Below are 62,643 nucleotides of genomic sequence, written 5' to 3'. Positions count from 1 at the left end.
TCCGCGGTGGAATTCTTCGGCAGGACAGGAGAATACTGGAGCTAGGCCACCCCGAAAAACCTTCCCCCACGAAACCTCTACCCAATACATCAACGATGGTGCTTGTATCGTGGTTATAGTGTACAAAAATTATCTGCATACAGGTACTACAGGAGGTCAGCTAAAACAGGTACCTGTTTGACACGCACCTAGTAGTTTCTCCATCTCCGATTACTTTCATACATCCTTATAGGTGCACCTGCATCTACTAGTACTTGTTGCTGTACTGTAACCGGCTGTTCGCAAGTACTTTTTCAGAACGTTCGTGTTGGGCCCGCAAAGATCCGGGCATTGCGAGACGCTGAACCTGCCGCTGATGGTGCATTCACACCAAGCCTCGAGCTTGTACGGATAATATAAGTCCATGCCAATGCAGTAACAGCATCGGAATATATATAATAATCAATGAATAGACAAGAACATTTTAGCAAAATAGAAAAGAACTCTAAAAACCTCGGAATTTCGCTTCCAGTTGACTTCCAGTACAAAGCAGACCCAAAATCGAGGTATGGTTACAGTCACAGAATTCTACATGGAATCTCGGTGCGAAAAATCCACAGCAGGAGCTGCATTTTCTGGGATCATTGCAGCAAGAGCCAAGGCGGTTGATAGCAATATGTTGCAGCATTATAACATGCAAATCAATGGAGGAGCTTCAATAAAGGGAGGAGGGAAAGCGGAGAGGTAAGAACGAAAATTTCAAGATTTTTGCGAGCGGGCTGGAAATATGTGCAAACAATGATGTGCCCGCAGCCGCAGATAACGCAAGAGGAGTATGTCATCAAGTGGTAGTGTCCATCGGGATCTGTAAAGTACTTGCGAATTTGAAGTAGTGGCGGATTGCTAAGTGGTTGAAAATTGAGAGAGACGCTAGGAAACCACTTGACGGTGAACAAGTGTCTGCGTGGAAAGTAGTGCTGGGAACCATCAAAAGTAGTGGTATCCTCACTACAGAACGAAAGAATTTTTGTACAGTATAACACCCATATGCTTGCTTGCCCATTCCATTTAATGTCCATGGGTTGGCTTTTGTCCGACTAGCACGTAGGTCACTCTCTGGTCCATCTTTCTACCCAAAGCCATTCCCCGATGTTTCTCAGCTCGATCCACCTCAGTGGTCGAACGAGAAAAGCAACTGTTATTGAACCCACTACCACATCCTGAGCCACTTGCTTAATTGAAACCGAAACCCACTTCCTTACCTGAGAAACTCCTCACGTGGATTCCGGGAGTAGTAGAACACCTATTGATGGCATCGTTGCACGGCAAGCGCCACCTGGAGTGATTGCGCATTTCATCGAGAGCATTCTGACCATTCGCGAAAGAGGGAAAGAAAATATTTTGACATATGCAGAGAGGCTCAAAAAACAGCGAGAGTCTTCTCATCGGGACGTTGATATATTTTCGACATTCATACATTATTGGCCCTTCAAAGAATTGGTAGTTTGTTGTTGCAGAAGAGTCGTTCGTCCATCAGAATTTAAGGGAAGCACCAGCATCATACATTTAGAAACGTATCGTCTGAAAATTCTAATTTGATTCCAAGGCTAGCGCAACAATAATAGCATCAGGAAAAGAGGCCGAACTTCTGAGGCGGACTGATTTCGGTCGACATTTACAAGCGTTATGTAGCGCCGGGGCGGAGCTTAGTCGACATCTTCGATTCATACCCGCCGGGGTGGTTATATAGTGGTACTAATCGATTGCTAAAGGACCCTGTTAGAACCCTCATACTAACAGCTGTCCGATTCATCAACTTCCTACTTCCGGCAAGTGCCTGACACCGTTAGGTCGCCGTGTCTTCTAAATCCAAAACACGCTGAGAATTCGACGATCCGGTGATCATTATCCAGCCGGCAACGAAGGGTTGTTATAGCCCTTGCAAATCATTTCGGTGCCGTTTAATGCCTTAGTGAAGAGGGTACTGAAGGAGCGAAGCGGAATCCTGATGCGTAAGTCCATGAGCTACCGTTTGTTATGCGCTACAAAAAAAATAGAAGATACATATACAAGAATAGTGGGTACATATAATACTTACATCTTTAACGGATTGACGAATACACGGAGCGTTGCAGGCCATAAGAAACCTATACGTACAATGAAGAGAAAGAATATCCGTCGTACAAAAAAAGCCACGCCACGGCGGCAGAAACTGCAAGTAAGTAATAAAAGAAAAGATGTTTGCTCGTAAAGAAAATCTTTTGCCAGGTACACGGGCGAGATAGCGTCCAAGAGAAAGAGAATTAAAAAGTCCAAAATGAAGCTTAAGAGTCCATAATCACAAGAAATGTTTTCACATAGCAAAGTTCACATCATGCCCCAAAGATGGTGCATTCTTCCTCGGAGGACGCTTATGTTGCCCGCGTCTCGACTCCGCAGGGTACTCGCATTTGAGCTGTCTTCTAGCGCACTGACTACAAACAAAATGTCAATCAGTAAGCATTAGGGCGTAGTATCCTTTATACCTACTTGCACGTCATATCCGCGCTGCCCTCCATAGGCCTTCCACAGGCGATCTTTCGCCCTCTGCAGAAGAAACAGGCCAGGTTGCTGGACTTGTTCGGCGGACCACTGTTACTGCCTGTGCTTCCCTTCCGGCTGAGATTCATCGCTGGAGGGGACGGAGAGTCACCGTTCGTGCTGGGCGACCACCCCATGGGACCGGCCCTTTGCTCGATTTGGCTGGAGTATGACGAACCTACCATATTCTGCGCGTCGGTATTGAAAAAACGGTGCACAGAGGTGGGAAAGGACGGGATAGGTGAGGCGATCGCTTCAGAGAAAGAATCGGTGTAGTTAAAGTGCAGATGATTCGGAACGGGATGGAGCTGGTGCTGCTGGGGGGAATTGTTGTACTAATTTCACGTCAGCTCGAGGAGATGCGAAAGGAGAATCATGGCTTACTTGGGACGACCGGCCAGTTGGATCCGCAAGGCCAAAGGTACTCGACACCCCATAAGAAGAGTATTCATCGAGCAGGGTCGGTGCCGGTATGATATTGTGATTCTGCCAGGATCCGCGTTCATTGTCGTCACAATGAGAAACGTAATTTCCGCCAATTGAGTATTCTGTATGCGATGAAAGACCAGAGAATCCAGCCGCAGATGTTGCAGTCAAGGGAGTATGGGAGTAAAACTGGGAGCTCTACGAAACTGTTGTGAAAAACGGTTCATGTTAAGGACCTAAAAACGTACTGTCGTCTGCTGCAATGGTCTCCGCGTAAACGGTGTCGTACTGCAGTCGAAAGTCGTGCTCAACGGAGGCGGCGCGCCAATATACGCGCTTTGCTGGGTGGAAGTCACGCCAGTAACCCTACCTAGCATTGAGAGCGGTTCTACATCATAACCGAGCCCGTAGCCTCCCTGTGTGATATTTTCTGGTGGTGGAAGCCAATAGGATGATCCATCGTCGAGGAAAGTGGGTAAGGGCGTGAGTGACTTGCTTTTTTGGCGCGTGGGTGAGCGCGAGGGCAGGCTTAGGCTAGGCTCAATAGTCAACGGGACGGTCGTATGCAGCGCCATGGAACGGAAACAGTGCTTGAGATGAAGAAGGTGGTGGTAGGAAGGAGAGAAAAAATAGCGAAGCAACGAGGGCCTAGTATGGCTCATGAGTCGGATTCGGAAATAAAATTGACGAGAGGCTACGACCCGGCTTCGTTGTGCTTCTGTTGACAGCCTCAAGGTAGTAGGCACTGCCACGTGGTTCGAAGGTAATTCAATGTACCGAGCTGATACAGGACCAATGACGGTAAACAAGCAATGGTCGCCGTCGTTAAGCCATCGTTTTCCCCTACGACCTTGTATTTTCTGGCGAGAACAGATAACAAACGCGATGGAAGAACGCGTTTGAGATTTGAATAGAGTCGACAAAGTTCGTATCCAGGCATCACTAGGTGTGATGGTATGAACTTCGTACCATCACTGTCCCTCTGAACTGAGGCCGGAAGGATACCGAATGTAGACAAAACATGAAATGCAGGGGAACACTTTGGTTCTATTGGCTTGTCTTCGTTGAGAGATCTTCAAGAAAGGTAAAAATAAAAAATTGCCCCTCGTCCTAACGCAACGATCAAAGCGTCAGAGTCAAAAATCAGGACGTCAGCTCCTCAGGGAAATCCATATCCTACTATGTCTCTTAGCCTGTTCCATTCAATTAAGCACAACGTAATAGTCATCGTACGCACCACATTTAGATCTCTACCGTTTGAATTCAGGACATAGATGGTAGAAAGCCGGGTAGTGATCTACTGTCCCAATCTGATCTTGATGGGCATCCAAATTCTCCACACCGACCCCGAAGGAATTCCCTTCGGCCACGTAAAAGCTAAGGCCACGTTTTGAGGTTATGGGGGTGCTCAGTGCGATTTATTTGCTTCATTCCACACAGGTCTGTTTATATCCCCAGAAAAAAACTCAAAGCCTGATCTCGAGCCGCCCGAAGAGAACATTCACTAAAATAGAGGGAAGAAATCATCAAGACAGGTATCGCGCCAGTCTAAGTGGAGGAAACGTCAATGTCACTGGGCCGTAGGTAATCAAGAAGCTCGGCTGAAGAATTTGGGTATTGAATGGTAATTGAACCATGACTGACTCGGAGTCATCAAGTTGGCGCCGTCATCGGCTTCGGGCTTATCGGATTCTCAGTGTCACGTGCATCTCGACGCGTCTACCTGTCGGCCGTCCTGGTCCGTGAACTGGATTGGGGTACTAAGTAGCACTACGGTAAAAAAAAAAACGGCAAGAAGAACATGCAAGGATATTCGCGCTTACACTGGCATTCCCCCCCCCAGAAAACACGAGTCTATTTCCATTGCCGAACATTTACTATGACCGCGACTGCAAAATGAGTTACGAGATTCATGCAGTTCAGCCCTCTTCGTGTTATCTACGGGCACATATCAGCACACCGATATATTCGTGGTATATCAGGATGGAGATCAGCCTTCTGATCCGAAAATAGCAACAGATTTTCAAATCCTACGACCGGATCCGTCACCGTTCAGGCTCAACTATAACCGCTATATATAACTTTCATCGAATGAGAATACATCACACAAGAAACAAGCCGCATGATTCACGACTGCATCCAAGATACACCCTTTGAGAATATATAATGTTACGTCTCAGAGCTGCTCAGGTACAGAACGTTCGGAGAGAAGATGGTAGGCCTCTACTCAAAGCAGTGAAACGATAGAATAGAAATATAACCACTTCTGCGGCAAAACGAAACGAAAAAAAGGCTCCGTATCCCGGAACCGCAGAAACTTCAGAACGAAGGCCATCAAACAGAATACGCAGGAGGAGGTACCATCACGTCTTCCAAAACAACCCTGCGCTGCAGATTCTTCTCGCGCATATACATATCAAGTGTGGTTCCCTCACTCTCTTCATCGGGATTCGCGACAAAAAAGGGAGTGGTGGGACGAGAGACGGCGTTGGTTGGGGGTAGCTCCCCATACAAGATTGGCACCGAATTTGACTGTGGAGATACCCGGTCATGGAGACAAAGCCTGCGCCTGCGGCAGATCAGACAAGTGCCGATGCATCCAAGCGTAACCAGTACACTGAAGGAAACCCCCAGTCCGATGGCCAGAGCGCTGATGCCGCCACTAGTGTTATTAGCCGAACCTGCGGCAGCTGTACTCGCAGAGGCGGAAGCAGAAGCAGAGGAAGCCGGATCGACCAGACTACTAGACCCATCAACTAGCACAGTCGAACTCCCTGAACCCGCAGTGTTGCCGGTATCATTCTCATGATCATTGACTGTATATCTATAGCCATCATCAGCTCCAGATACGAACAAAGAGAACCGACTCACATAAACCCATCTAGAACAACCCACTGTCCTGCAGCAGTCATCGATACGACAACCTCGTGTGTCTTGTTATCCAGTCCAGTCCTAGACCAGTGAACGGCATTCCGTTCCGATTCTGGTCCCCCATTTGTCGGTGCAGCCTCAGGATCTGTGAGATTCACGAACATCGTATCTTCACCGTCGAGGGTGAGGGTCGAGTTCACCAAGTACGGCCATCGAGGAGAGAGGAAGTACACCACAATAACTGATAGAAGAATTATGGCGTCAAGAAAAAAATCCTTGTAGCGCAGAGCACAGTAGATTACCGGTGAAGCTGAGCGTAGCCGACGCAGAGGGATCGCTACTCAGCGCGTGGCTACCGTTGAAATCCAACGTAGAGATGTGACTATTGCTCGCATCCCAGTTGCCAGCGCATACAATCATGGGATCTGTGTCATCGACAGTGACATTACGGGGAGCGCCGTGGGATCTGAGAACCAAGGACGACAGGGTGATGAACAAGAATAGCGAGTGCATGAGAACACGCAAAACAAGAAAACGAAGGAGGCAACGAAGGGCGAATGATCAAACGCAGAATGAACTTGATCTTTGAAGGTATAGGCAGTCCGCAGATCGATTTGGTATTGGTGTGTTTCCGTGGGTCCAGAAGAACACCCTTGATGGGCGTAGTGAAGATCCTTGTATTCCATGAGAATGACAAGGTAGGACGGCTTAAAGTTGCCGCTAACTCGGGGTCCGGAAATTGGTCTTCGTCAGAAGAGCAAGGGTCAAGCATTAGGCGCTGGAACTTGAAACGAGATATCTAGGTCCAATCAGTGTCGGGTATGACTTCGATCATGATAGTCAAGATAGTAACTTAGCATGTGTTCATAACTTCTCGCGGTTCTGAACCATACGATTGAAGAGCCGTTCCTCAGAGTAATGTGGATCCAGTTCAACGTTTACGAAAGAAGATACAGTATTCAGCAGAGCCTAGAGGCAAATGGACGGATCGCATGCGCTATCACCGCTGCACCTCCACGACTGTCGTCCGAGATTTGTGGTCAATCAATCGTATAGGAATCATCAGCGACTGGGATCGCTCTCGCACAACACTGTGATGCCGGGGTTAGCTGCCCAGTCATGAGGGAACGGATATAGGATACCTCTGCTAGGTGCGTCTTGTCTAGAGATGAGGGCTGAAAAAAATCACCCTTTTCCATAACGATGGTGGTTCGAGCGCTGCCTTGGAGAGCCGGTACCTCGTTGATAGCTGAGAGGATCTTTCTGTGGGCGTTCGATGCGATCGAACGGACTAAGAGCGATCCTTGAGGGAAAATCATCATTCATCGACAGTCCGCGCTTTCTATTCAGGGTGCGTGATCGTTTTGGTGGTCGTGCCCATCTGGAAGACACCAGGAGAAACGTGGCAAAGGCGCGCTACGAAATCTGTTCTGACGTGCTGGCTGGAGCCAAAGAGTTAAAGGTTTTTGTATATTCTTGTCAGGATTGAGTCAGAATGCATAATCCACGCCACAAGCTAGAAGAATGTCTGTCGACAACCTAAATGTAGTCCAAAAGCGCCACCGTTATCCGCATGGAGCGGGAAAGTCGACTCACATAACAGTCGCGCCAGGAGCAGCTCATCTTCAACAGCCTTCATTACCGACGAAGCCGAAAACCGGAGTACAAATGGTTCCGAATATCATAGAGTACGCGCCTGGTATCTTTGAACTCCTCGCCATCCCGTAAATCGGACGAGGCACGAGTGTAAATGAAGCCTGAAAATTTTCGGCTATAGAAACAGTAACAAAATCAGACCCAATAGAGGTTCACCATTTTAAGTACTCCAAGAAAAGCTGTAAAGGAGAACAGTCCGCCCTATGCTGGAGATGGTTTTTAGTCACATTGGTCCAGGCCAAGGGTTCAGATGTCACATGTGTCACTAGCATTGTCCATTATACGGATCAACAGAGTGTGTGTTTGGCGGTCGTCCGAGGCACCACGACACAATGGCAGCAGTTGGGAGAAATGTCAAAGACGGGATGGATTAGTGTCACGGAATTCATACACCATAGGGGCACAGATTAATTAAATGGACCACATTGTCATGCCGTCGTAGCGCAATGGTAGCGCGTCGCTTTCCTACATCGCATTGATTGAATTGTGTTAGGCGAAGGTTGCGAGTTCGATCCTCGTCGTCGGTATTTTTTGCCGTATCTTCGTCACTTGGTCGATTAATTAATAGTAAAACTGTAATACTCCCACAATTCTCCTCGAACAAAAACATACATTATTGCAACGTTGTCTCTGTGCCGTTTTGCGGCCACATTGCGACACCCGTGCTCTTTTGGCCTTTGGGTCCCAGAGCGAGACTTTTTGGGTTTTGTCATTGAAACCGCGGATTTTGGAAACAATTCAAAACGGCGTCGATCACTGGCTGTTAGGTCCATTCTCTTGAGGATGCCCGTCGCCATAGGAAAGGTCTCCCTCGATATGTACAATAGGCCACCACTTACATGAGCCACTTTCCGACAATAAGCAAGTTGCACAGGGATAGTAATCGCAATGGTTTTACTCCTGGTTGCCTTTTGGCTTTGGCAAAGACATGTCCCGTCGAGCTTTGACCAGATCTGTACGCAAGGAGCCATCAAAGACAATGTCCCCATAACCAGTAACTCACCTTTCGCCAACCCTTATAAGAGGCTTGCAAGAAGCTTGACACGGCCATCCCGTACGGCCTTCCCACTTCATCCTCTTCCATAATACTTTCTCTCGCCATTTTTCCTCTTTATCTGTTGCTATGTCGCACCAAACAACCTCGGAGTCGACTAACAATGACTCCAAGACTTCTGTGAGTTTCAGTACGATTACCTTAGTGGCATTCGGATCTATCACTGATACAATTCATGCAGCGCGTGGGGTGCCAGTTCTGTGACAAGACCTACTCCTGCAACGAAGGCCGCAACCGTCATGAACGTACTGTACATAGCATTGAGTACGTGATTACTATTTGATTCAAGTCGTTCAGCCATTGACTGGATACGTAGACTCGCCAATGTTGAAGCATACACCCACCCACGGTGAGCCTTGCATTCCCGACTCGATACGATCATCTTCATTCTGACTTATCCTATGATCCCAATCAGCACCGGCATCAAGTACTTCAAATGCACAACGCCAGGGTGCCCCTTCATGGCCAGAAACATGCTTACCGTCTGGGATCATCGCAAGTCCTGTGGCGAAGTCCCGAATGACCAACGACCAGAAGAAATCCCCACCCAAGCCGAAACCACTACTGCCGATGACGACCTAGCCTTGGGCCAGAAACTCTTCCCATTCCTGTTCGACGGGCAGACTGCTCTATCTCAATCAACCAATATCCCTTTCGCAGACAGCAACTCTTCGTGGGACAATTTCAGTTTCCCACCTAACTCATGGCAAGCGTATCCCCCCGCTAGACTGGCTGAATATTCTGGATACGCCACGGAGTCCGGGCAGCTACCATTCGATTCTTTGCTGAATACAGGGAGGCAGAGTATGGAAGAAATGTTGTTCACTTTGAGTCATACTGGACAAAACGCCGTCCCTCTTGACCTCCAGGTCCAGGGAGCCAGTTCAAGCTCGAATGGAAGAATTGCCGCGACCCCTTCATCATCCTCGGATATTTCATTCTCCTTCGCTTCCTTCGACATCGACGAATCGCATTCGTCTACATCAGCGACGAATTTTGCACGAAATGGCGACTTTGATATGAGGGTGTAACATCTATTCCTCTATTTCGCCGGACTTTGTATAATTGTTGGCTCTGTAACTCATAGTAACACGTTAGTATGTCCCGTCACCCGTCATTTAAGGCCTAAAGCATTAGAACGTCCCAATTGAGGAGAAATGGAACTTTAGGTATGCTGCTTCAATCGTTTGTTTGCTCCCAATCGTCAATTGCATAATCAGCAATCAGCGAACTGTCTGACTAATTAGTGCATTAGTACATGATTGACGTCAAATAAGTAGCTTCTCAGGAATCACTCACACTGCGCTTTTGGAGATGTGTACCGATGCTACGGTCCATTCAGCTCTTAAATACGTCGTCTTGCTATCGGAGTCGTAAACACCGCGACTACAGCGATGGCTGAACTTTAATGGAGCGAACTGGAGGAGAAACTATGATGAGGAGAGATGCGATGCTACAGAACCCAATTCAAATTTGGACTATGTAGATGGCCGTAAGAGATATAGGCAAATCCAACGTTCAAGCTGGCGGTACTGCTTACTTCCAGTCGAAATTGGAAAAAAAGACTGACGCGTTGTATCACGTGCTACACGTGTTATTTAGGGGCGGCTCACTCAACCGAGTCAACTCTCTTGCTCACTCGTGTTCATCATGCATGCCCGTCCACCGACAGTGCAAGTGAAAATGCAGGCAATCAGTAAGGAACTACACACCGACTCTCATCCCATATTCTAATGATCGTCCCCAGTTGTTACTTGGCAGCCTTCAGGGATAAAAACAGATTGAACCCTCTTTCCCCGCTCGTATGATACAGTGCACATGTCGCTTTCTCCGGATGATTTGAATCTGATGCGCCGTGAATTCATAGCTCGCTAAACTGGTTTTTTCCCGCTCTCCGCTCTAGCCTCTATCTTAAGATCCCCTTGGCGTCGATCCAACGTTGTAGCTTCGACACTCGTAAATTCCTTTTTTAATTTTGGGGAAAACGAGAACAAAAACTTGATTTGATGAATCCCCTATTGTATATTTTCATCTCTCCCTTCTGATATTTCTAATTGGCATATAGGGAGTACGGGAACGCGACGAGATATCGAGGGACTGATGCTCAAATTCAGAGCTCATGCACAACATTACTGATATGACCCGGTAGGACCGAAGAGGCAAAGATCCGTGTACCAGTGTTATCACCATCAAGATCCGTTCAATGAAGGTGTGCTTGTCCAATGATAACCTTGTTTGACACTAATTCATATACCAGGTCCCAGGACCTACAGACTCAGGCGCCTTTCTAACTTTACTTGAAGTCAACTGCGTATATATAGTGTGAGTGAAACCTCTGAACATACGAAAGATCAACCCTTACCATGATATTGTCTCGTTTACAGCCTGCTTCCGATCACGATCCTTCCGATGCTTCTCCACCCCTTCAGATGACAAGCAGCAAGAGGAATCGGGAGTCGCTATAGATGGTAAAATGGAGAAGAAGTACGTCCTTCATACTTGCCCAGAATTTTTCTGAACAATTCCAAATGCTGCGGCCTACCAGATTACTCAGGCGGCTTGACTTCCGTATCATGCCTATGTTAATGCTGGTGTACCTGTTCGACTATTCCGCCCGAGCGAACATTGTAAGCATGTTCATCATGAATTCGACTAAGATACTCGTGCTTACAATAGGGAAACGCCAAAATCCTGAACGCCGATACAGGCGATTCCCTTGTCCAGGTTCTCCATATCACAGATCACCAGTTTGCTGTCGTTCTGATGGTTTTTGTCGTCCCATTTGTGCTGTTCGAAACTCCATCAAACTATCTGCTCAAATATTTCTCTCCGCCGCGTTGGCTTGCGTTTATCATTCTCGGTTGGGGAGTGACGGATATGGTGATGGCCGCGTCTCGGAGCTACGGCGCATTGCTTGGGTTGCGGATCTTGCTTGGGACATTCGAAGCAGGTCCGTTGGACATCTTGTAGCGTCAATCAGATACTGATAAACTTGCACTAGGCTTTGCCCCGGGAATGGTCTATTTCCTTACTTTGTATGTCCTTACGTCTCGGGATGATCTCCTGATTGCTTTCTTACTTTTAAAAGCTGGTACAGGCTTCAAGAGCGTGCCCTTCGATTATCGTTCATAATAGCAACTGCACCTCTCGGCGGCGCATTCAGTGGGAGTATCGCATATGGTATCGGATTTGTTAATGGGACTCGAGGTCTGGAAGCCTGGCGGTGGTTATTCATTATTGAAGGTGCACCGTCATGCTGCCTCGCAGTGATCGTATACTTCTTCTTCCCCTCCTACCCGGAACGGGCAAGCTGGCTATCCTCCGACGATCGAATGATCGCCATCTCTAGGATGAAGCAGGAGACGTCCAAGTCAATGGAAAGTGAAAGGATAAATTGGGACAGTACTAAGCGTGCCCTGCTAGATTGGAGGCTCTATCTGCATCACTTGGTGTTCTTCGCCTTGTCAGTGCCGTTGGCGAGTACATCGTTATTCCTACCGACGATAGTTAGTGAGCTGGGTTATGATGGCCAGAATGCCCAGCTGTTCACTGTACCACCTTTTGCCATCGTATTCGTGGCTACTTGCGATATCGTGCATGGCGGATAGATATCGACTATGGTCCATGTGTGTACTGGTGTTCATGGTTCTGGCCGGGGTTACTTTCATCATCAGTGGTATGTCTTGATATTGTAGCCGGTGAAACATTGGATTATGAGGTTCCTAGGTTCGCTACCGCCGACTTCCTTCAAAGCGCTATGCAATGCTCTCCTTAGGAACAACGTTTATCTTTGCGTGTACTCCGTCGCTTATTGCATGGTTTACCGGCAACATGTAGGATACCAACGCGGCAACTTTGGCTATTCCGATGAATATGGCTATCGGCGCGCTAGGTCAGATAGTTGGTATAGTGCCCTTCTCTCTCCTTTTGGGTTTATATGCACCTTTTACAGGTTTCTTTATATACAAGTCCAAGGAAGCTCCAGGATACCCAACTGGGCATTTTACAAATGGGGCGTTACTTTTGGCAGGCGCGTCAGGTGTAGGGATGCTGAGAGCTATTTACCAGAGGAGAAACAAGGGTTCCGGCGTTGGGCAGAGTATTTGGCATGTTTAACATGTGTAGAGGATAACACAAATTTAGACTTTTCCTGTCGACCCCCTGTTTGTGCAGAGTGGTTCTGCCGATTTCTATTCCTATCGAAAACTGCAAAAATGACTATAAATGAGGAGATATCTTCCAAAATAGAGAAAGATTTGCCAGATATTCGTCCAAAATTCTTATCGGCGCACTCCAGAAAGCCGGCCCGGAAGACCCTTGTCCGCGTTAGCATATTTTAGCCCTAAATTGTTGCATATTTGAGGGCCAAAATTGGCTATTTTGCCGGACAAACCTTGGCGTGAGTTTCCCGGGGCCTAGCTGAGCATGAGTGCTCACCCAAAGCATCATCTCCACTTCCTAGATGGCGTGCACCGAAGGCAGGTTAATTGATGCTGATGCAGACTATATTGCTCACTCTGCACTCGGTTCTCCTCAAGGAAAGTACCCTCTCTTCCATGAATCCATGATACGCCGCGTGAAAGACCCCTGGTCAAATTTGAGCAGACGGATGCTTTCATTATTCTCCGCATTTAACAGTCAGACCACCGAGGCCTTTAATATCGTCGAGTCAATATGGAGTCCAGGTATGATGTCTTTCCTTCTGTCAAAAGCTGATATCTTATTACAAATGATAGATACCTTGCCCTTTGTTTCTCTCTTTACCCCATGCGGTTGGAGGCTGTTCAATTTCGACATCCAGAATAGTCCTCAACCTAATCGACCTTGGGACCCCTGTGGAGCTCTGTACGGAAGTAGTCCCTGCGCTCGCCGAGACCAGAGTTTCCTTTTCTCGCGAAAAAAAACACCCTGTATTCAACTTCTCACTGAATAGATACAGAACCAGTCCTGCCGTTATTACAATAACTAGAGCCAGGCAGGACCCCTCCTCGTCGCTGAGCAAGCCCTAGTCGTGTACAGATTATTCTTGTATTACGTTTACCACTGCTTTTGTTTGTCGGCGTGACAGGACATGTGCAATTCACACTATCCACGGACTTTGTCCGACACCTAGCTCTAGATTCCTCCTCTTATAGATGACCCTTAAGATTCCGACACCTAATGCACCTACTAGCAATGCTGCCCCATTCGTAAAATGTCCGGTCGGATAGCCAGGAGCTTCACTAGACTTGTATATGAATATTCCTACAGAATAAGCATTCAGCTACGAGAACAAAACGCAAGACAAGACTGACCTATCATCTGGCCCGCCGCCCCAAAAGCCACATTCACAGGAATTGCCAGTGTCGTCGCATTCGTATCCCGTAGATTGCCAGTAAGCCATGCCAGTAGGGAGGGGTTGCCAGCGTAGGAGAACATCGTTCCCAGGCAGAGCATCGCATACCGCGCCTTGAATGAAGTTGGTGGAAGCGAACCTGCAAACACGCATGCCTCAGCGCGATCTAGAACCCCGTTGATAAAAGGCTTACCGTGAATGATAAATGTCATTCCTGCTAGAACCATCGAGACCATCGCACACATCGACCAGGTCCGATAACGATCTGCCACCAAGGACACCACTACAGTAGCCACGAATGTCACAGCAAAGGGCGGTACCGTGAATAATTGAGCGTTGAGCCCTCTATACCCCAGTCCGTCGACAATTGTAGGTGTAAATAACGATATACTCGAGAACGGGATCGATACCGAGATAAACACCACATAATGCAAGTATAATCGCCAATCTTTCACCGTAGATTTGGCCCCATCCCATGTAATCCTGGCATACCCCAGAGACGTGGACTTCTCTTGGTTCAGCCGCTGGACGGCGAGAACACGGTCGTCTGGTGACAGCCAGGCCGCTTTCTCAGGGTAGGAGGGAAAGAAGAAATACACGAGTATTGCGAGGAGACATGACGGCGCGCCTTCGATGATGAACAGCCATCGCCAAGCTTGTAGGCCTCTGACTCCGTTCATAAACCCTACTCCGTACGCGATGCTACCGCCGAATGCGCCTCCGAGTGGCGCACCTGCGATGACATATGATAAACGGAGCGCGCGTTCTTGGAGTCGATACCAGCTGCATGAGCATGGAATAAAGTTGAGTAGGAGGAGGAAGGCCGCGGAACATACAATGTGAGGAAGTATATCATTCCGGGGAAGAAACCTAGATAACTCTATGAGAGAAGCTTGGAGTAGAAAGGCTCCCATCGTACCTGCCTCGAAGGTGCCCAGCAAGAACCGAAGACCAAGCAGTGTGCTGTAATTCCGAGATGCGGCTATAATCGTATTGGTTGCCCCCCACCCGAGCAAGAGAAAGGCGAACCAATGTGGCGCAGAGAAGTATTTGAGCATATAATTCGATGGGGTCTCGAACATCGCTAATGGGACGATGAACATTGCCAATACTACGAGGAATTGTTGATCTGTCATATGTAGAGCCTGGATGATGGAGTCGCCACTATCGGCTTTCAGGATCCTGGCATTGCCCTGTAGTGAAACATCAGACCTTGGTCGTGGTTCAGAAGGGGAGTATGCACGATATTAGCTCGAGCCAGGAAGTTGAGCAGAGACATGAATACAAATGCTGGTATGATACGAAGATCAAGTTGCCTGAGTAATCTATTGCGATAGCAATTTAACTGGAATTCCTTTCAGGTGAGGATAAACAAACATACCTTCTCTCTGAGGCGCGATTAACGATGTACTCATCGTCTATGATTATGTCGTCGTCATCGTCGTACTTATCAACCGAAGAGACCGAGAAAGTAGAGGTCTGGAAAGCAGAACGAGGTTGCAGGCGGTTGATTTCCATAGCAGGCGCCAATATTTTGAACGAGGTCCTTATATGACCGTATCAACGGCATATGGCGCAAAGTGTTTCGTGCTAAGGCTGAAGGAGGAATGCGAAACACGGCACATTGAGGCTGTCTGATCCCTACCGCTTAAGGCCCGCATACAAGCACGCAGTGCTAGGCTACCGTCACGTTGACGTCCTCTGGAAACGGAATAGAAACTGGGAAACACTTCATCTCCCGTTCTTCGAGCTATCTCGTACGCCAGCGATTATGATCTTTTTATCTTTACACTACCAACCACGTGGAAGGAGTAGGTCATAATAGATGCGATAACACAGGATGCCGTGAGCGTGCACAGTACTTCTGGTACGTATATGATATACAAGGGCAATGCGGGGGGGCTGAGAGATACAGCGGGTATGGCGGACGATGAATAGGTAGTCATGGAGAAATCGTCCATCAAGGCGCAGGCAATTGAGCGCAAAGGTCCAGAATTAGCGAGTACATTGAAGGGAGATAGCATTTTTAGTCTATGCCTTTATAAGATTAGTAAACTTTCTTGGGCGCAGATATGCTGCAAACATACCTGCTATAGTGGCGTCGATCTTGTTATTTGATGACGCTTGGCTATGTCCATCTTTGTACAAGGCGCACGGAGGAGGTAACAACATGGATGACACATTCTCGATAAACTGGGTATAAAATTTGAGTGTTGGGTGCCAAGCAGAGACTAGTCTATTCCAAGAACGGGTGCGAGACTACGAAACCCTGGACATCACCCATCCAGTAAGAAGAGATGAGAGAAAAGTCAGAAAACAGACCAATAAAGCAGGTTTAGCCTTTCTGAGCCGGAGAAATCCTTGAGGGACCGAATGCTTGGGAAATCTTTCATCATTGACGATAAGAGTGGAGCGTAGGCGGCGTAGAACGACACGACGCCCTTCTTTCAGGTTGGTTACAATGATAGCCCTCCGAGGTTTCCGAGCCACAGTAATTTCTCGTAGAAAAAGAGCATACATAGTCCCCCGTAGTTCATTTCAACCCCGCCGACGTTTTTCCTGGTGATATATGGTCAGAAAAATGCGTAGTACTGAATCTGAGGCGGGGACAAGGTTACATACTCGTTTGGCTTCTCCGGGAGCTTGGAATGGAGAAATCAGCTCGCCTTGGTGGATATAATGACAATGCATTCACAGTATCATGGATATACAGCGATTAAACGATGCCAATGAGCGCTGAGCCTGAGAGCGAACTCTTCTTTTTGCTGGCGGGTTTCATAACTTGAACTACCAATATTATGTGAGCTTGCAGCATCATGGGCATGCATCTTTCGTAGAAACAGAAATTTGACAACCTTCTTGACAACACGCTGATAAACTAGGGAAAAAAGGAATGTTTTATGCGAAGTTCAAGAAGTGCGTTGAAGCAAAGAGATATTTCAAATTTGAGCTCAATTCTGATGGACTTTAAAGTATTTATTAATATAAATAAATAAATGGAAACTACGGAAGAAAGACGGCACGCGACGGCTTCATGCCGGTTTCGATGCCGCTGTGATCGACCACAAAATGCAATCCCAATGAGAGCACCGCCACAGCATTTCTCTACTTCGTACCTAACTGCAGTATTTTGGCAATGCCGCTGTACTACAAGCCATCAAGCTGAGGATGAAGGGGGATGCCGGTTCTCGGTGCTACGAAGGGAACAAATCGGAGAAGCGGCAACTGCCGCGATGCTTTATCAATCGTATCAACCCAACAAATTATCGGTCAAGGCCTTCTTGGACTGCCGTTTTGTTTGGAAGGGACAACAAACCGCCGCGTAGCCTTGTGACACTTTTTTTCCCAGATGTTCCCAGATTTCTTTGATGCTCATGTCAAATGTCGAGGCCAAGTCGGTGCGATTGTGCTGCTACTGGCATACGTTTCGCGCGCGTTTGGGTTGATGAATCTGAGTTTTTTAATGCTGTAGGTATGTACAACATGTGAAATTATTCAAAGATGGCTTATAATTTATGTATATAACATTCTGAAAGCTTAAACTGGCAGGACATTAATGGGCCTGCTCGCAGCAGGTTGGCCTCTTGAAGGTTTAACTGATGGCTGTCAGCGTCGAAATGAAGATCATTACGGTATATTTTTTTCAAAAGCATAATAAGCTTAACTTGCATGTACTCCTTCCGTTTATCATGTTCGGGTGGGTAGCGACCGACATGGTTATAGTTGCGTCTCGGCAACTACGACACATTGCTTGGTCTACAGTTCCTACTGGGGGTATTCGAGGCAGGTGTGTACCCAGCATTCATTGTAAGTAACATTCATGGAGTCTGGAACCACTATAGTCTCATCCCTGGCGCGATATATACTTTCACAATGTACGTTCCCCTCGCTTCCGCTCTTCTACGGAGCCGCCATTCAATACTTCCGTAGCTCGTACCAGCTACCAGAACGCGCCTTGTGTCTATCCCTCGTTATAGCCACTGGTCCCCTCGGCGGAGCATTTGGTGGATGCATCGCGTGTGCTGTAGGATCCTTGGACAGAGTCCGGGATCTCGAAGCTTGGCGATGATTATTCATCATTGAAGGCATACCGCGATGCTTACTCGCAATGATTGTTTATCTCTACTTACTCTCCTATCCAGAGAAAGTAGCATGGTTACTACCGGACGATCGTGCTCTAGCTATGTTGCACATGAAGGAGACGTCCAGCTGGCTGGGCCACGCCACGACAACATGGGAAGGGCAAAATCAACCTTGAGAGACTGGAGGTTTTATTTGCACCACCTAGTCTGCGTTACTAGTGTTCGTGCTGATGACAAACGTAGTAGTGTTTACGCCCACAATTGTTGATGGGATGGGATACGAAGGACAGGATACGCAGCTATTCGCTGTCCCGCCCTTTGCGTTGGCATTTTTGGTGTCTGTGATGATGTCGTGGATCGCGGACCGGTGTCAAATGTGGTCGACGTAGTCAATAGTGTCGATGGTTTTGGCGGGGGTAACGTTTATCGTTCAAGGTGCATTTATACTTATCCCGGTGTTCTTACTTCCATGGCAATGTCAATTTCAGGTGCACTGCCGCCAACGTCATTCAAAGCACGCTACGCGATGCTTTGTTTAGGAACATCGTTAATCTATGTGTCTTACCCGTCATTCCTGACATGGTTCACAGGAAGTCTGAGGTGCACGAACGCCACCACGCTAGCTATTCCAATGAACGTGGCTTCAGGGGCCATTGGGGAAGCTATTGGTGCGATACTCAATCTCCTTCCTCTACGAGCCATTTATATCTTTCGCAGGAATCTTTATATACAAATCTGTTAAAGCTCCAGCATACCCGACTGGTCATTTTATCAATGATGCGGTTAGGCGCGATTTGTATAGGAGCGCTGAGGATGGCTTATAAGAGAAATATGGAGCTGGCATTGGGAGAATGTCCTTGGATAATCTGAAAATTTCGTGATTCTGGAGATTGAGTAGTGATGGTTAGCTTCAGCTTCTACTAGTACAAAGCGCCACGAATGACAGCGTTGATGAACACGACTGTATTGGAGAGATGTCCGAGATGGTAAAGCGACAACCGTCTGAGACAGGGCTAAATCCGAGTAGGATTCGAAGACAGGAGTCAGGCTGGCTAGCATGGCCTTAACTGACAGCGTAAACTCAGGTTATAACAGAGAATTCTGGTGACAGCTGGTCATGCTTCGACGGTTATTTCGGCGATGATTGAATTGCTCGTTTGCGACCGTATATATAAATGATAAGAATGCTACAAATATTCTCACATAAAGACGAAGTACTCATACACATTTAGCAACCACCAAATTATAGCACAGTGGGTATATTGATTGGAATGACAGTTGCAATATCCTCCGCGCTGTTCCGAAGACGAGGATGGAACAAGAGAAAGAAAATCACTGTACAAAAAAGAAAGGCTTCGTCATCTTTGCTATGCTCTGTACTGCCAGGAAGAGTTCTCCGCCGACTGATTCTCCGGCTTTGAATAGCTCTGATCTGAAAATACCGAATGCTCCACAGTGACGTGCAATGCAGTTCGCGTGTGAAGCTCATACGACGAATCCAAGGTATCTGTCTTCACTTTGGCGCCCAGCCCCACACGGAAGATGATCAACGCCGGAGCGATTGCCTACCGAGATAAAGGTCATTGGAATTCAACACAGCAATAAAATGGGCATACGCTAATCTGCCCGAGCGAATCCCCCAAAATAATGCTAATCTGCGGCTTGAGATTGAAGAAAACGAGAAAGAGCGTAGACGTGAACGCCGATATTGCACCGGACTCCACGATCATCCAGATAACGTCCATGTAAGGCTGAGACTTTGCACTCAGTTGCCAGGATCCTGTTCTTCGCGTCATCCACCAGATGCGCGCCACTATCAGGCCTGTGACGCAAATTTGCGTTGCCAAGGACAGCGACCAAGAAGCTTGGAGCCATCGATATAAAGCATGCACGGATTCGGGATTGAAAGCGATGAGGCTGGATAAATGATATATGGTAATGTATCCACAGACTGAAAGTCGCGGGAGTGAGAAAAGTTTGAAGCGAAAAAAAAGGAAGGAACCATACCACCGAAGGCCAGAACCATGAGAGCCTGGAAATACCATTAGCCTCGCTTCATGAGGCAAATCATATGCGCGAAAATATCACATACAGGGAAGAGAGACACAATCAAGCTCTTATCCCAAATCACATATAATCGCCAGAGTAGCACCACGTCGCCGACGATGCACTAAACCGGCGATAACAGTCAAGATAACAAGCTCGGATATTAATTCGGGGACGACGCACATTCGTGATGGTAGCTGATTCTTGAAGGACATTGACGAACCGAGTCTGATTATTCCAGTACTCTGTGGAACCGTTGGGGTCCCTAAGCCAGATAAACGCTTCTATCAGGGAACGCAGGCCCGCCGCAATGTGGATGGTTGAGATGATGAACTGGAGAGTCGCGCTCCCGAGTAAGATCCTAGAGGCGGATAAATTCGGTAAGGGAAGTTCGCCAGAATCAATGAAAATCAGGGAACGTACCACCTACGCCTAGTAAGCAGGCTGACGCAGCTGAGATATAGGACCAGGCTGAGGCGTGGTTGGAATTATGGCTTCCCTAGTATCTAAAGTAAACCGGAGGACTCACTGGATGCCTGGGAGAATGGTAAGCGACATTTAAGCTGAAAGATAAGAACGAACCATATAAGACCGATGTGCACCAAAGGCCTACGAGAGACGCAAGATCCACGGGGAGGTCCTGCATTGTGCTTCGCTCCTCTAGTTTCGAGTGGTTTTCTGTTATATAGACGCCCCAAAGCCCAGTCCCGTGCTGTTCTGGAACCCCCAGGGAGGGTTTTAAGTTCATCAACGGAGGGAGCATAGCACTTCGGAACACGATGAACGACGGGCATGGAAGTTGAAAGGTGACGACAGTTCCTGAAGAGAAGCGTGCATATTTTTGGCCATTGCCTGGGAAAGTGACAACTTGAACGGAATATCAGAACGCAGCTGTGGAATGACCGGAAGGCGTGTGTACGGGATCACTGAAGAATAGCGTTGACTCCTCTGACGTGGATAGATCATGAGGAGTGTTCTGGAGTGTTAGAGAGTGGCAAGAGTGCTATGATTGGAACGGAGGGTCATCACGGCACGGGAGACTGAAGCCTCCTGATTTGATCAAGAAGTCTTTTTTGGTACGTGGTAGAAAGCGAGTTGCGATAGTCGGTTGTATCTTGTTGGTCCGCTACGTTCCTGGAATCCAGCCCTACCGCCACTGGTGGGTGAATAAATTTACAGAGGAAAAAACAAGTTTTTACCCACAAGCTTGTGGTCGAGCAATGATTGATTAATGTCGGGTGTCTTGGTTTCAACCTGGATGCACAAGTCGGAATGGCAGTGTGTTAAGCTGACAGACGACCATTCCACGACTGGATGATCAAGGGAGAACTAGTGAGAATCAGAAATGGAATGGGGCACAAAATGACTCACGGCATTCCCAAGGTCGATCATCGCCGCTATCTTGATTCGAGATACGGCCTCTATGATTGATTTTCGAGATACACGTGGCAGTTAACTGAATGAGGGTCAGGTATATCCAAATTTCGCCCTGATAATTGTTATATATATCTTCATCCCTCTTCTCTAGGTTCATGTCTGCGGGAAAAAATTTACGTTTCGGTCGAATCGCCCCCCAAAGGGGTTCAGCGTCTGGTTTTGATTTCGGAAGCCGCACAACTGCCTCACTAGCAGATAGAGTCAGCACTGAAGGTATTCTTGTAGTACCGGAATCAGTACCATTTTGACATGCAGTCGCAGCACGACGTCGAGAATTCAACAGAAACAGGAGATATATTTGGTGGGCGCTGCCTGCCCAATGGGGTACGGAACGAGGAGTTCGGTTTTATGGTTCCTGCAGGGCATTCCGGTGACTATAGTCAGCCAAGAGCATAATGGGCAATCAAATCACGGGCTCACGCCGCTCAGGCCAAGATTGAAATTGTGCGCCTGATGAAAAGAACCCAAAACTCGATCACTGGAAATATGCGTTGGGACTTACAAAGATGGCGCTTACAAAGGGTACGTCCGAGGAATAACAATTACACTCACCCGACGCGAGGGTCCGAGGAGGTGGCAGAAACTGTGTTGACTCGTTAAAGCAAGAAATATCGTGTCATAAGAGAAATCCCTCAGGACAAGGACAATAAGAACGGAAGAAACGTATGGGAGGAATACAACTCGAAGCAAAAACGGTTGAAAAATGGCGGCACGGGGTCACGCTACGGGCCGCCAGGTGGCTGTGACATGCGACAGGTCCACTCCCGATTTAGTCATCACCGCTCTCAACTCAAACCACCATTTCTTTCTCAAGGTCTGCGTCCTCCATGAAATTGCCAAGCTGACTTCTCACCTGGTTTATATTCTTATGATAAACGCATAGCCGAACCTCGCGCGAAGCTTTCACTCGGTACCGCCAACAACTTTTAGCGTCCCTGGGTTCTGCTTCCTAAATGCAACTTCTGAGTTCATAGTATGCAAAAGTGATTCTCACCTAACTGAATTCATATATCTGACAGGTACTGCCATAGCCTACACTCTATACTCAGTGCCGCGTTCAAGTGCCTCATCATCCTTTCTCTATGTCATCAACAGCCTTACATCCGAGCTGCCGACTCTATCACTACCCTGCTTGGAATCTGCCATAAGCAATATGATTCGAACATCGTCTGATGTTTTTTTCGGCACATACGATAACCGGCTCTCACGATCAAAGCCGGAGCGGGGTAGCCGCGGCCTTGTCTCTTCCCCACCATGTCAGAACCTCGCTATACGTTGGCTGAAGGTATTTGAGATGCACTTTTCTTGCTTTGAATTACTCATCATGCATCATATCCTATACACAGCTGACAAAATTCTCGCAGCACCAGGAAGCCTGCTTGAAGTCGAGACACGCGTAACTGGGCCTAATTTTACCATCAATTTCATGCTCTGATGCAGCATTTTGTGATTAGGTCGTCGAAGACCGTCTTCTACGCGTATTCAAGAACCTGTGGCCGTCCGTGCGAGCATTGTGGCTTCATGCGACCAAAGAGCACGCGGACAAGATCTATGCCGTGTACGAAAATCAGAGGTACACATTCCGAGAGATGTTCGAAATGACGGTGCGTTGTGCTGCGGTCTTTAGGGAAGTTTACGGTGTCGCAAAGGGTAATTCTTACTAGCATAGCAAAAGAATTTTTTACCTACCACCACCACTTATAGGTGACCGAGTTGTCATCTGCTCGAGAAACTTCCCTGCTTATTATGTCGCATTCTGGGCCTGCCGTACGCTTTCTGTCATTCGATGTTTCCTATCTTTCTTAGTCACCACACAGATCTATTGGGCGCCGTCACTGCCCTCGTAAACGCGTGCGCCTTCTCTTTTTGTCTCTTGATAAAGTCTAATTCTAGGCCTTCGGTATAGATGGCTTCCGCTTGAACCTCTCAAACACTGCATCGCACTGACAAACTGCAAGCTCGTGCTTCTTGACCCTGAACGAGCTAACGTCATCGAGCCCATCATCGATCACCTGAAGGAAATCACAGGTGCGTCAGGTTGCATCGTCATGGAGGAACACGAAGGCAAAGGCGTCTGGACTGGCATGGATAATTTCGGGACCGTCCTCTCTCGCTCGTTGGCAAACCCGGAAACCGTCCTCCTTGACGATCCTCAGATAAGCCCGGAGGACGATGCCACTCTTATTTTCACATCTGGGACCACTGGACTTCCGAGTAAAGCGCTGCTTCTTCTGTGCTAGTGTCTCTGCTAATATTTATCCTTGCAGAGGGCGTACTGAGCTCCCAAAGAGCTTTCTTGACTGTTCTTTTCACTGTCCGTCTTCTTTTCTACAGGGTCGGTTGCCTGTACTCACAAATATCAATCAGAACGCGTTCATCTTCGGTCGAAATGCTGTTCAGCGAGGAGATCCCTTCCCGCCACCCCCTGATATGGGACCCCAGAAAGGTGCTTTACTATCAACCCCGCTCTTCCATGTCACGGGTACTGCCTTAACGGTGAAGACGTGTGCTCTATTGGAGGACCATATATTTAACATCGTCGCAGCTAAACGCGGCAATGCACGGTTATAAACTCGTGGTGTTGAGAAAATGGGATGTACCAGAAGGCGCGTTCTTCATTCTCACCTACGCGCTCGAAAGCTGACTTCGTCTTTGTAGTGGCGAGGTAGATCGCGCGTTCTTTGTGTCTTCATCTCATTTCACTTATGCCGCAATATTAGGTTGTGTCGGGAAGAGAATGTCAGGGCTTTTGGCGGGTTTGATTGATTGGTTGTCTTCCGTTGTCTCTCTTTGATCGTTCGTCTTCTAGTATCCCATTCATGATAACCGATTTAGAACAACATCTGGCCGGATTTCCTATGGAGAGCATCACCTTAGGCGGAGCGCCTGTAGCAGGATCTCTCGCTATCAGGTCGAAGGAAAGATTTCCATCTGCTATCATGTGGGTTTTTCAGTCTTCTGGATGCACGGCATCCTGATACATTCGCAGGTCAAATGCTTATGGACTTACTGAAACTAATTCGACAGCTATTGGTCTTGGTGAGTGCTGTGTAAGTATGCCATTCTTTTTTGCTCATTAAATGAATTTGCAGCCGGGGACGACTATTTGGCTCGGCCGGAAAGCAGGCTTGTCTTTGCATCTGTCACCGCCGGTGTTATGTTGACCTAATTTAAATTTTGTCCAGTGGATTACCACCTCCTGTCACGGATTTCATAATAATGAAGAAAGATGTCGAGGCTGCGCCGGGCGAAGTTGGAGAGGTATGGATTCGTGGTCCCTGCGTTATGAAGAGATATTTTGGCGATCGAGGTATGTGTCAGTGTATCACTTCCATGGCTGATAATGACCATCTCGGTAGAGGCCACCGATAAGGTGAAGTTTTGCGTTCTAGCGGTGATTGCAGTATAAACAATTGTATCTAGGCACTGACACAAGATGGCTGGTTCAGGACGGGCGATTTAGGATATCGAGATGCCGAGGGATTTTTGTTTATTAAAGGGAGAATCAAGGACATCATCATTCGCGGTGGGGAAAATGTGGTAGGCATGCTTTTTTCTCATTCCCATCGACCGTGCCAATGCAATACTGCAGGATTGTGTCTCGGTCGAGAGCGCATTACACACCGAACCAGGCGTCTTGGAAGCGGCCGCGGTTGGTGTACCCGATAAGCGTCTTGGAGAACTAGTGGCCGCAGTTGTTACAGTCAAACCGTCGTGGCGCGGGAAGGTGAAGGAAGAGAAGCTTTTATCTATTGCGAGGAAACTGTAAGCTCACTTTCATGATACACTTTAGATGGCAATAACATGGTATCTATTTCCAGGTTACCCAAATTTGCTGTTCCCATCATGGTGATGGTACAAGATGGCGAGTTCGGTGAGTTTTTGTTTATATTTCCATCGCGGGACGCGTGTTGATTGGAGAACTGTTGTCACAGAGCACACGCCTTCAGGGAAAATAATGAAATCCACTCTTCGAATTGTGGCGCAGAAGGAATGGGAGCGTCGGACGAGAAACTCTGATACGGCCAAGCACAAGCTCTAACAAAGTACCGTTATTGATATCGAATTTTCAAATATAAGGCGCAGTCAAACGCTCAGGATATTCATAGGGCCTTTCTCGTGAACCTGGCATACAAACCCTCGTGGTTTACAGAAAGCCACACAATTTCGTGAGGAACGATTGCTATCTGCAAGGACTGTTGGCTACCGTAGAGTGAAACGTCAATTCAGAAGTGTACAGTGTTGTACAAAGAAATTACATACTATCATCCGGAGGAACCGGCGGCAAGTAGCATCATCTACCAGAGATATGGACAGTGTCAGTGTCAGTCTAGGTATGTATATTAGTTAATATTTGGGCCAAGATCTTCAGATGCTCACCTATCAGATATAGGTTCAAGTCATCGTCCACACGACCTCTGGAGCGAAGTCGCGAATAGAGATGGGAAGCCTGTGCCATCCACGATCTCGCAATGCGATCACTTAACGCGGATAGATCTCACTATAGTAAGACCCTGGGTCCATGATCTATGTGATGTATGGTCCACTGACAGCCAACCACAGCGCGACAGCAAACCCGTCCTCCGAGGGTAATAATAGAACGAAGAATGCGTGGTCCCTCTCTCCGTCCGGCTGTTCTCTTACGGCCACGTTCCATTCATCTACTAGGGGACCGTGCAGTCTCCCGACCAAAGTCTGTCCTCGTAAGGTTAGTATGCTACCTGGCGCATAATAATGATTATGTCGAGAGGAGAACGAATCTCGAGCCTGTTTGCTTCTCAGATATGATTGGATGGCCCCTTAAACTACCCATACAGGCTCCAATTGCTGTCACGTTCAAAGCCTCCGCCGGAAACTTGGCCCTCCGGAGCGTGGTAGCTGTGCTCTCGTCTCTTCCGTGCCTTCTCCACCATGTCAGGACCTCACTATACGTTGGATGAAGGTATTTCATATCGATGTTTTCTTGCTGTCTGAATCGTTCATCATGCATCATATGCCATGTACAGCTGATAAAATTCTCACTGCACCAGGAAGCTTGCTTGAAGTTGAAACACGCGTAACTGAACCTAATTTTCATCATTTATTTCCGTACTCTAATGCAGCATTTCTAGGTTGTCGAACATCGTCTTCTGCGTGTATTCAAGAATCTGTGGCCGTCAGTGAGAATATTGTGGCTTCATGCGACCAAAGAGCACGCGGACAAGGTCTGTCGTATACGAAAATCAGAGGTACACATTCCGAGAGATGTTCGAAAGGTCCGTGCGTTGTGCTGCAGTCTTCAGGGAAGCTTACGGTGTCGCAAAGGGTGAGTCTTACTGGCATAGGAAAAGGATTTTAACGTACCATCAGTACTTATAGGCGACCGAGTTGTTATTTGCTCGAGAAACTTCTCTGCTTATTACGTCGCATTCTGGGCCTGCCGTACGCTTTCTGTCTTTCGATATCTTCTATCTTTCATTGTTACCACATAGATCTATTGGGCGCCGTCACTGCCCTCGTAAACGCGTGCGCCTTCTCTTTTTGTCTCTTGATAAAGTCTAATTCTAGGCCTTCGGTATAGATGGCTTCCGCTTGAACCCCTCCAACACTGCATCGCACTGACAAAATGCAAGCTCGTGCTTCTTGACCCTGAACGAGCTAACGTCATCGAGCCTATCATCGATCACCTGAAGGAAATCACAGGCACCTCAGGTTGCATTGTCATGGAGGAACACGAAGGCAAAGGCGTCTGGACTGGCATGGATAATTTCGGGACCGTCCTCTCTCGCTCGTTGGCAAACCCGGAAACCGTCCTCCTTGACGATCCTCAGATAAGCCCGGAGGACGATGCCACTCTTATTTTCACATCTGGGACCACTGGACTTCCGAGTAAAGTGCTGTTTCTTTTGCACTAGTGCCTGTGCTCATATTTTTATCCTTGCAGAGGGTGTACTAAGCTCCCAAAGAGCTTTCTTGAGTGTTCTTTTCACTGTCCGTCTTCTTTTCTACCAGATCGGTTACCTATACTGACGAATATCAATCAGAACGCGTTTATCTTCGGTCGAAATACTGTTCGGCAAGGAGGGTCCTTCCCGCCTCCACTTACTATGGGACCTCAGAAAGGAGCTCTGCTACCAACCCCGCTCTTCCATGTCACGGGTACGACTGTAACGGTGAGGCAATGTCTCTATTGGAGGACCATATATCTAACATCGTCGCAGCTAAGCGCAACAATGCACGGTTATAAACTTGTGTTAATGAGAAAATGGGACGTAATAGAAGGCACATTTTTCGTTCATTCCTACGTGTTCGAAACTTAACATTTGTCTTTACAGCAGCAAGGTAAACCACGCGTTCATTGTGTTTTCACCTCGATTGACTTATGCTGCGCCATTAGATTGTGTAGAGAAGAGAATGTTAGGACTCTCGGCGGGTTTGATTGATATGCTGTCTTCCGTCATCTCTCTCTGACTGTCGTCTTCCAGTGTCCCATTCATGATAACCGATTTAGAACATCATCTGGCCGGATTTCCCATGGAGACTATCACCTTAGGCGGGGCGCCTGTAGCAGGATCTCTTGTTATCAGGTCGAAGGAAAGGTTTCCATCTGCTGTCATGTGGGTTTTTCAGTCTTCTGGTTGCACGGCATTCTAATACAATCACAGGTCAAATGCTTATGGACTTACTGAAACTAATTCGACAGCTATTGGTCTTGGCGAGTGCTGTATAAGTTTGCTATTCTTTATTGCTGATGCATTTGCAGCTGGGGAAGACTATTTGGCTCGGCCAGAAAGCAGGCTCGTTTTTGTATCTTTCACTTTCGGGCGTGCGTTGATATAATTTTGGCCAGTGGATTACCACTTCCTGTCACGGATCTGATAATAATGAAGAAAGATGTCGAGGCTGCACCGGGAGAAATTGGAGAAGTATGGATTCGTGGTCCCTGCGTTATGAAGAGATATTTTGGCGACCGAGGTATGTGTCAGCGTATCACTTCCATGGCTGATAATGACCATCTCGGTAGAGGCCACCGATAAGGTGAAGTTTTGCGTTCTAGCGGTGATTGCAGTATAAACAACTGGATATAGGCACTGACACAAGATGGTTGGTTCATGACGGGCGATTTAGGATATCGAGATGCCGAGGGATTTTTGTTTATCAAAGGGAGAATCAAGGACATCATCATTCGCGGTGGGGAAAATGCGGTAAGCATGCTTTTTTTCTCATTCCCATCGACCGTGCCAATGCAATACTGCAGGATTGTGTCTCGGTCGAGAGCGCATTACACACCGAACCAGGCGTCTTGGAAGCGGCCGCGGTTGGTGTACCCGATAAGCGTCTTGGAGAACTAGTGGCCGCAGTTGTTACAGTCAAACCGTCGTGGCGCGGGAAGGTGAAGGAAGAGAAGCTTTTATCTATTGCAAAGAAACTGTAAGCTCACTTTCATGGTTCATCTTCGATGACAATAACGTGTTATTTATTTCCAGGTTACCCAAATTTGCTGTTCCGGTCATGGTGATGGTACAGGATGGCGAGTTTGGTTAGTTTTTGATTACATTTGCATCGCAGCGCGTGTGTTGATCGGAGAACTGTTGTCACAGAGCACACACCTTCAGGGAAAATAGTGAAATCCACTCTTCGAATTGTGGCGCAGAAGGAATGGGAGCGTCGAAAGAGAAGCTCTGATACGGCCAAGCATAAGATTTAACAAAGTACAGCAATTGTCATCGAATTTTCATATATAAGACGCGGCCAAACGCTCAGGATATACATAGGAACTTCCTCATGAACCCAGTATACAAAACCTTCTAGTCTACAGAAAGCCACACCAGTTCCTGAGGAAGGATCTCAATATTTAAGGACTGTTGGCTATCGTAGAGTGAAATGTCAATTCAGAAGTGTACAGTGTCGTACAAATCCAGCATCGCCTACTAGAGATATGGATAGTGTCAGCCTCACAGGTTGACCGCAAGGCTTTCTGCGTCGGTCGAATTTTCCAGCCAGTTGATGTCGATGAAGCTGACAACTTGGAGTCACCCGCACCAAGCAAGAATTTGTACTAGGTATCTTTACTGGGAGAAAGATGATCAGAACACGCGTGAGAGTTGAACAGACGTGCTTGTTTCATGATGCTCTTACAGTTGTCGCAAAATGATTAATAACCGGGCCTTATATTGCGCGACTGGAAAAATCTAGGAATCCTGGCCAGAAAAAGAAAATATCTTGTAAGGAAAACCGGAATATACTACGCATATCGTATCACTGCCCCTTAAGTTTCCTATCCACCGCGATATTTGAGAGAACCAGCGCTAGTTTTAACAATGCAGAAGAATATCAAAAGACGAAAAAGCGCGATTCACGCATCGCTGTTCGGTGACAGGTCCCAAAATAGCAATTCGCCGAATGCCCGATTCAAGACCTTCCTCTTCTTACCACCATGATCCATGACTACCCAGGGGCCAGGCAACGTCTACTCTCGGGTGCTTGCCCAACGGCGACGAGAAATTCCAGGAAGTTTTGCCTGTCCGGAGACCTGAAAATGATGTGTTGACACTGGTGCGCGTTGTGACTTGTCCTGATTTTTTTGGGCGATATTCTGATTTTGACTTCAGTCTCGCTGGTGCGATACAGCATACAGTTGTCGCAAGAAAAGGTTGAAATCCGACAGAAAACACCATGCTGGCCTATTTTAGTAACGGTAGTAAGGCGGCGTCCTGCCCATGCAGTTTTTGTATCGAGAATGGATTGCCGATATACTCGTGGTGCGTATCCATATGCTGCCTTCCTTGAGAAGCAAACAAGTTCTGAATGACACACAGATATTCTCGCACCGGCTGGCGATATCGAGCCAGAAAAAACCCAACATTGCATATACCTACCTTCCTGTCTCGTTCAAATGCCCTGCGGCCTGCAAATTGTATCTTGATTCCCAGCTACCACGCAGCCCATTTTCTCAACTCGTTTCATGATCTAGAAGGCGCATATATCCACATCTGTGACTATCGCGCGTAGCCTGTATTGGTGAGCTTGTCATATCCTGTTTCCCAGTTCGAACGTTCACATCTGACACCATAGAGTGGTCATGATGGACATGCAGCGGATGTTTCCTAGGCCCAAAGAACCAACGTTTGGTACGTTTGGTATGATCGACCCTTCTTCCGTTGGTGCTAAACGGGCATCCGTCTCAACAGAAAGATATCGACTTCCAATGGATGTTGCCATGACGATCACCTATCCGCTCCTTTTCTCACCGAGAATATTCACAAGAGTGTCTCGTCATGTCGCTATATGATCTCGGCGACTATATGCTGAACCGGTCAAGCTTCAAGCTTCAAGATTCGAGGGACGTTTTCAAAGCAGCCATATAGTACAACCATCGTCCGCTAGGTTCGATTTTATGCCAAGACGATACAACAGCGTTTGGACGAGCCAGCAGGAAAGCCATAAGGGACAAGGAGGAATAGATGTCGTGCACATGTGTCTAGTCTCCTTGTTTCGGGGCTGGTATATATGTTGATGCATTACGTTGTAGATATCCCAAGCACGATGCATCGCGACAAAGTCTTCATCGATTGCGCAACGTCTGTAAATCCGACGGGACTTTTGTTTCGACCAAATCGTCACAATGATGGCTGGCCTGCTATATTCGATCTATTCAATGCGTCGTCTGCACGATATTCTCTGATTCTGTGATCATCAGACATCTCAAACGATCACCACATAACGCTGCATTAACGCTCGGAGTACGTTTCTCTATGATCTACGATGGCGAGAGCGAGTGACCAGTTGCAACCTTCATCCATAAATGTCTCTTTACTCATTGTGCAAACGCAATATGCGATTTCGGCCCGTCAGCTTCCAAACAGGGAAGCATTCTGTGCTTCTGCGTAACCGAGAGCTTGCCGCTTTCTCGCAGGAGCTGGAGCCGTTGTAACAGTCAGCGAATCTTAATTCCGCGGACATGAGGATTCCGTACAACTATGTCCGATACCTTCAGCCTCTGCCAATGCACATATCGAAATCCATAATCACCGACATTGCCAATCTCGTCAAAATTATGGAATCTTCCGGTAAAAATTACTACTGACCCTTCCATCAAAACATGCTCATGTCATTTCGAATAATCCACCAGGCGTCATAACACATCAACATGCTTCTTTTCCGTGATGGAGCGGAAGACCGGACCTCTATAAAATGTGAATCAGGATCGGTTTGGCGGCTTGTCGAATCCCCCACGGGCCATCATGCTTATCATTGATGTCCTTCCACTTCTTCTCATCATCCTGATTGCGATATACCTGCTCTATAAATGGTCCACAAGGGTGTCTATCTCGCACATCCCTGGTCCCGAGTCGAAGTCTTTTTTGTATGGTGCGATCGTCGGTGACCTTCATGTATGAGCTCGAACTAATCTTGATGCTCACTAGGTAATATAACCGAGCTCCTCCAAGTGCAGGCCGGAGAGGTTGGGCAGTTCTTTATCGCCGTGTATCAGATATCTCATGCTTTCTTCAGGTAGACTTCAAATGGCAGAGAATGTACGGGGATGTGGTCAGAGTACGGGCTCCGTTCGGGGTAAGTTTCAGCTGCGCGCATCGACTTTTTTTCTGAATTATCTGTATGCATAGGAGGATCGGCTTTTGATCTCTGACCCCAAGGCCATACAATATGTATACCATACGGCGAGCTATGCCTTCCCTAAGCCTCAATCTCGCCGGCAGATATCTGGGTTGATGTTTGGACGGGGAGTGGGTAATGTTGATGGTGCGTATGATGGCGTTGCATACGAGGACCAGCTGACCTTCCTTGTAGGCGAAGATCATGTTCGGCAGCGTAGGGTCATGAACCCAGCTTTTGGATTTCCGGAAGCCAAATCATATATACCCATCTTTTCCTCTTGCGCGGAGAAGGTAATCTCAGTGTTTTTATCTCCGGGAACAATTACTCATGTTGCCGAACATCGGTACTTAGATGGTTCAAAAATGGATAGACTTGATCACGGATGATAATGGGCAGTCAACTGTTATTGAGGTTACGAACTGGCTGTCCCGTGCGACGCTGGACGCGATTGGGGAAGGTGTGTATTCAGTCGTATGCTTGCTCAATTCTTACCTCCTATCGGAGCAGCTGCTTTTGATTACCAATTCAATGCTCTTGATGAACCCAATAGTCCGTTAGTGAAAGCATACAGCAACGTCTTGTACGTCTCTTCGCTGTCCAATCCTTGTGTCAGGCATACTGACGCACTAGGCTGCAGCTTTGATGTATTTGGTATCCCATCAAATTTCGGCGTCCTGTATATGACGATCATGGACCACCTTCCATCTGCCGTCGTCTCGTTCATTCTGAAGCATTTCCCTGCTGGAAGGATGGCGCATGCGGCCAAGACGAAAGAACTCTCAACTGAGCTTTCGAAGCAGCTCATTGCTGAGAAGAGCAGGGATGCGTTGTCGGGAGGAGGGAGCCGGGATCTTATGAGTTTACTCAGTAGGTTTTGCTCTTGTTACATCTTGATGCCTCTGATTGGCGCGTTGTAGTCAAAGCCCATAAATCTTCGGATCCGAAAGCTCAACTGAAATTGGACGAGCTCCTTGCTGAAGTCAAGTGAGTACCGCGACGAACTTTGGCTGGTTTAGTTGAGGGTTGACATTGCGCTAGTGTTATCATTCTTGCCGGCCATGAAACGACATCTAACACGATCGCTTTCATGTTGACGGAGCTTTGCAAGAATCCTGGGATATAGGATAAACTGCGCGCTGAGATACATTCGGCGGAAACGCGGCTACATGAGCGGGGTGAGACGAGGTTCGGTCTCACGGATTTTGATGCTATGCCATATATGTTGGCAGTGCTGAAGGTAGTTCCAAACATTTGTTTAGCTTTCGACCGAGGTGCTAATATCCATATCATTGTAGGAGACGCTGCGTTTCCATCCAGTGGCGTACAACATCTTCAGGGTAGCCGGCCAGGATGATGTTCTCCCGCTGAGCTCGCCGATCACGACAACGTCAGGGAAGGTCCTTCACGAGTTGCCCATTCCCAAGGGCGTGCAGATCATGTCGTCGGTTGCTGCTTGTAATCGGTGGGTGATTGCTCTTTTACTAGCCGGCCCAGGTTAATTTCCTGTATTACAGAAACAAGGAGGTGTTTGGAGAAGATGCGCACATATTTAACCCGGATCGCTGGCTGCGTGAGTCTCCGAAGCAGAAGGTTGCACTGGGAGTATATGCAGGGTTGTAAGTGGAGGCTATGTCGTGTCGTTCTCATCGTACTGAAGAGTCTTCGTCAGGTTCACGTTCTCTGGCGGACCTCGGTCTTGTATAGGTTGGAGATTTGCGTATGTCTTGTCTATCTGTAGTTTACTGGGCCTATGCTGATGTGACCATTCCAGAGTGATGGAGCTGCAAGCCGTGATTGTGGCGATCATGAGCAAGTTTGAATTTGCCTTCGTCGAGGGACACGGGCCTGAGAGGATTCGGAGGGAATCGTGTTTTGCTATGACTCCGACCGTGGAAGGCGAGGTTGAGAAGGGTTCGAAGTTGCTGTTGATGGTTACGTTGGGTTCGAAGAATGAGTAGCGTGCGTGCTGTAACTCTGTCAAATGACCGACGGCCTGCAAATAATACGCTGCACGGCACCTGATGATAAGGTTAACAACGCTAAGACGCACTCGATGCACCAAACATCCCCATATTCCTATACCGATACAAGCTAAACTTGTCATCGCTTCACCATTTACGTCCACCCTTGCCTAGCTTCGAAGCCCCAACTGTTTCGAACGATCCCCCTTCTTTCCGGCCAGCTGAGCGAGGATACTTCTCAGTCAGTCAGGTACGCAGCTGTTTGTGCCGATGTGGGGTCCGGCAGGGATGTCTTTGTTGCAGGGAACGAGGCTAGGAAAAGGCAGAGAGAAGGAAGAAGAACAGAGAGAGAGAGAAGCTCAGACACAGACACGAACACGCAGATGATAGTTAGATTGTGCAGTACAGCGGAGCTACATGATCATGTTTGTATCTATTGACTACGGATGACTTTGGCATATCGCAACAGTCTTATCTTGGCGAGAACTGTGACAGACAGTATATGTGGATCATCAGGCTCATCGGGATTGAGATGAGTCACATCGAGGAAAGCTGGTTCATCGCTTCACCACCAAAGAAGATGCGGTCGGTTCAATGGTTGAGCCTCGTTAAGTCGGTCCAATTTGGCCTCGCTTTAATACCAACACACTACTATCAGGCGTGATTCTCTTGTATGAATGTTCCCTTGGTCATCTCCCTTTCATAATGAACAGCACCGTCACTCAACCGTTGACCCGCCGCCTCGATTGATATCCTTCCAGAATGGTACTTAGCTTGAGAAGTGACCACTTTCGGCGTAGCACGCTATCCAACAGAGTGTATATGCCACAAAATCTTACTACCATTGTTCCCAGAAATCACTCTACTTTGTGCAGTCTCGAGATGACTCAGAAAATAGATGCAGAAGACACTTTACAAATTTAATATAGAACGGTACGAATTCCTTCACAGTGAGGCCGTCCATAAATTCTTGAACAAGGGCTTTTATTACGCCTACCCGCAGTGCGAGTAAGCGACAGAAGATGAATGACGGGAACGATTGGGACTCTCACCATGAAATATGATTGCCGGAAGATTCGGTTATTTACATACGCCATAGACTTGCGGAATGTTTAGGTGCCTACATGGATAGTCGAAATGTGCATGTGAGCCTTCAAGCTTCAGTCCGAAATTATACAGACACAAAAACACGAACCTGGGCTTTATAAAGGCATCGACATTGCGATCGAGTCGCTAGAATATGAAGCATGTAGTCATTGATGATAGCACAGGATAATTTACGCCAGTTTACACTCACTTTTAATGCCTCCTGTTCGTGATTGACAGACGGCTTGTATATGCGGATCAACAGTTGTATCGTTCTGGACAGTACACTCATTGTACTTGTCACTGTCCTGCCATGGAGGAGGAGCCCTCTTAACTAGGTTGATGTCGCCTTCAGCAAAAAATCCGGAACTGCCAATGATACATGTAAACGCTCTGGTGTAGAAGATGAGCCTTGAGGACAGCTCACCTGTCATGGATATCGGGTCTTTCCGGTCTGTACACGAGTCTACACATGCTTGCTCTCGGCCTTCTCGGCCTTGACCTCGGCTTACTAGTATTTTCTCTTACTTTCTCTATTCTTCTTGCTGATACTAGAATACTACGGAACATTGTAAAATTATAATGACTCGATGCCTTACTAGTAGTATATAAATATTGTCTTTACTGTTGTATTAAGATCTCTTAAGCTAATTTTACTCATCTTCGGAGTCCACTTAACTGTGTGAACTAAGCATTTCTAATCGGTTACGCCTAGCGCTTGTTAGCACCCGTGTGGATCCCTCTTGGTGGTTGGAACTCGGCTTTCGGACATTTTCGCTCTGAATCGCTCATAACTCGGGTTTTACTTCAGTATTCTTCAACCCGGGTATTACCCTGATCCATATCATCACCGCGCCTTTGTAGTGTGTCACTTCTTTCAGCTCTGCAGAGACCTGTGTTATATGCCCCTCTTCCAAGCTACGTATCTCGCCCAAGATTTGTTCAGTTCGAGAATCGATAGTCGATGCCATGCATGATCGCGACTTCTCCGTAGCTTCAGTGAACTCGGTGCTCAAGACATCTCGCATCGCTGGTATCTCTAACTGTAAGTTAGTGATACCACGAACCTTAGGATAAACGGTGAGTCAGATATTCATATGTGGGTACAAATCCCGGGCTTACAACGTAATTATCTTTGATGTCCTTCATCTTTTGCTTGTACTCGTTGATGGCATCCGAAACCTTCTTCGTCTTTAGGAAGCGTTTAAATCGTTTATGCTTTAGTTTATTCTCAGGCTGGGTCTTTCTCAGATCCTCCAGAAGATTCTCGAGATATCTGAATAGAAGGTTCTGTCAGTAGTGGAGGCGATGATTGGCGTGTTCTTCCTTACGTCTGAAGATCCGTGCATACATCACAGAAATGGGTCGCGTTGGTAATCCCGTGCTCATCGATGGCTTCTTTCACTATGCATATAGTCGCCCCGATATCTTCTCCCAGTTTCTGAAGGTCCTCGTCGTTCTTGCCAGCTTTCTAAAACTTTCTTTCAACGACACGAGGTACAGCGAGGATCAACAGCACGTACCTCGATTGCTTGCAGAATAATCACTGCAGACTGTGCAGCACCTTTGAGGTACGGGATTGGAACCATCTCGCCTGCTGCTGCAGCTAGCTTGACTGCCTGAATCCACTGGTCGACGCTGAGACTGCAGGGCATTGTGATTGATAGTGAGGCAAGAAGGAAGGAAGGAAAGGACGGGGTGTTTGTATAACTGGTTCCTGATTTATATATCACTAGTTATCAAGGCCATACAGCAATAGCGTCATCCTGCTGTAGGATGTGTGACAGGGTTCATGTTGAGAAATACAGCCCCAAGCAACGGAAAGACCGTTATTGGGGTTTGTGCAATGTATAGGTTACGAACCTGTCGTTGATGCTGTCAACATCTTCGGCTCATACGATGAATATTGGTCAACTTATGCATCTGACCTGTGTAGCAGTGCATCTGCGTCGGATGCAATACGGATCCCCACTGTTCTTCTCTATAGCTAAAAAGAGCCTGAAAGTCTTGGAATAAATCGAATGGTCGCATCATATCTTGACCCTAAAGCTTGAGCTTGAACGTTGAACGTTGAACGTTCTGAACAACGAAGATGAGAGAGGTCGGAAAACGGTGACATAGCTTGTGGAAGACCATCCGGCCCGATCACCCGGACCTACTAAAGTCTCGAGCGGCTTGACGTGTTCGGTTCGGCATCCGTACCACCTGGCCTCTGTGTCGTTCGTTTATTCAGAACAATTCACCATCGAATGGATAGCGTGCGCCACCATGATGACGGATCTCTCAATTGAGTTTTTTTTGAAGCAGTGCATGGCCGAGAAGGAAGGCTATACTGTTGGAAAAACGGGATCCTTTGTCGGAAAGTGCGAGATGATTCTGGCAATCCGGCAATCCGGCATGCTGAGTAAGAGATTGGTAAGAAAATGATTGTACGGAAATTACTAGAATAGTCGTAGTTTAGTATAAATATAAGAAGTCAATGGGCAAACTCTTCACGAGTTTGTAACCGAGAGACTAGAGGTCTCAATAGCATTGTACTAGGATACAGTCCAAAATACAACATCCTTTACCCTCAGACCACCTCTACAGCTCCAGTAAAATCTCGTAATTTATCACAGATCAGACCCGAAAGCGCCTAGCTGAAGTCGCGGTCAAGTGTACTGTTCTTAATCAGTGAACGTTGACCGGACAAAAGACCACGTCCAACTCGATCGGTCCGTGGCACCGTGTCGGGATGTAGAAAAACTTCTCAGCTACACGAACCGGGTGAGATGGGATTTGGTCTTGAGGATTTTGATTTCATGTTGGCGGTGTACGGTCAAATGTCTTCTAGCTTGGGGACTGAATCGGTACTACTGATAAGTGCTAATATCTATATTTTTCAAGTAAAAGTTACCACAGTTCCGAGTTCCATCTAGTGAAGTGCAATATACTTAGGGTAGTAGCGTAGGATGATGTTCTCCCGTAGAGTTGTTGATTGTGATAGAATCCAAGGACGACGCGCCGTATATTAAGTAGCCTGCGAAGTGGCGTCCTGAAGCAGGCGGGCATAAAGTAGATGTGTTACTATCTCACCGTTTCCTCATCGTAAAGAGGAATTTCCACTAGCTTCACCTTCTCTAGCCGACCATGTTCCTGTATATCTGTCATATATTAAGCCTGTATATTGATGTGCTATTTCCAGGATTGTGGAGCTACATCGATTCTCGGCCTCGTTTCCCCACAGGACAGCTACAAAGTAGAGCCGTAACGTTGTGTTGAAGATTAGGCGGAACCGGAATGGTGCCGTCGCATACGTAACGATTGAATGGTTAAGGCTGTGCTCGAGGTAAGTTATTGGCATCATAAACATGATGTGACCTGGACAATGTACTTGTACCGCAGCCAGACCACATGAGCTGTATCGCCTCTTCCGAATACTATACAGCTATCTACGGCAAGGACACTTCTCGGCGCATAGCAATAGACAAAATAGGAAAGGTCGACGGTTTATCCCGTCAGTATGCATCGCCTGCGAAATAATCTAGGTCTGCAGAAATATACACTAGGTTAACCATAAAACAAGATTATTATTTACTCATTTACATGATACTCATAATACCACCAACGCTAGAAGTGGCTCAACCGCTGTGATATGGTGGAAGGGCGTATACCGAAGTCCCCTAGGCATGTGTGTGAAAATCCTCGTTGAAATGAGCACGACTATCTATACCATGCGTAAACGAATCAGTATACAGCTAGGGAGTTTACGTCAAATCACCCACGGAAGAGACATCTTCCAAATAGTCGTCCAGCGGGTCTAGGAAACTCAACCGATAAGTGCTTCGCCAAAGCTTTTGAAGGCGGCCTAGAAGAGAGGCTTTCCAGTGACAGCGAAGCTTTAATGGCCGACGCGTTGTTTCGATACGGAGAGGAAGCTTGTGGTAGTAGGGTGGCTGGCGCGCTAATCATCGGTATATATGTTTTTATCGCTAGAGCGATGTTCCTACTGCATGGTTACAAATGCCTAGAACAGACATTCATTAGGAGTTTCCAATTATTATAATTAATTTCCTTACCATTGATGCGATATGAGAGATAACGAGCAGGTATGATCCATATCGCTGGTTACAATGCTGGCTTCCGAGGTTGTATCTCCGTCTGATATTACCGCTCGGAGGAGAGTAAGCTTCCCGAGGAATTTCTTAATCCTGCACAGGAACTGAAGGACCCCCCCACGCATAATTGAAAAGTGGTGGTGGAACGCATCTTCGCCAGGCAGGAATTACGTAGTCACCCCAGTTTGGGTGTGAGGATTGATAGTACCGGGAGGGACCGGATAGGAAGTGCCAGAGCCATATGCACTACGCCCGTGCTGGTTGTAGTAGTCAATGTCAAGATTTTTCGAATCTCAATTATTAGTGGTGGGATGAATAGTAGCATGCGACTCTGGAAGAAATGTTCCAGTCAGCGTTCATCACCAAACAGTCGGTGGTACGAACAGTTGAATGGCCCTGAAAAAATGAGTCCTACTTGCTGGTCGGTTCAATCCCAGCTGTCTTCGGTAGAATTTCCGACGACTCTTTAGTTCACACAGAGAAAATACTGCTACTCGCATTTCCGTCGCCCGAGGACAAATAAAGAATGAGCCTAGTGGCGAGGCTCACGTACCGACCTAGACAATGTCGCGTCAAAGGGCGCCCATCCCGCTGAAGGGGCTAAAATTGATGGCCGCGATGCTGAAGTTAAATGCGATGGTATCTGAGTTTTTGCAGGGCATTTGTTCGTAGTTCTGTCCTTCCTAAAGATATAAATCAGAGCTTGGAATGGTTTCATGCCGGTAAAAAAAGCATCGACAACGTTCGCGCATACATTCAGTGCACAGACTAGCATTGACGAAGGCTACGTCATCAGGAAAGAAAACGAGCCTCCCTTGCTGTTTGCTTCGCTGTCTTAAGTACTCCCGCAAAATCGTCGGAGTCGTTCTATTTATGACCTCGAGTTGAGCAAAGAGAACCTGGGCGGTAGGCAGTGTTCAGCTCACGCAAGCTATCTGCCCGCGAGATATCTAAGAAATCTCTGCAGAAAAAATGGTCGGTTTTTACGACGTGTATATTACGAAAGAACGCGCCTGATACCCCAAATCCAAACAATGCCCTCGAGACCGAGGTATAAACTTTTAAATATTCGCAATAGACACGGGGAGTAGTATTGGTTCGTTATGGAAAGGAGAAGGCAGGAAGACAGTAGCATTCCCAGAAAAAGAGGGGAGTCGCGTCCATGATGGTGGTAGGAAGCAAAGAGCCGGATCTCGGGCCGATGGCACATCTCCGACTCTGCTCTCATCAAGTCCCACATCTTTCAGCAACGACTCGTTGTATTCTCGATTCTGTTACAATATGTTTCTGAAATTCAAGGGAGACTACAATGAACAGAAAAAAAGGACTTTATTTTCACTTCAACGTCCACAAGGTGCGTCGCTATGATTCCGAGTCCACTCGCACAACCATCTCGCATGCTCAGTTGCCGTAGAACCAGGCTCTACGCTGCTTCACAGGTCGGAAATGGCTGTATTTGTGCACAAATGCGATCGGATACTTTATTTTAGGAGTGTCGGCACAAGTACCAGAGACGGGAATGGGAAAGGATAGCGAATACACCGCAATTGGTTCTGCGTGCGACTGTCTCGTCTTTCTGGAAGTTTTTAAGCTCGTTGAGCCAGCGTTATCGATTGATCCTGCGTTGAAGCTACATATACAACAGACAGCTACTCTAGGCAAAGTAATGGTCAAGTCTCTGTCAAATTCCGGTGAGCCAACGTAACAATAATATGTTCAAGGGAACGCTCACTAATGACAGTAGCGCCAATTTCATCCAAAACTTTGATGGGATACAGACCAAAATAATCACGTACATCTTCCCCACCACAGGCAGGATCAAATCCACACATAAAGTTCAACTCTTGCGCACTAGGAAGGCGACGTCCGCGTCTGGAAACTATCCCCAACACGTCATAAACGACGGTCATCTCGATTTTGACTCCCAACAAATCCTTTGCTTCTTCAGGGGATATGCGAATTCCATTGGAGAAGAAGCTGAAAGGCCACAAGTTTCGAGTATGGATGGTGGGTACGCTGATTGACAACAGGAAGCTTCCTTCGTTCGGCGAAGGGTTCACCCTAGGCTGTATTTCAAGGTAGTAATTCATGTCTAGACACCATGCTTCAGCGACTGCAATCCCATAATATGGTATACTTATTAACCTGTTCGTATATCCCAGTCGGTTTTCAAACCCAAAGCTTGAGCAAAATAGGAGAATACAAGCCGCAGACGATTTTCATAGCCAACGCAACCACTGGGGAATACCCGAAAAGAGTAGCTTCGACCTGCCGACAACGAATACCAAGCGACCCCTGAACCGCTGTGACCGAATATTAATCGAGGGAATTACGACAAAGCCCATGCATGAACAAGAAATGTAACAAACCTTAGTGTCGCTTTCCGTAAAGCGTTTCCCGTAGGTTGTACAACCCATTCTTCCAAATCGACAGCTATCCTCCACGTCTCGAAGCAACCTGGGTAATAACGACAAGGCCTGGGATAGCGCACTTCAAACTGCATACTGTGTCCCAAGAACCAATAGAGGCATTCGTATATCTCCCAGAGATGCTGCTTGTGCAAATTCGCAGGGCGTGCAAGCAAGGACCTCAATCGGGGTGGGAGATGCTGACAGTCCAGGACCCACCGGTCGGGATCATCGTCGTCACGCATGAGCACAACAGGACACTTTGGATATAGACGCAAGCAAAGAGACCATGCCAAGTATGCGCCAAAAGTGAAATCCGTAAAGATAACCCGATGTTCTTCGTTGAGGAAAACATCCTCATATTCTTCGGCCTTTGAGGTTTTCGTCAAGTGGGCAACAGACCATGAGCACTTTACTCACGAATGTCTTATCCATTTTTTGGACCCATTCCTGTCGGCCTAGATAATCCGCTACTGACTTTAAAACCATTCAATACAGCTTTATTACTTCGTCTAACGCCTATGCTTACCTTCAGATCGTGATACTGCAAAAGGTAATAAGCGAAGTGGATGAGGGTTGATAGCCGAACAATAACGTACAATTTGAATACTAAATAGAAGGGACTCTTTCGCAGTCGACAAGTCGCAATAATAGTCAAATACTCGTTGTCGCTTAGCGGTGCTACCTGTCAATAAATAAGCTATATCACGCTAGCCTAAAATCAGGAGATTTCTTACCATGAAAGATGAGAGCCGGACAGCTCGGTGTTGTGCATACCCCGAAAAGCTGTACAAAATTAGGGTGTCTGAAATGGGTGTGAGTGTAAGTATACGCATGGTCGAATGCTCTTAGCACCTCAGATAAAGTCTTCGGTCCACGTCTCCGTAGAATCTCTGCAAAGGTTTAGAAAAGGTATGAGAGGGAAAAGGCAACGGAACGTACTCGCATCAATCGTTCTTCCTGACCGGCTTGGACTCGATAGACACGAACAATCTTGGGATAGTCGTGGTTTTCAATGCTGGCATCATATTCATCAAAATCAAAATCCTGAACAGATTGACCTTTCGATATTTCGGTACATTCCTTGAGATTGATGTCGCCCCAAAGGATCTCTCGGACCTGGACATGTTTAAATATGAAAGCAGAATTGCTTGTCCTGAAGAAAGTGCTTACAACTCCCTTATAATTATGCTGCTCCTTCGAAGCCTGGACTGCGGCGAAAAGCCTGTCCACTTTCTCGCTTTGTGAAACTCCCCAGGTATGTATCTCCTCGTGCACGATGTCCGATCGGTTGTTAATGGCAGCTGTGACGTACTTCTGTGACTCTTCTATAGCACGGGTTACAGCCATGATACCAGTATCAACCTGATCTTGGACGTCTGAGAGACCCAGTCGTGTGCTGGTAGCTACGCGTATCTGAAAGACGTTCCAGAGCTAGTCATCATCATGGGTAAAGGAGAAGTCACTTACCAGAAACTCTTCCTTCACTGCATCTACTCGTTGTCGGTAGGTACCAATTTCATCAGCAATTTTCTTGGGCTTCAATAGTCGCCGAATCCCAGCGCAAGACCTACGATCGCTATTTAACTGCGACAATAAGTCACTCATATACCTGGACATAGATAGCATCAAAGAGGAGCCGCAGAAAACTGATACGGGACCGCTCACGTCTGAAATTCCAGACAGATGTTTTGAAAACGCAAGGAGCTAGTTGGTCCGTGTTCGATAACAGTGTCCCTCACTGCGACCAACGTATTCACAATACTCTCTGCTAACTCCTGTAGATCGTCCTTGTTCTTGGCCGCTTGCTGAAAATGTCGTTAGTGTAGAAGACGAAAGAAGTCAACGGCGTACATCGATAATCTCTAGCACTACTACTACGCACTGAGCTGCACCTTTAATGAAAGGGAATGGTGCCATCTCCCCCGCAGCGGCAGTGAGCCTTGCGACCTGGATGCATGCATCAATGTCAGGATAAAGAGGCATTGGAGTGGAGGGAGGAAGAGTGGGGACAAGCCTTGCACTGCATAATGCCAGGGACTGCATTTCCTCAGCGCTTATTTCAATCAGGGTCGCGAGCTGTAGAGCCCTCGTGAGACCTGTCATCAACAGCTTTGTACACAGGAGCATGATACGCCGCCTGTCTTACAACGCTAATAGCAAGCGGTGAGAGTAAGCAAACCGGTTCGCTTGTGCTCTTATCGCTCGAATGGTCAGCTTCCTTTTTCGACTCTGACCACTTGACGTACGATTTTTCCCAAGTACTGGTACTTCCGGTTGGTCCTTTTCTTGAATTCTAATTTTTAACTGACACCTATGGTTACAGACCGTTCTGCGGATTAAAGCCACGGAATTGCATTTCATTAGAGGGAGCTGTACGAACCTAGTAGGGGCAGACTGAGGAGAGTTTTCCGAGAAAGTACTTGTTATTAGGTTCAGTTTGAGCCTTACGTGGGAAAGATACACTTCGCACCTCTTCTCTATAACGGCATCTATGACATTGTCGTCGCAGATTCCAGCTTCCCCGTCTTCTTGCCACAACTGGAGTAGCGGGCGGATGAGAGTCATAGTGGGAGCAGAGAAAAAGGGAAAGCGATCCCGTCACGAATTTATGCCGATAGATTCGTTGCTTTGCAGCTGTTTTCATACTGGACATTGACAGTATAGAGCTCAAGGGATCGCCGTATAATGACGCAAATGACGCGCTTCGTCACAAGGATATCGTTATTAGTAGCTATAGGACCGATGGTGCATCCCCGGCGGGAAAAGCACCGGCCACATGGACCTACAGACATCCACATGCAGGTATTAGAAACGTTGCTGCAGTCTACGGAAACACTGCCTGGCCCTACTTGATACCGGCCCATACCAACAACGCTGTAGCTATGGTTTTTACACATCAGATAATTACTTTCCAGCAAAGATTTATCGCCAAACCTACAGTAGCTCAGCACGCAGAATGACGTGCTTCGATTGGCCCCAACTTATCAGTGCCTTGGGACCTCGCGACGTGATATAGCAAAGGTCGTTGATTGCGCGACGAGGTCTTGAGACATTGTATATCCTGCAAAGGTATGATAGTATGAGTAGACATTTCCCCGAACGATGCGCTCTGAAGGAGCGTACCAAATGATAGAGCATCTGAATGAAATTGCAGAGATCTTTGGTAAAATCTATGGCACGCCGAACCCTGACATTCAGTGAGAAAGTGAGACTCAATAATAGGCGGTTTGACGCACCTTCCACTACATCGACTTCATTGGCAGAAGCCAAACACCATCTCATATTCTCAGTTCCAGCTCGCAAGTGCCTTCTCGCTTCGACTTCACATTCCTAGCGCGGATAACCGTCCTTACGGGAGGGGCAATGACAATGCATCTGGATAGGAAATAGGCATTAGCCAGCCTCGAAAATAGACCGAAGCATGCCACTTATTACCCTTGAAACTCCTCGGTGTTGCAGAAGGAATCGCAATTAGGTATCCTACCATGGTGGTGGTTGGTTTAAGCAAGAATTGTGACTGTCACAGTGACATCCCGACGACCCGCTGTATCCGAAGGGGCGCGCTGACTCATCAGCGCCATGTTGTGCCATACTTTTTTCAAACTTCTTCAACTGGGTTAGTCTTGGGCGGCCTCCTCCAGAAATAAGGCCTATATAATCTGTATTCCATCTAGAGTGTAAGGGATGCGAATTTCTATGGACCAATAATTACATCATTCATTTATCTTTATTTACCTACTCCTTTGGATGACTACGTATGCGCCGTTTTTTGGCCTTTTTCACAACTTTATCTGGGATTTCTACCACCATGTCGTGTCTTTGACTCTATCTTCTTTGGCAATATACGCCCGAATCGTACTCAGTCTTGGGTTGAAGACCCGTCCCGTGGCAGATCCTTTACATAGAGGGAGCTCTGCACAATTTCCATCTATTTTCTGTTCCTAAAGGGAAGAATGGTTGGATCTCGTCTCTCAGCATCCAATCACAAAGCTTGCAGGATTCTCTATGACTATTTATTTGACATTACTGAGGCCGTATCTCTCAAAACCTGATGATCGACGCGAACAAGTTGCGAGGAACAGAGAGCTATGAATCTTTTGTCCGGGCAGAAAATTTTCTTTTGTTCCTCAGACGCGGTATCTGCTGACGATAATCCTCACCCTACTGCACTACTTTGAACCAAAATATATCAGAAGATATACTCCTCCATCTCGATGACTTGATATTTCCTCCAAACAAATTTCGACTTATTTCAATCGGGCGCTATGTTCTCTCGTCGCTACCTCCCTTCGGGTGCCACTCTCTACTACCCGGGTGGTCAAAGCACCGCCCAGTAATTACTCAAAATGGCTATTCTCGCCAATTGATACACGATTGACTACGACCAATAGCCATAAAAGCCACATCCTGTCAACCATTGTCCTCCCCATATACCCAACGAGTAAGTCTGTCCATAAAAGTCAATATCCCGACAACCAATTTATCGTCCCTCGAAAATCGTTATAAGGCGGGGCATCCCAGCATGTTTTCCCTCATCCTTCGCTGCCTCCCTTCTCCTTCACAGCCTATTAGTCCCTCGTCCCGTCCTTACATTGCCCATCCTCGACCAAGATGCCTCGCGTCTCCTCCCAGAAATCCAACGTGAGTACTTTTCCTTTCTATATCGGGCCTAATTGGCAGCCCAATTGTCCCAACGCTGATGTAATTTCCCCCCTTACCCAGAAGAGAGTCCAATGCAAAGTCTGCCTCAAACAATACGCGGACACGACTGGCCTTAGCCGCCACTCCAAGGTCCACCGCCCAGACGTAGAAAAGTATTTTTCTGTTCTCTCTCTCCAGCATGCTTTTACTTATCCTCGCATTCCTCAGCCTCATGTTCAGATGCACCGGCCCCGACTGTCACTATCGCACATTGCAAAAAGCCCGCTTCGAGGATCATATCCGTGCGAAGCAGTAAGTCTTCCCCATTCTCCACTCCTTTTCGCCTTCTCACTCTGTCCTTCCTTCAGTACAGGAGAAAAGCCATTCACATGCCCTGCTCCCGACTGCTCGTACGGTTCATCCAGTCCTGGGGGTCTCCATCGCCACCGAAAACAGTGCGAGAAGCTAAACGCTCCTCCCCAATCCATGCAACAGCCGCTTCCCCCCAAACAGCTCCTCCCCGCCATCGACGCCGGAATGCCACTCGAAGAGGTCATCACGTGCATGACATCCCCTCAATCGAACGTCGGATCTTGGTTGTCTGAGGATCTCGTGTCATCCTCGGCATTATTGCAATCCGACCTACAAGACATTCCGAGCTCCTTGACAATGTCCTCTTCGCATGCAAACCGCTCGCCTTCTCCCGAAATGGTCGCCTCAACGTCTGCCACAGACGATTCGTTGTTCGTGAATACCAACGCGGGCAGCTTCACGGACCCACTCAGCTTCTTCGACTCCTTCCCTGTGGCCTCACCTACATGGTCGGATCTCAGCTCATCGGTATCGTCGTCATCCTCCGGTAACGACGAGCGGCTTTCACCCTCCTTTGATTTCGATCAGTTCTCGATGTCTAACTTTTTGCGGGACAACTTGATTACTACATATTCAAGCCCGCTGAACTTTGATGTCACAGAGACACTATCCTTCTCTGATTCTCCCTTCTCATTGACATTTCCAAAAAATGAACCTGCCTTTTCGTTTGATTCGTCGATGGAGGATTTCTCCCTCTTTCCAATCGAGAAGCTCTCCACACCGCCCTTCTTCCAAGCGGAGCAATCACCATCATCACCACCGTCCACATTCGACTGGATGTTTTAAAGCTCGGAGCAGAGCCTGAACTCTTTCCCCTTTGTCTAACCTCCCTTGTACCACACGGACATACTCTGTTTCATCTTTCTTATTGTTTTCTATTCATCTAAATCATACCCTTCGCATTAATACCAGTTTTTTTATTGTTACTCGAAACAACATTTCTAAATTGTCCATAGAATATTGAAAAGGTATAAATTTCGCTCGAGCCTTGAAGAAGCGCCACTAGCATTTCGCAGGTGGGAATCAATCAGTACACTAGATCAAGGGTTCAGGAGTAACTCTGCAGCAACAGAGAGGTAGCCGCGGAGGAGAGGCTATAGCGGCCTGAGGTGTCGAGAGTTTCCATCTAGTTCTAAGTTCTAACGGTTATATGCGAAGCATGCTTTCGTTTGCACCCTTTGATGACAGAAGTGCGATTCATGTCGAGAGAAGTAACACAGCCAGGTCCGGTGGTGGCAGAGATTTTTCGGGACTAGAAAGGTTAATATTTGGTCACGTCTGTCATGACTCATGGGAGAAAGGTGTAGGCGGTAAGAAATAGTAACCATATATGATATATAAAGCCAACAAATCCAACAAGGAAATACTGCCGCGAGCCTTGTGCGCGACTATGGTGAAAAAAAAAGACTTAACCAAGTAGCACAAATATCAAAGTATTCTTCGACGCGTTTTTTTGTAGAAATACAAGGCAACATCGTGGTTTCGACTCACTGGCGTCCCCCGATGAACCGTATCGTGTAATCCTACCTATCTACGTATCTATGGACTTTTGATGGACGTCCTACCCAGATTATATCCAAACAATGATTGTACGTTCATGCAATTTTCTTCCTACACCATCTCATAAAACGCCGAAGAATCCCGCCATAAAATATTGGCCACCATCCGATTCCAAGCTGCACAAAACCACCGCGCCCAATGAATGCTCGGCGTGATAAAATACGCAGGAGGGAAAGTGTTTCCTCCATCCTCACGTACAGCGTAGAACGACGGTAACATAGTAACCTCGTTGGCTGCTGAACCCATTACCTCGCTGATGGTGGCGCGGACTTCAGCAGTCACGTCCTTGGTCCATGCGATGTCCTTGATGCCTACTTTCACTTGCCGTGGTGACGGTGAATTGTATCCGGTTCGTATGTGCTCAGCTGGTGGAAGTATGACTGACGGCTTCGGGTGCTCGGATATATCTGTGCTTTCGTTTTGAATTACTTCTACTGCAAACGTGCCGTTGGACGTGTAACTGGACGAAGCAGATGGAACATCAACGCTGGTGCGCCAGTGGCGAGGCAGAATCTTGCTGGTCGCTAGATTATTATCTGCAGGCCAATGAGCACACGAAAGTACAGTTAAATTCATTACATCAGTTACCAATGCCAGAGTTAGATTTGAATAAATTGAGGGTCTTGATACTGCTACTCGCTCGAACGTCATCTGGGTTCGATCGTAAGCTGGTAGAATTGGAACAATACTCGTATAGGATAGAACACTTGCCGGTAACATCCCCATTATATTCATCAAATATTTCCAAAGGAAACAAGCCGAAATAATCACACACATCTATCCCACCCAGAGCGGGGTCAAACCCACACATAGCTGCAGATTCACGTATGCGCACTGAAGCCCTTTCGATGGCCAGTGCTCTATACGATACCAACTGACCACTCATGTCGATTCTAACTGAGAGGATTTTTTCGGCTTCTTCGGGAGGTATAGGGACGCCATTTGCAACGAAGCTGAAAGGCAATGACATCTCGGGAGGTGATCGTGAAGTTATGAGAGGGGCATTGAATATCACCGATACGGAGAGGGCATCCAGGCCACGGTTCGGTAAGGAATTTATGTTTGGTTGGATACGAAGGTAGAAAGTCACGTCTAGATCCCATGAATCAGCCGAAAATAACATCCTGATAACATTTGCATTAACCTTCTCTCAAGTCTAGGATTGGATACGGCCCCTGCTCTCTCAGTAGTGCTTGCGCAAACCAGGAAAATGCAAGCCTTTGATAGTTCTTTCGATCACTAGGAAAGACCGAAAAGGAGTAGATCTGATTTGGAGATAATGACCAATGTACGGATGTCGTTTTGCTTGAAAAAAAGTTCGAGTAAACGCGGAGAAAATGACGAGATGCAACAAACTTAAAATGCCGAGAACTGCTTCGCTCCGAATCTCCGGTCCACTCTAAGGTCCACTCTTCTAAATCACCCACCACTCTCCCATAGCTAGCAAAACCTGGATATCCAGGACAGCTTTCGGGATAATGGAAGCATCGCCATGTGTTGCGTCCGAACAACAAGTGAATGCTCTCATAAATTTGCCAGAGACGGTCTTTCTGTAAACTCGTAGGACGTGAAATTACATGCTCCAGATCCGCCAGATCCCGATCATCACTTCCCTTTGTGCCCTCTTCGGTATACATAACCACTGACACTCGAGAGCACCCCAAATGTAAGACGAAAGATTTATAGAAGTAATCATTTAGAGTTAAATCATCGAGGATGACTCGCCCTTGTTCATCAAAGCAGTTGTAGGAGATCGGCATTCTCTGTGGCTACCATGAGTCGTACATTTATTTAGCGGAGAAGTGTATTTCACTCACTCCTTTGTCTTCCTGCTGTCGCACCCAATCTTGTCCGGCTAGGTAGTTTGCTATGGACTGAAACAGATTAATGCTTCAGCGGTCTAGAAAGATTGTTATACCTGCCAATCATTGTACTAGGTAGGCTAAGCCGCACAGAAAGGTCCGTAAATGAATGATTTCCCACCATTCCAATATAGAAAAGAAGCGCCTCCCTCACGCTCGATCTTGATCTACGTTCCATCATATCCCCATAATTGTACCGTTTTCTGTCATTGACGTTTCCTAGAAACATACAGCTGAATCAAGCTAGGCATGCTGCTAGTCAGGCGGAACCTCACGGTGGAACACAAGAGCCGGAAACGTTGGTACCACGCATACACCAAAAAGTTGGGTGATATTTGGATGCCTAGTTCAAGGTCGGAGTAAGTCTAGTGATAACGCGTTCATCGTACCTCAAATGAAGTCTTCGATCTACTTCTTTTTGAAATTGCTTGAAGGGATGAGACTATGTGTAAGCGGAGAGGAAGCTTAACGTACTTGTATCATTTGTTCTTTATGATCAGCCGGAACTCGATAAACACGAACAATTTTTGGGCAGTCATCGATGGTTGCACCATATTCATCAAAATTAGAGTTTTGTTGCCATGAGTCGCGTGGGACCGGTGCCCTGATGTATATATCTCCTGGAACGAGATCTCGGACCTGCAAAGGAGATATTAATAACCGAAACATGTAGCTAAAAAATCACGTACCACCCCCTTATAAACATTTCCTCGTTCACGGAAGGCCTGAAGTAATGTCATTCGAAGTTTTTCTATGTTTTCGCTCTGCGTGATGCCCAAGGTGAGCACCTCTGAGATATTGTCCTTGATGATTGACGTGACAGTCCTCTCTGATGTCTCCACGAGACCGGTCAGAGTGCTGAATTTCGTACTAACTTGATCCTGGACATCGGATAGGACCAGTCGTGTTGTGGTTGTCGTACGAATCTGCGAATTGTTCAAGAGCAATTGCAGTGATAATGACAATACACATACCAGGAAGTCTTCCTTAACCGTTTGTATCCGCTGTCTGTAAGTACTAATGTCATCAGAGATCTTCTTCGCTCTGAAAAACCGCCGGATTCCACGAGGCGACCTCTTTTCGCTGTTCAACTTGGAAAGAAGATCAGTCATGTATCTGTGTGTCGATGCATCAGGAGGTTCAGATTATAATTTTGGGTGAGCTCACGTCTGAAATTCTACACAGATTCTCTGGAAATGCGAAGCACTAGTCGGACCATGTTCGATTACAGCGTCCCTCACAGCAACCAACGTGTTCACAATACTCTCAGCTAACTCTCGTAGATCACTTCTATTGCTCGCGGCTTTCTGCAGGTCTCATTAGCGAAGAGGCAGGGAAAATAATCACAACATGCCTGGATAATCTCGAGGACGACTACCACGCTTAGGGCGGTACCCTTGATAAATGGAAAGGGAACCATTTCGCCCGCCGCAGCGATCAGTTTTGCGGCCTGGAGACATGAATCGATACCAGACATGGTGATAGAACGAGAAGACGTGGAGAGAAGTGCTGCACTGTATAAGTCTACTTGTGTTTTAGGTTCTGATCGGCGTCGCAAGATTTGGATTGTTGTGGTCTTTGACAGTTCGTTGCAAAGGGACATGGCCGTGATGATGCTCAGCCGATTGTTCGAATGCCGACGGCGTACGATGAATTTTATTGGGTCGCTGACGTCGGTAGACGAAGCACCATACGAGTTATGTCCCTGTGGAATAGCTGCCATCCTCAATGAGGACTATGAACCCATCGGCTGCACCATGGGTCAACGATTTCCCTGGTTTGGTTGCATCGCTCTCCGTAGTTGTAACAAAAACACGCTGTTGAGAACCAGGTAGGCAAACTGAATAAAGGCGTCTCTGTTGATATGGCTGTACCTCCGCAGCCTGTAAAAGGCGCAAGGATACGGAGCGACTCTGATTGATAAATCAGAGATGAGATCCACAGGCAGTACTGATATTCCGAGGACAGGGCTGTTGATACCGTCGGCCATTGCAGCGAGAATGTGGAGCATGTAGGGAGTGACAGGCGAACACGTCAGAAGGACTTGCCATTAAAAGAAAAAATTTACATCTGGGTAAGAAGCAAAAGGTTTCGCAGTTTGCACTACCAATGGTGGAAAGGTAAGGCGAGAAATTGGCAACGAGCTGGGAAACCTCCCCAGTGATCGTGGGTGGCCAAAGCGATGCATTATTTGAGCGCGCGCTACTATTACGAAAACGGGTAGCGCAGTACCTTGTATTGGAGCATAACAGACGTGCATTTCGTGAGTTCTCGAAGAGGAATCGTAAAGGAGTATGGTTCTCGCTACCCTCACAAGCGAGTTATCCCTTGTCAGTGGAATGACGCCTGTTATGTGGTTGCATGGAAGTCGCGTTCTGGGATTGACAAACAGTTTTTTCTGCGAGGGAATTTGATGTATGAAGTGCGTTAGAATCAGAAGGTCATCCGGGAGCTGCTCTTTGAGTGGTCGCTGGCAGTATATATTACAAGATGACCGTGAAGTGATAGCTGTTAGACTAACCAGGTAAAAAAATAGCACGAATGAGAGAAAACAATCACTCACAAGCTGGGTAGATATCACATACCTGTCACCTTTCCATGCCCCTTCCCACTGAATTAACCATCGAACGTTTTCCGTCATGCTATAGAACCAATGGCCACGGATTAAATTCTTTGGGAAGAGATAGAATTCTCAAATCTGCCACACAGGCCAGAATATCACTAGAGTCCAGTTGCTGAGGATAAGCCTGGTCCAAGAGCACCGTGAGGTGGGATATGTCAGAATATGTTGTCGTTGCTGTTAGTGTCGAGCTATTGCGATAGTGACATGTAAGCATCAAATAAGTAGAAGCTAGCGAATTCGCCGACCTGTGTATATGTAGTAAGAAAAACGGCGACTGAATTTTCGCTGTTCAATAGTGGATGTTGGGGGCCAGGGCTCAAGAGGGCAAGTACGGTAGACCGGTCCGAGTCGGTGAGTTCCAGCTGCCCTTTTGGGAGGACTCGCGATCTCTTCCTCCTTCCATGACTGTCGTCTCATTGGTTCATCCAAATTGTTCTCTTGTATTTAATCTCTCGGCTCTCTTATCCTCATTGTCGCCAAAATAATAGGCTACGACGCGTCACTTTCCAGGGCATGCTCTCCTCAATTGACCGTTGCCAAATAATCATGCTGGTCACCCTTCAGACGCTTCATCAGTACTTGTTCACCTGAGCGACGCAAATCTAGTGTAGGAAGATGTTATGAAATGGTGAATTGGGTTGGGCTTCAGGTACGTCGTGTTTCGTTTCCTTGGATGCATAAATTAACATGAAAGCTTATCGGCCTTTTTCTGCAGAAATTTGCTGCAATGTTTATGGCATTTTCTTGATTTTCTGGGAAAGCCATGAAAGCGTTCTGCACCTGTACGTTATATCTGCATCGAAATTACTCGATTTCCCTCCAACCTGGCGAGAAAACCATCTGGAACACTTGCGAGGTGAAATACCAGCATAGTAAGAAAGAGGAAGAGAAAGTCGAAGCCAGGAAGCGATCGTTTCCGAGTGTGTATATCCTTAACTTGTACCAAAACCGTTACCTGAACAATATCTATCTTCAGCATAAGTGAAAAAAAGGGCGCGACATTCGACCTCGACTGCATATATTGTACATTGGTGCGCCGCATGTTCTTCCAGCATTTACAGGGTAACCATGACGCCTCCCTCAGCACTCCTCCAAATAGCGTCGACAATGCTCTTGATCTGAACCGCATGCTGCAAGTCGGGATAATCTCCAGCGCCTTCGCCCTTCAAGTATTCCTCCCAGGTCCTACCCGCATTCGTCCTACCATCATCCTCAATTTTCACCTCATCATCATTCACCCAAAGTTGCGTCGGTTCGTACACCGCTACAAAAGCTGCGAAGGGATTGTCGCTCTCAATCCTTATGCTTCCTTTCGTCCCGTCGATAACCCATACAAGCGGAGTCGCCGCTTTCTCATTGGCAGGTTTCTCCATCCCCGTACGCCAGTGCAAGCTTATCACAGCACCGCTCTTTAGCGTGCCAGATACGGCTACCTGTGACGGACCGTCAATGGAGACAACATCACCAGTGGGTGTGCCATCAAAATTGAGCACTTGGGATGAGGGGTGCTGGACGACCACGGTAGCGAATACAGTATCAATCGGTCCAAGAATATATGTGAAGGCCTCAAGGAAATGGCCTCCAGCGATATCAAGAAGTGTCGCGCCGTTCTCCTTTTTCAAACAATATTCGCTTCCTTTAAACACTGTTGGTCCCCACGGCACATGCGGACCGGATACTCGTGATGTCTACCATCAGTGAGAGGGACGCTATGTGAGATCACCAAGGCCTACTCACCACGCTCGTGGACAAAACATCTCCAATTTCTCCTTCTTCGACCAACTTCTTCACCTTGCGAAACAACGGGCTCTGTCTGGCCTGAAGTCCAACGATCGTCCGGATCCCCTTCTCCTTCGCTAGGTCAGCGAGAAGCTTTGTTTCCCTCAATTCTCGCCCAGCCGGCCACTCGATGAAGAGATCTTTCCCAGCCTCAATGGCCTTTGTGGCATTCTCTACATGATTGGGTGTCTTCACTGACACGGCGATCAGATCGAGGTTGGGATCGGCAGCGATGGACTCGGGAGTATGATAGCCCTTCACCGCGGTCTCGGCAGTGGAATACTTCGCTGCACTTGCTTCGGCAGACGTAGGGTCCGATGTGGATACAGCGAGAAGCTTGTAATGCGAAGAGAGAGGTGGAGCCAGAAGGGGAGGTACAAGATTCGTGGACGCCCATCCTTTGGTCGATAGGCCAATAACTCCCACGCGAATCGGTTCTGTCATGGTGGTCGAGAGAAGAGAAGAGTAATCTCGTCTTTATGTTGCCATTTAATTTTCTGTGGAAAAGTCTTCGCGGAGATTTCGGTGGGTATTAGTGATCTCTTTGATATCCCGAGACTGACGGCATCCCGTTTAGTCATTCAGTCGGTATTGGATCGACAAACATTATCCTGAAGACTACACGACGGACAACGGCCAGAGCTACCCTCTGGTCGTCGTCGATGGAGTTCACAATAATCCATGCGCACGTTTGATTTCTCTCCAACGAACCTCCTTCATACGGCCAAGCATGCGAATTATGCGTCATGAGACTCCATTTGGATCTCAAATGCTTCTTTCTCTCACAGACAAACTGGGATGCCACTGTTCACCCATGGCGCTACCACAGCGCGTATTGCTCGAAGCACCGCATGAATCCTTTCCGTGTTACTCTTTTTCGGTCCGGCTGGCCTTCGTTCCGCTTCATATCTACCACCCAAGTCTGTTGATACCATACTGGCAGTCACTATGTGGCTCTTTTGCTACTTGCGACGCGTTTCGACTGGTCTTCGCACAGTGGGTACATTTTGTGATTACCACTGACATATCAACCTAAAATCAACCTAAAGTCGGCCCATACTACCCAGTATCATTTGACCTCTCTTTCACGAAGAGATAGTAAGCACAATCGGCCATTATCACCTCATTCGAAGCTCACTCTTGCCGTAGCCCAAGGGAGTTCGTGCATCCAGGACTGCTTCACACGGCCGGTATATTGTCCTCTTTCTCGCACCCCTGTCGTATTGCGACCGACCCTTAGCAGACAACTTCGCTCGTATCAAGAAATGCGTCTTCGAAGAGTCTGCCGGGCCACGGGTCTCTGCGTTTTCCAACTTTTTTTGCAAATCGCTTTGCACAAGCTGATTATACGATGGCTGGTCCGGCTTCGTATGTTCAGCGTGGGTCGCCGAGCTCGTTGTCCTGGACGTGGTGGCAGAATGGTCGGTGTCATTCTTTTAACTCCTTTACTCAGTCGCTGACCATGATACAGATGCTCGGGGAGAGTACTATGTAGGCTGATTTGCATGAAACTGCTGTTCTCGGCTAGTTGGACTGCTTTCAGAACGCGCCGATATGGGCAATCACCAATGAAGAAGCACACGCATGAAAGGGATCGAGATACTCACTAGATGGGCTAGCGTCCTCACTGTCGTGAACGGGACGGGTCCTCAGCTTGCTGCTGGCCTGCGGGGGCAGCGTTTCGTCAATGTATGCGCCCGTCGTATTCATTGTCATCAAGATTGACTGACATAGATGTAGCCTGTAGGTGGCGGAGATTCTGTGATACTTGGGACCAATAAATACAACGGATTATGCTGCAGTCACGGCGATGTTCTTTAAAGCTATCGCACCCGCTTTGGTTCCAGTTGGGCAAGCGAGTTATGGTGTTGCTGGTAGGAACGGCATGGTTGGCGAGTATGGTCAAGGTGAAATCGCTTCGTACTGAACTTGGGAATCGGGATATCAGTTCGCTAATTACTGTAGCACAGATAATCGAGAACCAAGGCTTGCCGAAGGTGTGGAACATGGTAGCAATCCTTCTTCTGAATGGTATAACTGCTCTCCTTTCCTCGACGCGTACCGATGAGTGTAGGGTACGTACAAATACTTGGCTCGGTATAATATGGCAGACGATACGACCTTAGCTAGGCTCGCTGTCAAACTGTTTTGGTTAATGGGCCATGGACCGAGATCTAAAATGCTTCGTGTGGAGTGCAAGACAGTATCTTTGAGTTGCCGTACGCGAATCTGCGGTGGAGATTGGGTGTGAAGATCTGTTTCTTCTCCTGGTATCGGGGAAGAGTCATGCTGATGATGCTATAGCTCTGTTGGTGACCAAGGCTGTGATGGCAAATGGGCCAGAGTAAGAATTCATCCGGTGATATACCAATCATCTCTTTGTACCATGTATACTCATATGTATAGTATATTCATGAGCTCTTCTCTCCTAATGATGTATTATCATTATGTTTTCAAAGATCATTGATTTGAAAATTGAAATGCTCAAGTCTCAGTTTGCTGGAAATCTGCCATTTGCTTTACACTTACAAGTGTTAACTTGTAAAATTTATAAGAAATAAGAGCACAGAGGTTTATTTATACTGAACATCTGTCTTACTGGAGTATGTAGCATTGTCCAACATCTTCTTTCATATATATGTACACACATAGGTTGATAGAAAGGCTCACTATAATAAGCCACAATAATAATTTGACCCATCTTCTTGTACCTGCATTGATAATCTCTGGCTTGATGTGTTTATCTGCTGCTAGTACTGTTTTATTCAATTGGATAGAGTTGTCAAGCAACTCTGGCTCCTGGACTGCTGCAGCATTATTTGGTGGGATGTCTCCTCCAGACAATCTGTGCTTATCCTCATTATTTGTATCATCCCTGCCTACTGCACTCTTGCAACTTGTATCCTTCTTACCATTGATTCCAACTGTATTATGCTCAATCTTTTCTTTCACATCATCCTTGACATGACCTATTTATTCATTCTCAGTGTCAGCAAAATCATCATAAAAATGATAAAGAAAGAAATCACCCCACATCCACTCATGACCTGACTCTATTGGAGAATCAAACACCTCCATGGGAAACAACTGGAAATATTCACAAACTTCCTCTGAACTCTGAAACCCACATATCCTGATCAACTCATTAATAGTAGAAAGTTTCCTCTGTGGCACACATGTCACAGGTGCATAAATCCTCATTCTAATATTAACACCAAATGTTTTCTCAGCATCTTCACGAGATAGATCTCCCATATCTGAGAAAAATGTGAAGGTGGGCCAGGGTAAAAGATGCTTTTGTGCATCAAAATGAGGAGGTATGATTGATAATGATAACATCTGTGATGTATCATCAGATACATTAATTAAGGACAATGGCTGTTGTTTTGATCTGTGGGTAATAAAGATAGAGAAACTGACATCTAAGTCGATTATTTCTTTTGATTAGTCTCTTATTTACTGAGAGTAAGAGAAACACCACCTACGTTCTTGCACAGTAAATGTACAGTCTTCATAGCAGCCTCTCTCATGAATAAGATGAGTGAGAGAGAGCAGCTGAGTAGCTTGAGCAAACCATGAGTGTCTTAATTGAGGCAGATTGTAGCTGTCAAATGGGACACAAAAGCAAGGCTGGAGTGTAACTCACTGAACATACTCCAATGGCAGAATAAAAGGGTTCTGTGTACTGTAGGGAGGTAAATTTCAATAAATATCTACTAAAGAATGAAGATCAGAGCCCACCTGATTCTTTGCTCATGTAATCCATCCTTGTCCCACCATACTATAATCCAATCTTTAAGATCAACCACTACTCTTCCTACAAGATAGTCTTGCTGTAGACTAGTAGATGGACTATGAAGAATAGTCCCTGGTATATATAGAAGATTGACTGGAAATTTATTTAAATCAAAAAAAGGATTTTCAAAAAAGAGAGAGCCAAAGTGTTATGGTTTATTCATTTTTCTTCGCTTTTACTCAGCTCGATTACTCATATGTGATCACCACGGACAGTTTCTCACAGTACTATTATTAGCGTACCTAAGTGTATTTAAGTAGAGCCTCAGCTGGCCTAAACCCCAGCTTCGGCTAAGGTTTAATCTACCTAACATCGAACTCCGTGTTTCGCGACTATCTCGTTCGCTCGCTGCCTTGATCTTGCCTTTGACCCACTAGTGTATCGACTACCAAAGTGCGAGTAGTGATCCTAGTCTGATCTAAGTCAAGTTGAGTTAGTGGCTAACATTTAGCCGAAGCTCGCTCTACGTTGCCCAGCGACACATACGCTGCCCAACATTTTTCCTTTCCTACTCCTTGCCGCGGTATTGGTTTGGGTGGTACCCTTCGTACTGCACGACCCAATCCTACTAGTCCTGATCACCATCCTACGAGTGTTCCTCTTCTGCTATTACGTTCCGGCACCGATTTTTGCAGCCTTACTCCTGGTGGCTTATGTCAGATTCCTTCATATCTAAAGAAGAAAACAAATCCCTTTCCCTTGTTCCTAAAGGCAGCATCATTACTGGCAGTTATTCTGCTAGTACTGACTGACCCATTCCCTGCTGACGATCTCAGCTTGATGACCGGTTCCACCTACGAAACCGACCTCAATCTGATAATCGCCATACTTGCCGCTATCACCATAATTGCTTTATCCATCGCATGGTCCGCCGTGGTCATCGGTCTTATCCCAAATTAAGCCCACGCATGGATGCCCTTATCCGACGTCATTCCCGCCATCTCTGCTGTTTTTATACTCTTTTTCTTGTCCATCTTCTTGTATCAGATTCACCGGTGCTGCCGCCAACAGAGAAGGGTTCGCGCGCAACTTCCCTTCCATTACGTACCGACCACGCCGGCTTACCCGCCGCAAATAATTGACATTCCCCCGGCCTCGCAACAAACTCTTCACGATGGCCGACCCATCACACCGAGAGGACCTGGAGAGTCCCTCTACGGATCGTCGCGATCCAGCTCAGGATCCTACGAGTTGAGCACCGACTCCTACAGAAGCACCTCCGCCGAGTCCATCGACATCACCGATACCCGGGGGGTACTCCTCGACAGAGGAGACTCGCCCATACCAGGCCTCTTCGCTCAGTCTCCAGTCGCAAGCGAGTCAGGAGAAGAAGGAAGGGATCTGGAGTCGGGCCAAGAAGAAGATGTCAATACCAACTTCGAAGGGGATGAGCTCACCGAGCTCGAAAGAGTCCGTCTCTCAGCCCTCCTCGACGGCCTCCTCACGGAAAACGAAGGCGATGAGGACGATTCCGGAGTCCGCCCCATCGACCGAGAAGGGGGATACTACGGTGGGAGCACCTGGGAGGAAGTACGAGGTAGGAGGATCGCCTCAGACGAGGCAAGAGATCGAGCAAGGCTCGCAGCGTCCAGGGGACGTTGAGACGACTTCGACGAGGATTCCGGAGAGCTTGCCCTTGGGGCCTCCACCGCAACTACCACCCGTCCAAATGGAGCAGGGACCGTTCCAACTTCTTGGCCTCCCAACCGCGGAGAGCCAGTCGCCTGGTACCCCAGTACCAGTTGGGTCTACACCGACCCCAGGGAAGAGGCTCCTATGGCCAGAGATTCAACAGCCAGGACCGGGGCAGAGCCCATCCCGCCAACGGCCGACGCGATCCCTCCCGCCATCCCTGCGAACAAGCAGGAGGATCGGGAGCTTTGGGGTGAGTTCCCAGTCTATGACGCTGAGGAACTTGGAACAATTGCCGGAGCCGGGGATCTCGCCGGAGTCCCCAATTTCACCCTGTCCATCTCAGCACGAGCCTTTGCCGACCCCGTCCCGATACTCCAGCGCCCATGGCCCCTTCTCTACCACATGCTCGTCGAGTCCCTCAGGCTCCCTCGAGCTGCCTGGCTCGCCCCAGAAATCCAGGCCCAAATGGACCGAGCAAGAGCGCACGATGCACGCATCCGTCGGGCCAAGATCGACGCCCTCCAGGGACCCAACAGACTTTGGGACCTCCCGCTCGAACCTGACGCCACTCCCGCCAAGGTCGAAAACAGAATCTGTACCGCTGCCCTCCGATACTCCGGAGCGGCCCAACGAGCCGGAACCGACTTGGAGGCCAGAAGAAGAGCCTGGAACTCCTACCAGGCCAAGATCAGCGATGAGGATTCTGACATCGGGTGGTGGAGAAGAAACAGGGAAATCAACCAACTCGCCAGAGAGAGGGAGGCGTCAAAGGATGCCAAGCCGACCCCCAAACAGCTCCCTAGAAGAGACGGTGATGGGGGCAGTAAGGACGATCCTCCTAAATAAATCAGCGACGGTCCCGGCCATTTTCGAAATACTCCTGTGGCATGGCCTATACGAAATTATGATGGAAGACATGGAGAAGGACCCGCAGTGGCTTTTTACCGAAGCGGGGGAAGACTACCGACACGCCAAGTACATGGGGGACGTGTACTTGATGAAGAATATACTGGAGGTGGAGACTTGGCACAGAGCGGCGCTCGTGTGGAACCAAGTCCACCCCGACAGCCAGCAGCCTGGGTGCGAACCTTATCGATGCCCTCAACCAATGCCCAACCCACTCGAGACCATGGTTTTTGCCGCCGGCACAGGAGGGGAAGATGACGAATATGAAGACGAAGGAGCCGGACCCTCATGCCCGGATAAGGGAAAAGGGTCCACAGTGCCTCCAGTGCCGCCGTCGGGACCACCCACGGGTAGAAGGCCCTCCCCCCACTTCGGAGGTTACCCTCCTCCGGGGGACAACCCCCGACTCCGGTCCCTCCCACGACCACCCGGTCCACCAGTACCACCGGTGCCGCCACCGCCCCCGGACCCAATTCCCCCCTGGCAGCTAGCGCCCGGGGCAGCTAATAACCCGTGGAATGACGTGAAGCCCAAGCTGATCACTCAGCCAGAATACTTCACCGGGGAGTCGTTGGACATTAACCGATTCCTCCATCACTGCGAGGTATATTTTCAGGTATTCCCCATGTATTACACGATGAACGACGAGGGGCAGAACCCCTATCGTATCACCTTCGCCATGGGCTACCTCCGAGGCAAGGCCAAACAGTGGTGGGGTGACCAGTACTACCGCTACCGGGATCCGCGGGGGCACTGGAGATTCCCGACGTGGGAGGAATTCTCGCATGACCTCACTGTGCAATTCTGAGAAGTAGCCGAATTGACAATTTGGAAGCAAGAATGGAAGAAGGTGTGACAGTCAGACTTCAAGTCAGCCGTAGAGTTCTTCGCGAAGTTCGAGAGGTTGGCCCACAAGTGCGAGGAGTTCAGAGACGAGAAGCAGATGTTCGAAGCCGTGGAAGCCGCGATACGCCCCACGGTTCGAAATACGGTTATGCATGGGGACAATGAGCACCCCACAACCTACGCAGAGTGGAAGGCACGAGTACTGTGCATTGACGCGAACTATCGGTATGGAGCCGCCCAAGGACTGGGCAATAAGTCCTCCTCGAACCAAGGAAGTGGTTCGGGTCGAGGCAATCAATCGTCACAGAAGGGAGGCGGGCAGGGTTCTAGCGGCGATAAGAAGGATGCCACGGGAACCACCTATGGAGGTGCCAGGCAGCCGATGGAGATCGACAAGCTCAGAAGCGATAAGCGGTGCTTCAAGTGCGGAAATACCAAATGGAGCCGGGACCATAAATGCCCCACGGACAAGTCGAAGTGGCTTCCCGTCAAACTCCCCCCTCGCAAGAAGATACCCACCCAACGCCTATGCCAGTTGCTCGCAGAAGCCGAGAAAGAAGAGAACGGAAAGGATACGAAGATCGAGGAGGTCAAGGAGGAGAAGTCGTCAAAAGACGAGCCGGCGTCGAAATAAGCGATTCGACGGTGTCGGCAAAGGACTCAGTTTCGGATGGTGTGCGCTCATGTACTTTTAGTCGGACTTATACTACATATGTAGGTACTCCGTATGAACAATATACCAACTTTTTCGCCGCGTTACCTATCGAAGAGACTGAAGAAACTGAATCGCAAACTACTGATGGCGTAGGAGGGGATTTCCGCTGCTCTACGCAGCCAGCATCCAGCACTGAACCCCAAGGGGCCGTCTGAGCTCAGGAACCCCCGCTCGACCATATAGGGAAAGCCCCTCAAGGGCAGAGCCCCCTAGGTACGAGTCCGACTGCACCTCAGATGTGGGGAGGTCACCCCGGAGAGGGAGAAAGGCCGGCAACCCAGCCCGTTG

General features: G+C 47.6%; 19 protein-coding genes and 1 non-coding gene across 20 annotated transcripts; 9 read left to right on the top strand and 11 right to left on the bottom strand.

Annotated features, from left to right (window-relative positions):
- Positions 1 to 2,332: 2,332 nt before the first annotated feature.
- On the bottom strand, positions 2,333 to 3,560 carry EV420DRAFT_1649829 (uncharacterized protein; the record flags this gene model as incomplete). Its single annotated transcript, XM_060478365.1, has 4 exons — positions 2,333 to 2,453; positions 2,509 to 2,894; positions 2,944 to 3,183; positions 3,234 to 3,560. 4 exons carry the CDS (start codon positions 3,558 to 3,560, stop codon positions 2,333 to 2,335), a joined length of 1,074 nt encoding a protein of 357 aa, XP_060324179.1.
- Positions 3,561 to 5,053: 1,493 nt separating this feature from the next.
- EV420DRAFT_1768919 (uncharacterized protein) lies at positions 5,054 to 6,369 on the bottom strand (the record flags this gene model as incomplete). Its single annotated transcript, XM_060480998.1, has 3 exons — positions 5,054 to 5,809; positions 5,857 to 6,097; positions 6,159 to 6,369. 3 exons carry the CDS (start codon positions 6,367 to 6,369, stop codon positions 5,320 to 5,322), a joined length of 942 nt encoding a protein of 313 aa, XP_060324178.1. The 3' UTR covers positions 5,054 to 5,319.
- Positions 6,370 to 7,944: 1,575 nt separating this feature from the next.
- Positions 7,945 to 8,039, top strand: EV420DRAFT_t261. The gene has a single exon. It is a non-coding gene; the product is annotated as a tRNA-Arg (tRNA).
- Positions 8,040 to 8,460: 421 nt separating this feature from the next.
- On the top strand, positions 8,461 to 9,805 carry EV420DRAFT_1083544 (uncharacterized protein). The gene is made up of 4 exons (XM_060465737.1): positions 8,461 to 8,686; positions 8,748 to 8,830; positions 8,883 to 8,915; positions 8,982 to 9,805. The coding sequence occupies exons 1-4, from the start codon at positions 8,636 to 8,638 to the stop codon at positions 9,595 to 9,597; spliced, it is 783 nt and encodes a 260-aa protein (XP_060324177.1). The 5' UTR covers positions 8,461 to 8,635; the 3' UTR covers positions 9,598 to 9,805.
- Positions 9,806 to 11,094: 1,289 nt separating this feature from the next.
- On the top strand, positions 11,095 to 12,682 carry EV420DRAFT_1622987 (major facilitator superfamily domain-containing protein; the record flags this gene model as incomplete). Its single annotated transcript, XM_060475884.1, has 5 exons — positions 11,095 to 11,193; positions 11,243 to 11,520; positions 11,655 to 12,159; positions 12,404 to 12,470; positions 12,519 to 12,682. 5 exons carry the CDS (start codon positions 11,095 to 11,097, stop codon positions 12,680 to 12,682), a joined length of 1,113 nt encoding a protein of 370 aa, XP_060324176.1.
- A 928-nt stretch (positions 12,683 to 13,610) lies between these two features.
- Positions 13,611 to 15,544, bottom strand: EV420DRAFT_1083416 (MFS transporter). Its single transcript, XM_060465736.1, has 7 exons — positions 15,283 to 15,544; positions 15,145 to 15,226; positions 14,821 to 15,094; positions 14,738 to 14,771; positions 14,095 to 14,684; positions 13,861 to 14,040; positions 13,611 to 13,810 (listed from the first exon to the last, which is right to left on the bottom strand). The coding sequence occupies exons 1-7, from the start codon at positions 15,417 to 15,419 to the stop codon at positions 13,647 to 13,649; spliced, it is 1,461 nt and encodes a 486-aa protein (XP_060324175.1). The 5' UTR covers positions 15,420 to 15,544; the 3' UTR covers positions 13,611 to 13,646.
- Positions 15,545 to 17,332: 1,788 nt separating this feature from the next.
- On the top strand, positions 17,333 to 18,147 carry EV420DRAFT_1083355 (uncharacterized protein). The gene is made up of 4 exons (XM_060465735.1): positions 17,333 to 17,373; positions 17,438 to 17,688; positions 17,744 to 17,776; positions 17,832 to 18,147. Exons 2-4 carry the CDS (start codon positions 17,501 to 17,503, stop codon positions 17,968 to 17,970), a joined length of 360 nt encoding a protein of 119 aa, XP_060324174.1. The 5' UTR covers positions 17,333 to 17,373; positions 17,438 to 17,500; the 3' UTR covers positions 17,971 to 18,147.
- A 972-nt stretch (positions 18,148 to 19,119) lies between these two features.
- Positions 19,120 to 20,973, bottom strand: EV420DRAFT_1083321 (uncharacterized protein). Its single transcript, XM_060465734.1, has 8 exons — positions 20,612 to 20,973; positions 20,559 to 20,565; positions 20,453 to 20,500; positions 20,213 to 20,390; positions 20,076 to 20,153; positions 19,991 to 20,015; positions 19,600 to 19,934; positions 19,120 to 19,548 (listed from the first exon to the last, which is right to left on the bottom strand). The coding sequence occupies exons 1-8, from the start codon at positions 20,790 to 20,792 to the stop codon at positions 19,351 to 19,353; spliced, it is 1,050 nt and encodes a 349-aa protein (XP_060324173.1). The 5' UTR covers positions 20,793 to 20,973; the 3' UTR covers positions 19,120 to 19,350.
- A 1,591-nt stretch (positions 20,974 to 22,564) lies between these two features.
- EV420DRAFT_1083060 (uncharacterized protein) lies at positions 22,565 to 25,642 on the top strand. The gene is made up of 19 exons (XM_060465733.1): positions 22,565 to 22,751; positions 22,831 to 22,862; positions 22,921 to 23,116; positions 23,171 to 23,233; positions 23,284 to 23,317; positions 23,373 to 23,680; positions 23,734 to 23,780; positions 23,834 to 23,962; positions 24,012 to 24,076; positions 24,187 to 24,222; positions 24,276 to 24,407; positions 24,456 to 24,505; positions 24,559 to 24,592; positions 24,652 to 24,776; positions 24,826 to 24,839; positions 24,890 to 25,006; positions 25,059 to 25,231; positions 25,288 to 25,340; positions 25,402 to 25,642. The coding sequence occupies exons 1-19, from the start codon at positions 22,721 to 22,723 to the stop codon at positions 25,506 to 25,508; spliced, it is 1,746 nt and encodes a 581-aa protein (XP_060324172.1). The 5' UTR covers positions 22,565 to 22,720; the 3' UTR covers positions 25,509 to 25,642.
- Positions 25,643 to 26,710: 1,068 nt separating this feature from the next.
- EV420DRAFT_1727700 (uncharacterized protein) lies at positions 26,711 to 29,153 on the top strand (the record flags this gene model as incomplete). Its single annotated transcript, XM_060479860.1, has 17 exons — positions 26,711 to 26,771; positions 26,825 to 26,887; positions 26,938 to 26,971; positions 27,027 to 27,334; positions 27,390 to 27,436; positions 27,490 to 27,618; positions 27,667 to 27,717; positions 27,781 to 27,787; positions 27,857 to 27,878; positions 27,931 to 28,062; positions 28,111 to 28,271; positions 28,340 to 28,420; positions 28,470 to 28,483; positions 28,534 to 28,650; positions 28,704 to 28,876; positions 28,933 to 28,985; positions 29,047 to 29,153. 17 exons carry the CDS (start codon positions 26,711 to 26,713, stop codon positions 29,151 to 29,153), a joined length of 1,560 nt encoding a protein of 519 aa, XP_060324171.1.
- Positions 29,154 to 31,689: 2,536 nt separating this feature from the next.
- On the top strand, positions 31,690 to 34,023 carry EV420DRAFT_1622985 (cytochrome P450; the record flags this gene model as incomplete). Its single annotated transcript, XM_060475883.1, has 14 exons — positions 31,690 to 31,816; positions 31,873 to 31,910; positions 31,961 to 32,020; positions 32,074 to 32,193; positions 32,242 to 32,355; positions 32,417 to 32,522; positions 32,573 to 32,645; positions 32,703 to 32,932; positions 32,983 to 33,044; positions 33,189 to 33,302; positions 33,361 to 33,527; positions 33,580 to 33,681; positions 33,735 to 33,782; positions 33,837 to 34,023. 14 exons carry the CDS (start codon positions 31,690 to 31,692, stop codon positions 34,021 to 34,023), a joined length of 1,548 nt encoding a protein of 515 aa, XP_060324170.1.
- A 657-nt stretch (positions 34,024 to 34,680) lies between these two features.
- EV420DRAFT_1485452 (uncharacterized protein) lies at positions 34,681 to 36,767 on the bottom strand (the record flags this gene model as incomplete). The annotated part of the gene is made up of 11 exons (XM_060470218.1): positions 34,681 to 34,830; positions 34,943 to 35,019; positions 35,115 to 35,146; positions 35,222 to 35,259; positions 35,324 to 35,387; positions 35,410 to 35,481; positions 35,625 to 35,671; positions 35,919 to 36,179; positions 36,235 to 36,388; positions 36,444 to 36,583; positions 36,636 to 36,767. The coding sequence occupies 11 exons, from the start codon at positions 36,765 to 36,767 to the stop codon at positions 34,681 to 34,683; spliced, it is 1,167 nt and encodes a 388-aa protein (XP_060324169.1).
- A 4,913-nt stretch (positions 36,768 to 41,680) lies between these two features.
- EV420DRAFT_1082829 (uncharacterized protein) lies at positions 41,681 to 43,823 on the bottom strand. Its single transcript, XM_060465731.1, has 11 exons — positions 43,635 to 43,823; positions 43,472 to 43,567; positions 43,286 to 43,425; positions 43,088 to 43,229; positions 42,791 to 43,033; positions 42,560 to 42,736; positions 42,473 to 42,510; positions 42,355 to 42,422; positions 42,217 to 42,302; positions 42,038 to 42,146; positions 41,681 to 41,988 (listed from the first exon to the last, which is right to left on the bottom strand). The coding sequence occupies exons 1-10, from the start codon at positions 43,644 to 43,646 to the stop codon at positions 42,045 to 42,047; spliced, it is 1,104 nt and encodes a 367-aa protein (XP_060324168.1). The 5' UTR covers positions 43,647 to 43,823; the 3' UTR covers positions 41,681 to 41,988; positions 42,038 to 42,044.
- A 2,256-nt stretch (positions 43,824 to 46,079) lies between these two features.
- Positions 46,080 to 47,470, top strand: EV420DRAFT_1082729 (uncharacterized protein). The gene is made up of 4 exons (XM_060465730.1): positions 46,080 to 46,261; positions 46,343 to 46,434; positions 46,490 to 46,573; positions 46,630 to 47,470. Exons 1-4 carry the CDS (start codon positions 46,232 to 46,234, stop codon positions 47,417 to 47,419), a joined length of 996 nt encoding a protein of 331 aa, XP_060324167.1. The 5' UTR covers positions 46,080 to 46,231; the 3' UTR covers positions 47,420 to 47,470.
- Positions 47,471 to 48,074: 604 nt separating this feature from the next.
- On the bottom strand, positions 48,075 to 49,440 carry EV420DRAFT_1579068 (uncharacterized protein). Its single transcript, XM_060474578.1, has 3 exons — positions 49,338 to 49,440; positions 48,905 to 49,285; positions 48,075 to 48,844 (listed from the first exon to the last, which is right to left on the bottom strand). Exons 2-3 carry the CDS (start codon positions 48,968 to 48,970, stop codon positions 48,245 to 48,247), a joined length of 666 nt encoding a protein of 221 aa, XP_060324166.1. The 5' UTR covers positions 48,971 to 49,285; positions 49,338 to 49,440; the 3' UTR covers positions 48,075 to 48,244.
- Positions 49,152 to 50,235, bottom strand: EV420DRAFT_1082717 (uncharacterized protein). Its single transcript, XM_060465729.1, has 2 exons — positions 50,011 to 50,235; positions 49,152 to 49,956 (listed from the first exon to the last, which is right to left on the bottom strand). Exon 2 carries the CDS (start codon positions 49,951 to 49,953, stop codon positions 49,333 to 49,335), a length of 621 nt encoding a protein of 206 aa, XP_060324165.1. The 5' UTR covers positions 49,954 to 49,956; positions 50,011 to 50,235; the 3' UTR covers positions 49,152 to 49,332.
- On the bottom strand, positions 49,696 to 51,678 carry EV420DRAFT_1082676 (uncharacterized protein). The gene is made up of 10 exons (XM_060465728.1): positions 51,571 to 51,678; positions 51,410 to 51,505; positions 51,223 to 51,362; positions 51,030 to 51,171; positions 50,745 to 50,981; positions 50,530 to 50,694; positions 50,445 to 50,482; positions 50,331 to 50,398; positions 50,011 to 50,274; positions 49,696 to 49,956 (listed from the first exon to the last, which is right to left on the bottom strand). The coding sequence occupies exons 2-9, from the start codon at positions 51,473 to 51,475 to the stop codon at positions 50,078 to 50,080; spliced, it is 1,053 nt and encodes a 350-aa protein (XP_060324164.1). The 5' UTR covers positions 51,476 to 51,505; positions 51,571 to 51,678; the 3' UTR covers positions 49,696 to 49,956; positions 50,011 to 50,077.
- Positions 51,679 to 53,718: 2,040 nt separating this feature from the next.
- Positions 53,719 to 55,237, bottom strand: EV420DRAFT_1579053 (NAD-binding Rossmann fold oxidoreductase). The gene is made up of 3 exons (XM_060474577.1): positions 55,035 to 55,237; positions 54,417 to 54,982; positions 53,719 to 54,367 (listed from the first exon to the last, which is right to left on the bottom strand). Exons 2-3 carry the CDS (start codon positions 54,899 to 54,901, stop codon positions 53,734 to 53,736), a joined length of 1,119 nt encoding a protein of 372 aa, XP_060324163.1. The 5' UTR covers positions 54,902 to 54,982; positions 55,035 to 55,237; the 3' UTR covers positions 53,719 to 53,733.
- On the top strand, positions 55,180 to 56,104 carry EV420DRAFT_1082485 (uncharacterized protein). The gene is made up of 5 exons (XM_060465727.1): positions 55,180 to 55,453; positions 55,507 to 55,555; positions 55,607 to 55,878; positions 55,929 to 55,948; positions 56,001 to 56,104. Exons 1-5 carry the CDS (start codon positions 55,406 to 55,408, stop codon positions 56,065 to 56,067), a joined length of 456 nt encoding a protein of 151 aa, XP_060324162.1. The 5' UTR covers positions 55,180 to 55,405; the 3' UTR covers positions 56,068 to 56,104.
- Positions 56,105 to 57,052: 948 nt separating this feature from the next.
- Positions 57,053 to 58,223, bottom strand: EV420DRAFT_1485445 (uncharacterized protein; the record flags this gene model as incomplete). The annotated part of the gene is made up of 6 exons (XM_060470217.1): positions 57,053 to 57,126; positions 57,169 to 57,426; positions 57,634 to 57,796; positions 57,943 to 58,040; positions 58,104 to 58,142; positions 58,199 to 58,223. 6 exons carry the CDS (start codon positions 58,221 to 58,223, stop codon positions 57,053 to 57,055), a joined length of 657 nt encoding a protein of 218 aa, XP_060324161.1.
- Positions 58,224 to 62,643: the final 4,420 nt, after the last annotated feature.

The sequence above is a fragment of the Desarmillaria tabescens genome, assembly GCF_030435595.1.
Source record: "Desarmillaria tabescens strain CCBAS 213 chromosome Unknown EV420scaffold_66, whole genome shotgun sequence".
Lineage (NCBI taxonomy): Eukaryota > Fungi > Basidiomycota > Agaricomycetes > Agaricales > Physalacriaceae > Desarmillaria > Desarmillaria tabescens.
This window is presented reverse-complemented; position numbering and strand designations above follow the sequence as displayed.

What these genes read in the sequence shown, in the direction of transcription:
- EV420DRAFT_1082485 (XM_060465727.1), top strand. Translation starts at nt 55,406, where the DNA reads ATGTGGCTCTTTTGCTACTTGCGACGCGTTTCGACTGGTCTTCGCACA. An exon ending in CTCTCTTTCACGAAGAGATA is followed by an intron (nt 55,556 to 55,606) that starts GTAAGCACAATC and finishes CTCTTGCCGTAG; the next exon opens with CCCAAGGGAGTTCGTGCATC. An exon ending in ATGCTCGGGGAGAGTACTAT is followed by an intron (nt 55,949 to 56,000) that starts GTAGGCTGATTT and finishes GACTGCTTTCAG; the next exon opens with AACGCGCCGATATGGGCAAT.
- EV420DRAFT_1083416 (XM_060465736.1), bottom strand. Translation starts at nt 15,419, where the DNA reads ATGGAAATCAACCGCCTGCAACCTCGTTCTGCTTTCCAGACCTCTACT. An exon ending in GCTGGGCACCTTCGAGGCAG is followed by an intron (nt 14,772 to 14,820) that starts GTACGATGGGAG and finishes AGAGTTATCTAG; the next exon opens with GTTTCTTCCCCGGAATGATA. An exon ending in ATGATATACTTCCTCACATT is followed by an intron (nt 14,685 to 14,737) that starts GTATGTTCCGCG and finishes ATGCTCATGCAG; the next exon opens with CTGGTATCGACTCCAAGAAC.
- EV420DRAFT_1083355 (XM_060465735.1), top strand. Translation starts at nt 17,501, where the DNA reads ATGGCTGTCAGCGTCGAAATGAAGATCATTACGGTATATTTTTTTCAA. An exon ending in ACTGGGGGTATTCGAGGCAG is followed by an intron (nt 17,689 to 17,743) that starts GTGTGTACCCAG and finishes GAACCACTATAG; the next exon opens with TCTCATCCCTGGCGCGATAT. An exon ending in GCGATATATACTTTCACAAT is followed by an intron (nt 17,777 to 17,831) that starts GTACGTTCCCCT and finishes ATACTTCCGTAG; the next exon opens with CTCGTACCAGCTACCAGAAC.
- EV420DRAFT_1082729 (XM_060465730.1), top strand. Translation starts at nt 46,232, where the DNA reads ATGCCTCGCGTCTCCTCCCAGAAATCCAAC. An exon ending in TCTCCTCCCAGAAATCCAAC is followed by an intron (nt 46,262 to 46,342) that starts GTGAGTACTTTT and finishes CCCCTTACCCAG; the next exon opens with AAGAGAGTCCAATGCAAAGT. An exon ending in CACCGCCCAGACGTAGAAAA is followed by an intron (nt 46,435 to 46,489) that starts GTATTTTTCTGT and finishes CGCATTCCTCAG; the next exon opens with CCTCATGTTCAGATGCACCG.
- EV420DRAFT_1083060 (XM_060465733.1), top strand. Translation starts at nt 22,721, where the DNA reads ATGTCAGAACCTCGCTATACGTTGGCTGAAG. An exon ending in AGTTTACGGTGTCGCAAAGG is followed by an intron (nt 23,117 to 23,170) that starts GTAATTCTTACT and finishes CACCACTTATAG; the next exon opens with GTGACCGAGTTGTCATCTGC. An exon ending in TTCGACAGCTATTGGTCTTG is followed by an intron (nt 24,506 to 24,558) that starts GTGAGTGCTGTG and finishes ATGAATTTGCAG; the next exon opens with CCGGGGACGACTATTTGGCT.
- EV420DRAFT_1083321 (XM_060465734.1), bottom strand. Translation starts at nt 20,792, where the DNA reads ATGCTCCCTCCGTTGATGAACTTAAAACCCTCCCTGGGGGTTCCAGAA. An exon ending in CTGCTTACTAGGCGTAGGTG is followed by an intron (nt 20,391 to 20,452) that starts GTACGTTCCCTG and finishes ATCCGCCTCTAG; the next exon opens with GATCTTACTCGGGAGCGCGA. An exon ending in CATGGTTCTGGCCTTCGGTG is followed by an intron (nt 19,935 to 19,990) that starts GTATGGTTCCTT and finishes CGCGACTTTCAG; the next exon opens with TCTGTGGATACATTACCATA.
- EV420DRAFT_1082829 (XM_060465731.1), bottom strand. An exon ending in ATCTGTCTGGAATTTCAGAC is followed by an intron (nt 43,230 to 43,285) that starts GTGAGCGGTCCC and finishes ATCTATGTCCAG; the next exon opens with GTATATGAGTGACTTATTGT. An exon ending in TCCGGCTCTCATCTTTCATG is followed by an intron (nt 42,303 to 42,354) that starts GTAAGAAATCTC and finishes ATTTATTGACAG; the next exon opens with GTAGCACCGCTAAGCGACAA.
- EV420DRAFT_1579053 (XM_060474577.1), bottom strand. Translation starts at nt 54,901, where the DNA reads ATGACAGAACCGATTCGCGTGGGAGTTATTGGCCTATCGACCAAAGGA. An exon ending in GATGTTTTGTCCACGAGCGT is followed by an intron (nt 54,368 to 54,416) that starts GGTGAGTAGGCC and finishes TCACTGATGGTA; the next exon opens with GACATCACGAGTATCCGGTC.
- EV420DRAFT_1579068 (XM_060474578.1), bottom strand. Translation starts at nt 48,970, where the DNA reads ATGTGTGTGATTATTTCGGCTTGTTTCCTTTGGAAATATTTGATGAAT. An exon ending in ATATAATGGGGATGTTACCG is followed by an intron (nt 48,845 to 48,904) that starts GCAAGTGTTCTA and finishes GATCGAACCCAG; the next exon opens with ATGACGTTCGAGCGAGTAGC.
- EV420DRAFT_1083544 (XM_060465737.1), top strand. Translation starts at nt 8,636, where the DNA reads ATGTCGCACCAAACAACCTCGGAGTCGACTAACAATGACTCCAAGACT. An exon ending in ACAATGACTCCAAGACTTCT is followed by an intron (nt 8,687 to 8,747) that starts GTGAGTTTCAGT and finishes CAATTCATGCAG; the next exon opens with CGCGTGGGGTGCCAGTTCTG. An exon ending in GAAGCATACACCCACCCACG is followed by an intron (nt 8,916 to 8,981) that starts GTGAGCCTTGCA and finishes GATCCCAATCAG; the next exon opens with CACCGGCATCAAGTACTTCA.
- EV420DRAFT_1082717 (XM_060465729.1), bottom strand. Translation starts at nt 49,953, where the DNA reads ATGCCGATCTCCTACAACTGCTTTGATGAACAAGGGCGAGTCATCCTC.
- EV420DRAFT_1082676 (XM_060465728.1), bottom strand. Translation starts at nt 51,475, where the DNA reads ATGGTTCCCTTTCCATTTATCAAGGGTACCGCCCTAAGCGTGGTAGTC. An exon ending in ATAAAGAACAAATGATACAA is followed by an intron (nt 50,483 to 50,529) that starts GTACGTTAAGCT and finishes CATCCCTTCAAG; the next exon opens with CAATTTCAAAAAGAAGTAGA. An exon ending in TCCGGCTCTTGTGTTCCACC is followed by an intron (nt 50,275 to 50,330) that starts GTGAGGTTCCGC and finishes GTATGTTTCTAG; the next exon opens with GAAACGTCAATGACAGAAAA.